Source organism: Platalea leucorodia (assembly GCF_965183815.1).
Source record: "Platalea leucorodia genome assembly, contig: HAP1_HAP1_SCAFFOLD_411, whole genome shotgun sequence".
Taxonomy (NCBI): Eukaryota; Metazoa; Chordata; class Aves; order Pelecaniformes; family Threskiornithidae; genus Platalea; species Platalea leucorodia.
In genome coordinates, this window is record NW_028121174.1 from 1 (window position 1) to 51,969 (window position 51,969).

At 63.0% G+C, this 51,969-nt stretch overlaps 1 protein-coding gene across 1 annotated transcript; it reads right to left on the minus strand.

Moving 5' to 3' along the window:
- Positions 1-3,288: 3,288 nt before the first annotated feature.
- LOC309604165 (DNA-directed RNA polymerase II subunit RPB1-like) lies at positions 3,289-51,683 on the minus strand. Its single transcript, XM_082339077.1, is given in 29 exon segments — positions 3,289-3,565; positions 3,567-4,465; positions 6,697-6,846; positions 7,596-7,709; positions 8,394-8,580; positions 9,954-10,157; positions 13,058-13,240; positions 15,002-15,106; positions 15,195-15,295; positions 16,325-16,571; positions 17,771-17,995; positions 20,208-20,413; positions 21,823-21,928; positions 23,882-24,053; positions 25,332-25,515; positions 27,411-27,633; positions 29,113-29,316; positions 30,257-30,351; positions 31,508-31,676; positions 32,764-32,973; positions 36,060-36,270; positions 37,279-37,403; positions 39,953-40,085; positions 41,833-42,053; positions 44,893-45,054; positions 46,517-46,798; positions 49,249-49,422; positions 50,626-50,763; positions 51,549-51,683. Coding segments are annotated over 28 exon segments (5,604 nt in total). The 5' UTR covers positions 50,680-50,763; positions 51,549-51,683; the 3' UTR covers positions 3,289-3,307.
- Positions 51,684-51,969: the final 286 nt, after the last annotated feature.

Sequence of the window (51,969 nt, forward strand, 5' to 3'; positions counted from 1 at the left end):
GGGGCACAGGGACCCCGGGGACCCCGGGGAGGGGGGGGGGGCACAGGGCCCCTGGGGCCGCGCCGCGCCGCCGCCCCCGCCCCGGTAGCGTGGCCGAGCGGTCCAAGGCGCTGGATTTAGGCTCCAGTCCCCGCGGGGACGTGGGTTCGAATCCCACCGCTGCCAGCGGGACACCTCCCCCCCCCCCCCTCCCCTTTTTGCACCCCCCCGGCACCCAAGGGTGCCCCGCGGGGGGGGGGATGGGGGGTGGCCCAAGTAGGGGTGGTGGGTGCGGGGGGGAGCCCCAAATAGCGGGGGGGGGGGGGACACTGGGGACATCAGGGGACACATGGGGGGGCATTGGGGACACGTGGGGGGACACTGGGGATGTTGGGGACACGTGGGGGGACATTGGGGTCGTGGGGGGACATTGGGGACACGTGGGGTGACGCTGGGATGTTGGGGACATGTGGGGGGACACTGGGGCCATCAGGGGACATTGGGGACACGTGGGGTGACACTGGGACATTGGGGACATGGGGACACTGGAGGGACATGGGGGGACATTGGGGACACATGGGGGGACATTGGGGGGACACTGGGACATTGGGGACACGGGGGGGGTCATTGGGGTCATGGGGGGACATGGGGGGACACTGGGGTCGTGGGGGGACACTGGGGCCATCAGGGGACATTGGGGACATGGGGACACTGGAGGGACATGGGTGGGACATTGGGGACATTGGGGGGACACTGGGGTCATGAGGGGACATTGGGGTCCGGGGGGACGTTGGGGACACATGGGGGGACACTGGGGACATGGGGGGCCATCAGGGGACATTGGGGACACGTGGGGGGACGCTGGGACATTGGGGACATGGGGACACTGGAGGGACATGGGCGGGACATTGGGGGGACACTGGGGACATTGGGGACATGGGGACACCGGGGGGACATGGGGACACATAGGGGACACTGGGATGTGGGGGGTCATAGGGGGACATTGGGGACACATAGGGTGACACTGGGACATTGGGGACACATGGGGGGACACTGGGGCCATCAGGGGACATTGGGGACACGTGGGGTGACGCTGGGACGTTGGGGACATGGGGACACTGGAGGGACATGGGGGGGACATTGGGGACACATGGGGGACATTGGGGGGACACTGGGACATTGGGGACAAGTGGGGGGTCATGGGGGGACATGGGGGGACACTGGGGTCGTGGGGGGACACTGGGGCCATCAGGGGACATTGGGGGACATGGGGACACTGGAGGGACATGGGTGGGACATTGGGGGGACACTGGGGTCATGGGGGGACATTGGGGTCCGGGGGGACGTTGGGGACACATGGGGGGGACACTGGGGACATGGGGGGCCATCAGGGGACATTGGGGACACGTGGGGGGACGCTGGGACATTGGGGACATGTGGACACTGGAGGGACATGGGCGGGACATTGGGGACACGGGGGGACATTGGGGGGGACACTGGGACATTGGGGACATGGGGACACCGGGGGGACATGGGGACACATGGGGACACATAGGGGACACTGGGATGTGGGGGGTCATAGGGGGACATTGGGGACACATAGGGTGACACTGGGACATTGGGGACACATGGGGGGGACACTGGGGCCATCAGGGGACATTGGGGACACGTGGGGTGACGCTGGGACGTTGGGGACATGGGGACACTGGAGGGACGTGGGTGGGACATTGGGGACACATGGGGGACATTGGGGGACACTGGGGACATTGGGGACACGGGGGGACATTGGGGGACACTGGGGACATTGGGGGGCACTGGGGACATCAGGGGACATGAGGGGACATTGGAGACATGGGGACATTGGGGACACATGGGGACACGTACGGGGACACTGGGACATTGGGGGACATCAGGGGACATAGGGGACACATGGGGGACTTTGGGGACACTGGGGACATTGGGGGGGCATGGGGGGACTTTGGGGACACTGGGGACATTGGGGACGCATGGGGGACACTGGGACATTGGGGGACACTGGGACATGGGGGACATTAGGGGACATGGGGATGGGGACATGGGGGGGGACATTAGGGGACATGGGGATGGGGACATGGGGGGGGACATCAGGGGACACGGGGACACTGGGGACACGTGGGGACATGGGGGGACACGGGAGGGACGTGGGGACTGGGGGGACCTGGGGATGACACTGGGGACATTGGGGGGGGACACTGGGACATTGGGGGGGCATGGGGGGACTTTGGGGACACTGGGGACATTGGAGACATGGGGACATCAGGGGACACTGGGGACATTGTGGGGACACGGGGGGACACTGGGGACACTGGGGGGGGGACACTGGTGACACTGGGGGGGGACACCGGTGACACCGGTGACACCGGACCCGGAGCCAGAGCTGAAAACCAGTAAAACTTTTATTTCCCCGCGAACGCGCGACGCCAGCCGCTGCCCCTCCCCCCCCGTACAGGAAAACCCCGAAACCGGGGGGGGGGAGGGGCGAAGGACCCCCACCCCCCCGCCCCCCCCCCCATTTACCCCCCCCCCCATTAACCTACGCCCCCCATAAATTACACCCTCCCCCCGCGTCACCCGCACCCTCGGGGACGGGTGACGCGGGCCCCAACACCCCGGAACAGGGGAGGCCTCCCCTGCCTGCCCCTCCCCCCCCCAACTTGGGGGTCACCCCCCAACATGGGGGTCCCCTCCCCAAATCAGGTGTCACCCCCCCCCCCCAACTTAGGGGTCACCCCAACTGAAGTCAAGCCCCAACTTGGGGGGTCACCCCCCAACTTGAGTCAACCCCCAACCTAGGGGGCACCCCCCAACTTGGGGGTCACCTCCCCAACTTGAGTCAACCCCCAACTTAGGGGTCACCCCCCAACTTAGGGGTCACCCCCCAACTTGGGGGTCACCTCCCCAACCTAGGGGGCACCCCCCCAACTTGGGGGTCACCTCCAACTTGAGTCAACCCCCAACTTAGGGGTCACCCAACTTGGGGGTCACCTCCAACTTGAGTCAACCCCCAACTTAGGGGTCACCCCCCAACTTGGGGGTCACCTCCCCAACCTAGGGGGCACCCCCCAACTTAGGGGTCACCCCCCAACTCGGGGGTCACCCCCCAACTTGGGGGTCACCCCTTCCAAATTCAGTGTCACCCCCCCCCCAAATCTCAGGGTCACCCCCCCCCCCAACTTGGGGGGTCAGCCCCCTCCCCCTCCCCCCCCCCCCAAGCGGAGGAGGTGACCCCTAACTTGGGGGTCAGCCCCCCAACCTGCGGGAGTTGGGGGGGGGGGGGGCCCCCCCCGGCTCAGTTGTCCTCGTCGCTGTCGTCGGGGCTGATGGCCGGGCTGGTGAGGCTGTAGGTGGGGGAGGTGGGGCTGTAGCCGGGGGAGGTGGGGCTGTAGGTGGAACCCTTGGGGCTGGTGGGGCTGTAGGTGGGGGAGGTGGGGCTGTACTTGGGGCTGGTGGGGCTGTAGGTGGGGGAGGTGGGGCTGTATTTGGGGCTGGTGGGGGTGTAGACGGGGGAGGTGGGGCTGTAGGTGGGGGAGGTGGGGCTGTACTTGGGGGGTGGTGGGGCTGTAGGTGGGGGAGGTGGGGCTGTACTTGGGGCTGGTGGGGCTGTACTTGGGGGAGGTGGGGCTGTACTTGGGGGAGGTGGGGGTGTACTCGGGGGAGCTGGGGCTGTAGCTGGGGCTGGTGGGGGTGTACTTGGGGGAGGTGGGGCTGTAGCTGGGGCTGCTGGGGCTGTAACTGGGGCTGCTGGGGGTGTAGGTGGGCGACTGGGGGGTGTAGCGGGGGCTGGAGGGGGAGTAACTGGGGGAGGTGGGGCTGTAACTGGGGGAGGTGGGGCTGTAACTGGGAGAGGTGGGGCTGTAGTTGGGGGAGGTCGGGGTGTAGTTGGGGCTGGTGGGGCTGTAGCTGGGAGAAGTGGGGCTGTAACTGGGAGAAGTTGGGGTGTAGTTGGGGCTGGTGGGGCTGTAGTTGGGGCTGGTAGGGCTGTAACTGGGAGAAGTGGGGCTGTAACTGGGAGAGGTTGGGCTGTAGCTGGGAGAAGTCGGGCTGTAGCTGGGAGAGGTTGGGCTGTAACTGGGAGAAGTCGGGCTGTAGCTGGGAGAGGTTGGGCTGTAGCTGGGCGAGGTGGGGCTGTAACTGGGAGAAGTCGGGCTGTAACTGGGAGAAGTCGGGCTGTAGCTGGGAGATGTCGGGCTGTAGCTGGGTGACGTCGGGCTGTAACTGGGAGAAGTCGGGCTGTAGCTGGGCGAGGTCGGGCTGTAGCTGGGCGAGGTCGGGCTGTAACTGGGCGACGTCGGGCTGTAGTTGGGTGACGTGGGGCTGTAGCTGGGCGACGTCGGGCTGTAACTGGGGGACGTCGGGCTGTAGCTGGGGCTCTGCGGGGTGTAGCCCCCGGGCGAGCGCGGCTCGTAGGCGGGTGATGTCGGGCTGTAGCTGGGCGACATGGCACCGCCTGCGGAGACAACGCGAGAGGGTGACGGGGGGGGGGTCCCCAGATGGGTGTTGTCGGGCTCTGTGGGGTGTTGGGGGGCGTTGGGAGAGTGTTGTTGGGGTGTTGGGGGGCATTGTGGGGTTCTGTGGACTGTAGGAGGGCTCTGCGGGGTGTTGTGGGGTGTTGTTGGGGTGCTGTCGGGTGTTGGGGGGGGTGTTGTGGAGCCTCATGGGGTATTGGAGGCTGTTGGCATGTTGCGGGGTGTTGTGGGGGTGTTTGGGGGTGCTGCAGGGTGTTGGGGGGGTCTTGGGGGGGGCATTGGGGTGTTGTGGGATTTTGTAGGGGGTTGTGTGGTTTTGTGGGGTATTTTGGGGTGTTGCGGGGGGGGTGGGGTGTTCTGAGGGCATCGTAGGGTGTTGTGGGGCCCTGTGGGGGTGTTGTGGGGCCCTGTGGGGGTGTTGTGGGGCCCTGTGGGGGTGTTGCTGCAGTGTTGGGGGGTGTTGTCAGATACTGTGGGGGCATTGGAGGCATGTTGTGAGGTGTTGGGGTGTTGTAGTGTGTTGTTGGGGTGTTGGGGGGGGGGGGTTGGAGGGTCCTGTAGGGTGTTGGGAGTGTTGTGGGGGCACTGCGGTGTTGTGGGGGTTTGTAGGGGGTCGTGGGGGTGTTGTGGGGTATTTTGGGGTGTTGCAGGGTATTTTGGGGTGTTGCAGGGGTGTTGCTGTGTTGCGAGAGTGTTGTGGAGGTGTTGCGGGGGTGTTGGAGGCACGTTGTAGGGTGTTGGGCTGTTGTAGCGCATTGTTGGGGTGTTGTGGGGCATTGGGGGGGTTGTGGGATGTTGTAGGGCGTGCTGTGGGGTGTTGCTAGGGCATTGTAGGGGTGTTGGGGGGACTTGTAGGGAGTTGTAGGGTGTGGAGGGGTGTTTTCGTGTGTTGGGGGGGGTGGGGGGTTTTGTGGGGGTGTTGTGGGGTATTTTAGGGTGTTGCGAGGGCATTGTAGGGGCTCTGGGGGGTGTTGTGGAGGTGTTGGGGCATTGCCAGATGTTGTAGGGGCAATGGACGGGTGTTGTGGGGATTTGTAGGGGTGTTGTGGGGTATTTTGGGGTGTTGCAGTGTTGTGAGAGCATTGCAGGGTATTGGGGGGCTCCGTAGGGTGTTGTGGAGGTGTTGTGGGGGTGTTGTCAGATGTTGTGGAGGCTTTGGAGGCACGTTGTAGGGTGTTGGGTTGTTTGTAGGGTGGTGTTGGGGGGTTGTGGGGGGTGTTGTGGGGTGTTGCTAGGATGTTGTTGGGGCGTTGTAGGGTGTTGAGGGGGGTGGGGGGGTTTGTGGCGGTGTTGTGGGGTATTTTGGGGTGTTGCGAGGGCATTGTAGGGTGTTGGGGGGCTCTGGGGGGTGTTGTGGAGGTGTTGGGGGGGCGCTGTTGGGGCATTGCCAGATGTTGTGGGGGCACTGGAGGGGTGTTGCGAAGCGTTGGGGTGTTGTAGTGTGCTTTTGGGGTGTTGTGGGGTCCCGTAGGGCATTGGAGGGTGTTGAGGGGGTGTTGGGAGCGCTGTGGCGGCGTTGTAGGGCGTTGTGGCGGTGTTGTAGGGCGTTGGGAGGGGTGTTGCGGGGCGTTGGGGTGTTGTTGGGGGGTTGTAGTGTGTTGTTGGGGGGTTGTGGGGGCACTGTAGGGTGGTTTTGGGCATTGTAGGGTGTTTTGGGGGTGTTTTGGGGGTGGTTTTGGAGGTCTTTGGGGTGTCTTTAGGGTGTCTTTGGGGGGGTTTGGGTGTTTTTGAGGGTGTTATGGGTGTTTTGGGGGTGTTTTGGGTTTTTTTTGGGGGGTTTTGGGGTGTTTTGGGGAGTTTTGGGGTGTCTTTGGGGGGGTTCGGGGGGTTTGGGGGTGGTTTTGGGGGTGGTTTTGGGGGTGTTATGGGTGTTTTGGGGTGGTTTTGGAGGTTTTGGGGGTGTTTTGGGGGTGTTTTGGAGTGTTTTTGTGGGTTTTGGGGGGGTGGGGGTGTTTTGGGGGTGTTTTTGGGGGGTTTTGGAGGTTTTTGGGGTGTTTTTGGAGGTTTTTGGGGTGTCTTTGGGGGGGTTGGGGTGGTTTTGGGGTGTTTTGGGGTTGTTTTTGGGGCGTTATGGGTGTTTTTGGGGGCGTTATGGGTGTTTTGGGGGTGTTTTTGGAGGTTTTGGGGGTGTTTTGGGGTGTTTATGGGGGTTTTGGGGGTGTTTTGGGGGGTTTTGAGGTGTTTTGGGGTGTTTTTGGGGGGCTGTACTCACCGGGGGAGGGGATGTAGGGGCTGGAGGGCCCGGGGGAGCCGGGGGAGCCGGGGGTGGGGGACCAGGCCGGGGAGTAACCGGGGCTGAAGCCGCTGGCGTCGGAGGCGGCGCTGGGGGAGAAGCCGGCGCCCCCCGGGGTCATGCCGCTGCCTGGGGGAGGGGCAAAAAACGGGGGGGGGGGGGGGGGGGGGGGTGTCAGGACCCCCAACAGCCCCCCCAAAACTGCCCTAGGGACCCCAAATTTACCCCAAGCCCCCCCCCCCCTTTGCCCCCCAGGACCCCAAATCTACTTCAAGGATCCCCCGCATTTGCCCCTGCGACCCCCCCAACTGCCCCAGGGACCCCAAATCTGCCCCTGGGACCCCCAAATCTGCCCCAGTGCCCCCCAGTTTGCTCCCCAGTCCACCCCAGGGACCCCAACTCTGCCCAGAGCCACCCCAGCAGCCTCCCAGTCCATCCCAGTCCCTCTTAACAGTCCCCCAAAGACCCAGACCTCCCCATTAGCCTCCCCAGTCTGTCCCATCGCACCCCAAATCTGCCCCAGTGCCCCCCAGTTTGCCCCCCAGTCTGCCCCAGAGACCCCTATTCTGCCCCAAAGCCCCCCCAGCAGCCTCCAGTCCATCCCAGTCCCTCTTAACAGCCTCCCAAACACCCCAGGCCCCCCCACTCTGTTCCAGAGACCCCAAATCTGTCCCAGTGCCCCCCAGTTTGCCCCTGAGTCTGCCCAGGGACCCCAACTCTACCCCAGGGACCCCCCAGCAACCTCCCAGTTCACCCCAGTCCCTCTTAACACCCCCCCAAAACCCACTTAACCCACCCCAACCCCCCCAGTAGCCCCCCCAGTCTGTCCCAGTAACCCCCCCAGTCTGTCCCAGTACCCCCCCCGCCTCCCCACGCACCCACGCTGGGAGACCAAGCCCCGTAGGCGGGGGTAGCACCCTGATTCCACGGCGTCATGGCGGGGGACATCCCCCCCATGGGGCTGGGGGCCGATCCGAAGAACATTCCGGTAGCTGGGGAAAAAAAGGGGGGGCTTTAGGGGGACCCCAAGAGTCCAGGAGGGGACCCCAAAAACCCAGGAGGGGACCCCAACACCCAGGAGGGGACCCCAAGAATCCAGGAGGGGACCCCAAGAATCCAGGAGGGGACCCCAAAAACCCAGGAGGGGACCCCAAGAATCCAGGAGGGGACCCCAAACACCCGGGAGGGGACCCCAGAATCCAGGAGGGGACCCCAAACACCTGGGAGGGGACCCCAAAAGTCCAGGAGGGGACTCAAGCGCCCCGGAGGGGACCCCAAGCGCCCGGGAGGGGACCCCAAAAGTCCAGGAGGGGACCCCAAACACCCAGGAGGGGACCCCAAACACCCGGGAGGGGTCCCCAAGTGTCCGGGAGGGGTCCCCAAACACCCAGGAGGGGACCCCGAAAGTCCAGGAGGGGACCCCAAACACCCGGGAGGGGACCCCAAACACCCGGAGGGGACTCAAGCACCCAGGAGGGGACCCCCAAACACCCGGGAGGGGACCCCAAGAGTCCAGGAGGGGACCCCAAACACCCAGGAGGGGACCCCAAACACCCAGGGTTGGCAGCCACGATGACACCGAGGGCCATCAACCCAACATCGCAGCCCTCTCTTCTCCCATAGCACCCAAAGATCCGGATCTTCGGGGGCCCAGCACCCCCAAATTTGGGACTCACGGCCGCCGACGCCCAAGCCCGGGAGGGCGCTGGGAATCTCCATGCCGTGTTTGCATTTTTCGGCGTCGAGGAGGAGATCGAAGCAACCGGTGCCGGCGGGCGCCAGTTGGCCCAACATGATGTTTTCCGACACCCCCTTCATGGGATCGCTCTCGCCGTGAGCCGCCGCCTCCATCAGCACGTCCACCTGCGACGGGGGGGGCGGGGTACCCCCAAAATCAGCTTCGGGGGTAAAGAGTCCCCCCCCCCCCAAACCTCCCCCCCCCCCCATCCCCTTCCACACCCCAAAATCCCCCTTCCCAGGTCGCCAACCCTCTCCGATACCCCCCCAAATCCCACTTCCAGCGCGCGACCCCCTCTGACACCCCCCAAAACCCCACTTCCAGCCCCCCAAACCCCTCCAACACCCCCAAACTCCTCCAACACCCCCTCCAACACCCCTAAACCCCGCCAATACCCCCTCAAACCCCACTTCCAGTCCCCCAAACCCCTCCAACACCCCCAAACTCCTCCAACACCCCCTCCAACACCCCTAAACCCCGCCAATACCCCCTCAAACCCCACTTCCAGCCCCCCAAACCCCTCCAACACCCCCAAACCCCTCCATCACCCCCTAAACCCCACTTCCAGCCCCCCCAAACCCCTCCAACACCCCCAAACCCCAACACCCCCTAAAACCCCACTTCCAGCCCCCCAAACCCCTCCAACACCCCCAAGCCCCCTCCAACACCCCAACACCCCCTAAAACCCCATTTCCAGTCCCCCAAACCCCTCCAACACCCCCAAGCCCCCTCCAACACCCCCTAAAACCCCATTTCCAGTCCCCCAAACCCCTCCAACACCCCCAAACCCCTAATACCCCCCAAAATCCCCGTCCCAGCCCCCCAAACCCCTCCAACACCCCAAAATCCCCCTCCCAGCCCCCCAAACCCCTCCAACACCCCAAAATCCCCCTCCCAGCCCCCCAAATCTCTCCAACACCCCCTCCAACACCCCTAAACCCCTCCAAATACCCCCCTAAACCCCACTCTCAGCCCCCAAACCCCTCCAACACCCCAAAAATCCCCCTCCCAGCCCCCCAAACCCCTCCAACACCCCAAAATCCCCCTCCCAGCCCCCCAAACCCCTCCAACACCCCAAAATCCCCCTCCCAGCCCCCCAAATCTCTCCAACACCCCCTCCAACACCCCTAAACCCCTCCAAATACCCCCCTAAACCCCACTCTCAGCCCCCCAAACCCCTCCAACACCCCAAAAATCCCCCTCCCAGCCCCCCAAACCCCTCCAACACCCCAAAAATCCCCCTCCCAGCCCCCCAAACCCCTCCAACACCCCAAAAATCCCCCTCCCAGCCCCCCAAATCCCTCCAATACCCCCTCCAACACCCCCTCCAACACCCCCAAACCCCTCCAACACCCCCCAATCCCCCTCCCAGCCCCCCAAGTACCCTCAAAATCTCCCTCCCAGCCCCCCAACACCCCTATTTCCAACCACCCCAACCCCCTCCCCCCCCCCCAACCCCCTCCCCCAGCCCCTCCCCCCCCCCCCTTTGACCACCCACCGTCTCCTCGAAGGAGCACTTCATGAGGGGCCCGGTGTCCTGGCGGTTGACGCCGTGGCGGGTGATGGCCATCAGGTGTCCGCGGGAGGTCATGGTGTCGCAGAGCAGGGCCAGGTGGCGGTAGTTGACGTAGGAACCATCGAAGGAGATGACGTGGTAGAGCTCCCGTTCCAGCGCTTTCCGCACCGCCTCGATCCCCAGCACCTGGGGGACAGGCGGAAAATGACGGCTGTTGGGCACCCAGGGGTCCGGGCACCCCACCACCCACGGACCCAGGAGCCCAGGGACCCCACCACCCATGGACCCAGGTGTCCCAGGACCCCACCACCCAAGGACCCAGATGTCCGGGCACCCAAGGACCCAGGTGTCCAGGAACCCCACCACCCAAGGACCCAGACATCCAGGGACCCCACCACCCAAGGACCCAGACATCCAGGGACCCCACCACCCAGGACCCAGGTGTCCAGGGTCCCCACCACCCAAGTGTCCAGGAACCCTAGGAACCCAGATGACCATCAAGCCCCACCACCCATGGACCCAGGGTCCCCACCACCCATGGACCCAGGTGTCCAGGGTCCCCACCACCCAAGTGTCCAGGAACCCTAGGGACCCAGATGACCATCAAACCCCACCACCCAAGGTCCCAGACATCCAGGGACCCCACCACCCAAGGACCCAGGTGTCCCAGGACCCCACCACCCATGGACCCAGGTGTGCCAGGACCCCACCACCCACGGACCCAGGTGTCCAGGGACCCCACCACCCACGGACCCAGGTGTCCAGGGACCCCACCACCCATGGACCCAGACATCCAGGGACCCCACCACCCAAGGTCCCAGACATCCAGGGACCCCACCACCCAAGGACCCAGGTGTCCAGGGACCCCACCACCCAAGGACCCAGGTGTCCAGGGACCCCACCACCCAAGGTCCCAGACATCCAGGGACCCCACCACCCAAGGACCCAGGTGTCCAGGGACCCCACCACCCAAGGACCCAGGTGTCCAGGGACCCCACCACCCAAGGACCCAGGTGTCCCAGGACCCCACCAGCCATGGACCCAGACATCCAGGGACCCCACCACCCATGGACCCAGACATCCAGGAACCCCACCACCCAAGGACCCAGACATCCAGGGACCCCACCACCCAAGGACCCAGACATCCAGGGACCCCACCACCCAGGACCCAGGTGTCCAGGGTCCCCACCACCCAAGTGTCCAGGAACCCTAGGAACCCAGATGACCATCAAACCCCACCACCCATGGACCCAGGGTCCCCACCACCCATGGACCCAGGTGTCCAGGGTCCCCACCACCCAAGTGTCCAGGAACCCTAGGGACCCAGATGACCATCAAACCCCACCACCCATGGACCCAGGGTCCCCACCACCCATGGACCCAGGTGTCCAGGGTCCCCACCACCCAAGTGTCCAGGAACCCTAGGGACCCAGATGACCATCAAACCCCACCACCCAAGGTCCCAGACATCCAGGGACCCCACCACCCATGGACCCAGGTGTCCCAGGACCCCACCACCCAAGGACCCAGGTGTCCCAGGACCCCACCACCCAAGGACCCAGGTGTCCAGGCACCCACGGACCCAGACATCCAGGGACCCCACCACCCACAGACCCAGGTGTCCAGGGTCCCCACCACCCAAGTGTCCAGGAACCCTAGGGACCCAGATGACCATCAAGCCCCACCACCCATGGACCCAGGGTCCCCACCACCCATGGACCCAGGTGTCCAGGGTCCCCACCACCCAAGTGTCCAGGAACCCTAGGGACCCAGATGACCATCAAACCCCACCACCCAAGGTCCCAGACATCCAGGGACCCCACCACCCAAGGACCCAGGTGTCCCAGGACCCCACCACCCATGGACCCAGGTGTGCCAGGACCCCACCACCCACGGACCCAGGTGTCCAGGGACCCCACCACCCACGGACCCAGGTGTCCAGGGACCCCACCACCCATGGACCCAGACATCCAGGGACCCCACCACCCAAGGTCCCAGACATCCAGGGACCCCACCACCCAAGGACCCAGGTGTCCAGGGACCCCACCACCCAAGGACCCAGGTGTCCAGGGACCCCACCACCCAAGGACCCAGGTGTCCCAGGACCCCACCAGCCATGGACCCAGACATCCAGGGACCCCACCACCCATGGACCCAGACATCCAGGAACCCCACCACCCAAGGACCCAGACATCCAGGGACCCCACCACCCAAGGACCCAGACATCCAGGGACCCCACCACCCAGGACCCAGGTGTCCAGGGTCCCCACCACCCAAGTGTCCAGGAACCCTAGGAACCCAGATGACCATCAAACCCCACCACCCATGGACCCAGGGTCCCCACCACCCATGGACCCAGGTGTCCAGGGTCCCCACCACCCAAGTGTCCAGGAACCCTAGGGACCCAGATGACCATCAAACCCCACCACCCAAGGTCCCAGACATCCAGGGACCCCACCACCCATGGACCCAGGTGTCCCAGGACCCCACCACCCAAGGACCCAGGTGTCCCAGGACCCCACCACCCAAGGACCCAGGTGTCCAGGCACCCACGGACCCAGACATCCAGGGACCCCACCACCCACAGACCCAGGTGTCCAGGGTCCCCACCACCCAAGTGTCCAGGAACCCTAGGGACCCAGATGACCATCAAGCCCCACCACCCATGGACCCAGGGTCCCCACCACCCATGGACCCAGGTGTCCAGGGACCCCACCACCCAAGGTCCCAGACATCCAGGGACCCCACCACCCATGGACCCAGGTGTCCCAGGACCCCACCACCCACGGACCCAGGTGTCCAGGCACCCACGGACCCAGGTGTCCAGGGACCCCACCACCCATGGACCCAGGTGTCCAGGGACCCCACCACCCAGAACGCAGGTGTCCAGGGACCCCACCACCCAGGACCCAGACATCCAGGGACCCCACCACCCAGGACGCAGGTGTCCAGGGACCCCACCACCCATGGACCCAGACGTCCAGGGACCCCACCACCCATGGACCCAGGTGTCCAGGCACCCACGGACCCAGGTGTCCAGGGACCCCACCACCCAGGACGCAGGTGGCCGGGCACCCCCAACTCACGGTGAAGATCTCCACGATGTCGTTGGAGGTGGTGCGGACGGGGTCCACGTCCTTCTCGCTCAGCACCCGCATCAGGCTGACGCCGTCGGTCTCCAGGATCCACTCCTGGAGAGCCTTGAACTCCCCGTCCTCCGTGATGATGATCTTCTTCTTGTTGTCCGTCTGCGGTAGGTGCATGTACACCTGGCGGGGGCGGGGGAGAAGAGGGTGTTGGCAGCACCCATGGGTGCTCCTCGGGTGGTTGGGGGGACACCCCGGGCAGCCATGGACCTTCCAATGCATCTACAAGTATCACCGTGGGCATCCTGGGCCTCCTAAAGGTCTCCATGGAGAACTTCCAAGTGCTCCTCAAGACCCACCAGGAGCCCCAGCACCGCCACGAGCACCCATGGGTGCTGCCTGGGCAGCTGGGGGGACACCAAGCAGCCATGGACCTTCTGAGGTGCCTACAGGTGTCCTTGACCTCCTAAAGGTCTCCATGGAGAACTTCCCAGTGCTCCTCAAGACCCACCAGGAGCCCTGGCACCTCCATGAGCACCCATGGGTGCTCCTGGGCAGCTGGGGGGACACCAGGCAGCCATGGACCTTCTGAGGTGCCTACAGGTGTCCTTGACCTCCTGAAGGTCTCCATGGAGAACTTCCCAGTGCTCCTCAAGACCCACCAGGAGCCCCGGCACCCCCACGAGCACCCATGGGTGCTCCTGGGCTGCTGGGGGGACACCAGGCAGCCATGGACCTTCTGAGGTGCCTACAGGTGTCGTCGTAGGTGTCCTTGACCTCCTAAAGGTCTCCATGGAGACCTCCATGTGCTCCTCAGGACGCACCAGGAGCCCTGGCACCCCCACGAGCACCCATGGGTGCTCCTGGGCAGCTGGGGGGACACCAAGCAGCCATGGACCTTCTGAGGTGCCTACAGGTGTCCTTGACCTCCTGAAGGTCTCCATGGAGAACTTCCCAGTGCTCCTCAAGACCCACCAGGAGCCCTGGCACCTCCATGAGCACCCATGGGTGCTCCTGGGCAGCTGGGGGGACACCACGCAGCCATGGACCTTCTGAGGTGCCTACAGGTGTCCTTGACCTCCTGAAGGTCTCCATGGAGACCTCCATGTGCTCCTCAGGACGCACCAGGAGCCCTGGCACCCCCACGAGCACCCATGGGTGCTCCTGGGCAGCTGGGGGGACACCAGGCAGCCATGGACCTTCTGAGGTGCCTACAGGTGTCCTTGACCTCCTAAAGGTCTCCATGGAGACCTCCATGTGCTCCTCAAGACCCACCAGGAGCCCCGGCACCCCCACGAGCACCCATGGGTGCTCCTGGGCAGCTGGGGGGACACCAGGCAGCCATGGACCTTCTGAGGTGCCTACAGGTGTCCTTGACCTCCTAAAGGTCTCCATGGAGAACTTCCAAGTGCTCCTCAAGACCCACCAGGAGCCCCAGCACCTCCATGAGCACCCATGGGTGTTCCTGGGCAGCTGGGGGGACACCACACAGCCATGGACCTTCTGAGGTGCCTACAGGTGTCCTTGACCTCCTAAAGGTCTCCATGGAGACCTCCATGTGCTCCTCAAGACCCACCAGGAGCCCCGGCACCCCCATGGGCACCCATGGGTGCTGCCTGGGCAGCTGGGGGGACACCAGGCAGCCGTGGACCTTCTGAGGTGCCTACAGGTGTCGTTGTAGGTGTCCTTGACCTCCTAAAGGTCTCCATGGAGAACTTCTATGTGCTCCTCAAGACCCACCAGGAGCCCCAGCACCCCCACGAGCACCCATGGGTGCTCCTGGGCAGCTGGGGGGACACCAGGCAGCCATGGACCTTCTGAGGTGCCTACAGGTGTCCTTGACCTCCTAAAGGTCTCCATGGAGAACTTCCAAGTGCTCCTCAAGACCCACCAGGAGCCCCGGCACCCCCACGAGCACCCATGGGTGCCCCCCTGTCCCCCCACCTTGCTGATCTGCTCGATGCCCTGCAGCGTCATGTCCGTCAGCATGTTGGACTCGATGCAGCGCAAGAAAACGTCGTCATCCATCTTGTCCACCACTTCCTCCTCCTGGGGACACCGAGGAGAACGGGGGAGGGGGGTGACACCCAGCCCGCGTCGCGTCCCCGCCACCACCCATGGGTGCCCCCGTCCCCACCTCCTGCATCTTGTTCTCGTCGCTGTTCATGATGCGGATCCGCAGCACCAACTTCTCCGCGTTGTCGTCGTTGAAGATGCAGTTGAGGTCGTCCCCAAAACCTGGGGTGCGGGGACGGACGCGGGGGTGGCACCCTGGTCACCACCCCACCCTGCCGGCCACCCAAAGGTCCTCCATGCTCACCCAGGAGCCTCCAAAGCCCCCCCAGATGCCCTCAAGGCTCATCCACGACCCCCAAAGGTCCTCCAAGACCCCAAGTCTTCCCTAACGCCCTCAATCCTCACCCAGGAGCCCCCCAAGATCCCCCAAAAGCCCTCCAGGACCCTCCAAAGCCCCCCTAGATGCCCTCAAGGTTCACCCAGGACCCCCAAAGGTCCTCCAGGACCCCCAAGTCTTCCCTAACGCCCTCGATCCTCACCCAGGGCCCCCCCCAAGACGCCCCAAAAACCCTCCAGGACCCTCCAAAGCCCCCCTAGATGCCCTCAAGGTTCACCCAGGAGCCCCAAAGGTCCTCCAGGACCCCCAAGTCTTCCCTAACGCCCTCAATCCTCACCCAGGACCCCCCCAAGATCCCCCAAAAGCCCTCCAGGACCCTCCAAAGCCCCCTAGATGCCCTCAAGGTTCACCTAGGACCCCCAAAGGTCCTCCAGGACCCCCAAGTCTTCCCTAACGCCCTCAATCTTCACCCAGGACCCTCAAGATCCCCCAAAAGCCCTCCAGGACCCTCCAAAGCCCCCCTAGATGCCCTCAAGGTTCACCCAGGACCCCCAAAGGTCCTCCAGGACCCCCAAGTCTTCCCTAACGCCCTCGATCCTCACCCAGGACCCTCCCAAGATCCCCCAAAAGCCCTCCAGGACCCTCCAAAGCCCCCCCAGATGCCCTCAAGGTTCACCTAGGACCCCCAAAGGTCCTCCAGGACCCCCAAGTCTTCCCTAACGCCCTCAATCCTCACCCAGGAGCCCCCCAAGGACCCTCAAGATCCCCCAAAAGCCCTCCAGGACCCTCCAAAGCCTCCCTAGATGCTCTCAAGGTTCACCCAGGAGCCCCAAAGGTCCTCCAGGACCCTCCAAAGCCCCCCCAGATGCCCTCAAGGTTCACCCAGGAGCCCCCAAAGACCCCCCAGGACCCACCAGCATTGATCTTCTCGGCGATCTGCTCCATGGTGAGCTTGCGGTCGGTCATGTGCTTGCGGTCGAGCTCGACGCGGAGGAGCCAGGGCGAGATGCGGCTGACGTCGAAGTCGGGCATTTCGTAGTAGACGTTGACCCATTCCTGGTCCTCGGCCACCACCGTGCTCTGAGGGTTGGGGTCGTAGTAGATGGCGGTGTTGGCTGTCACCTTCCGAAGCGTGGTGTGCTCCAGGCGGCACAAGATGTCCTGGGGGGGGGTGACACGGTGTCGGCATGGGGACACGAGAGGTGACACGGGGATGGCATGGAGGACACGAGAGGTGGCATGGGGACACGAGAGGTGACACAGGGATCCAGGGATGGAGGACACGAGAGGTGACATGGAGGACACGAGAGGTGACACAGGGATCCAGGGATGGAGGACACGAGAGGTGGCATGGGGACACCAGAGGTGACACGGGGATCCAGGGATGGAGGACACGAGAGGTGGCATGGAGGACACGAGAGGTGACACGGGGATCCAGGGATGGAGGACACAAGAGGTGACATGGGGGACACCAGAGGTGACACGGGGATCCAGGGATGGAGGACACGAGAGGTGGCATGGGGACACCAGAGGTGACACGGGGATCCAGGGATGGAGGACACGAGAGGTGACATGGGGGACACGAGAGGTGACACGGGGATCCAGGGATGGAGGACACGAGAGGTGACATCGAGGACATGGGGACTTGGGAGATGGCAGGAGGACCACCACAGGGCCATGAGATCATGAAGCCATGGGGCCACCATGGGGCCGTGTGGACACAGAGGGGACATGAAGCCGTGGGGCCACCATGGGAAGATGAAGCCACAGGGCCACCATGGGGCCGTGTGGACGTGGCAGGGACACGAAGCCATGGGGCCACCATGGGAAGATGAAGCCACAGGGCCACCACGGGGCCGTGTGGACGTGGCAGGGACACAAAGCCATGGGGCCACCATGGGAAGATGAAGCCATGGGGCCACCACGGGGCCGTGTGGACGTGGCAGGGACACAAAGCCATGGGGCCACCATGGGAAGATGAAGCCATGGGGCTACCACGGGGCCGTGTGGACACAGAGGGGACACGAAGCCACAGGGCCACCATGGGAAGATGAAGCCATGGGGCCACCATGGGGCTGTGTGGGCACAGAGGGGACACGAAGCCATGGGGCCACCATGGGAAGATGAAGCCACAGGGCCACCACAGAGCCGTGTGTCCACCTTGGGGCCACTGTGGGGCCACCACGGGACCACCCAAGGACAGAACCTCCCCCCAACGCAGGCCAAGGGAACCAACGGGACCCCGGTTCCTGCTGCTCCCCGCCATCCATCACCTCCCAGGTCCCCATCCTCCATGGTGTCCCCTGTCCCCACCGTGTCCCCTGTCCCCACCGTGTCCCTCGTCCCCACCGTGTCCCCACCTTGGCCCGTTCGGCATCGCGGGCGCTCTGGCCCAGCAGGAAGACGGTGAGCGAGGGCGTCTTGGGTTTCTTGGAGATGTTGATGAGCTCCTTCAGGCGGGGGACGCCCAAGGTGACGTTCTTGGCCGAGACCCCGGCGTAGTGGAAGGTGTTGAGGGTCATCTGGGTGGCTGGTTCTCCCAGCGACTGGGCGGCCAGCGCACCCACCATCTCCCCGGGGTGGGCCTGCGGGGGGGACACGGGGTGTCAGGGGGGCCCCAAAACCATCCCAGAGCTGGACCCAAACCCCCCCTAGATGTGGCTCCAAGAATATCGTGACTCTGGAGCCAAGAACGGCCCAAATCTGGTCTTAAAGCCCCAAATCTGCCCCCGCCATCTCCCCCGAGGGGGACATGGGGTCTTCAGGGGAGCCCCAAAACCATCCCAGGTCTGGACCCAAAGCCCCCCTAGATGTGGCTCCAAGAATGTTCCAGCTCTGGACTCAAAATCGCCCCAAATCTGCCCCCCAAAATTGCTCAAATCTGGTCTTAAAGCCCCAAATCTGCCCCCGCCATCTCCCCCGAGGGGGACATGGGGTCTTCAGGGGGGCCCCAAAACCATCCCAGAGCTGGACCCAAAGCCCCCCTAGATGTGGCTCCAAGAACATCGTGACTCTGGAGCCAAGAACGGCCCAAATCTGGTCTTAAAACCGCAGATCTGACCCCACCATCTCCCCGGGGGGCACCCAGGAGGACACGGGGTCTTCAGGGGGGCCCCAAAATGTCCCAGGTCTGGACCCAAAGCCCCCCTAGATGTGGCTCCAAGAATATCGTGACTCTGGACTCAAAATCGCCCCAAATCTGCCCCCCAAAATTGCTCAAATCTGGTCTTAAAGCCCCAAATCTGCCCCCGCCATCTCCCCCGGGGGGGACACGGGGTCTTCAGGGGGGCCCCAAAATGTCCCAGGTCTGGACCCAAAGCCCCCCTAGATGTGGCTCCAAGAATATCGTGACTCTGGACTCAAAACTGCCCCAAATCTGCCCCCTAAAACCCTCGGATGGCCCCCCAGAGCCTTGAATTGGCCCCCCAGACCCCTGGATCTGCCCCCAGAGCCCTGGATCTGCCCCCCAGAGCCCCGAATTTGCCCCCCAGACCCCTGGATCTGCCCCCAGAGCCCCGGATCTGCCCCCCAGACCCCTGGATCTGCCCCCAGAGCCCCGGATCTGCCCCCCAGACCCCTGGATCTGCCCCCCCAACCCCTGGATTTGTCCCCCAGAGCCCCTGAATTTGCCCCCAGAGCCCTGAATCTGCCCCCCAGAGCCCCGAATTTGCCCCCTAGACCCCCAAATTTGCCCCCCAGACCCCTGGATCTGCCCCCAGAGCCCCGGATCTGCCCCCAGACCCCTGGATCTGCTCCCCAGAGCCCCGGATCTGCCCCCCAGACCCCTGGATCTGCCCCCAGAGTCCTAAATTTGCCCCCCAGAGCCCTGGATTTGCCCCCAGAGTCCTGGATCTGCCCCCAGACCCCTGGATCTGTCCCCAGAGCCCCGGATCTGCCCCCCAGACCTCTGGATCTGCCCCCCAGACCCCTGGATTTGCCCCCCAGAGCCCCGATTTTGCCCCCCAGAGCCCCGGATCTGCCCCCCAGACCCCTGGATCTGCCCCCCAGACCCCTGGATCTGCCCCCAGAGCCCCGGATTTGCCCCCCAGACCTCTGGATCTGCCCCCCAGACCCCTGGATCTGCCCCCAGACCCCCGGATTTGCCCCCCAGACCTCTGGATCTGCCCCCCAGACCCCTGGATTTGCCCCCAGACCCCTGGATTTGCCCCCAGACCCCCGATTTTGCCCCCCAGAGCCCTGGATCTGCCCCCAGAGCCCTGGATTTGTCCCCCAGAGCCCCTGGATTTGCCCCCAGAGCCCTGAATCTGCCCCCCAGAGCCCCGAATTTGCCCCCCAGAGCCCCGGATCTGCCCCCCAGACCCCTGGATCTGCCCCCCAGACCCTTGGATCTGCTCTCCAGACCCCTGAATTTGCCCCCCAGACCCCCGAATTTGCCCCCCCCCTCCCCCCCCTTACGATGGCCTGGTTGAACTTGGACTCGATCTCCCCCAGCAGCCAGTCGAAGGCACCCCGGGACCCCCCAAATCTGACCCCTAAACCCCCAGATCTGCCCCCCAGACCCCTGGATCTGCCCCCAGAGTCCTAAATTTGCCCCCCAGACCCCTGGATCTGCTCCCCAGAGCCCCGGATCTGCCCCCCAGACCCCTGGATCTGCCCCCAGACCCCTGGATCTGCCCCCCAGAGCCCTGGATCTGCCCCCCAGACCCCTGGATCTGCCCCCCAGACCCCTGGATTTGCCCCCAGACCCCTGGATCTGCCCCCAGACCCCCGAATTTGCCCCCCAGACCCCCGAATTTGCCCTCCAGACCCCCGAATTTGCCCCCCCCCCCCCCTTACGATGGCCTGGTTGAACTTGGACTCGATCTCCCCCAGCAGCCAGTCGAAGGCCTCCCCGCTGAGGCGAAATTCCTCCACCATGCGCCGGCTGCAGAGGGTGGAGCGGAGGTGGATGTTGAAGAGCAGGGTGGCGTTCTCCTGCGCCTGCCGGCTCAGCGGGTCGTCCCCGTTCACGATCACCAGCTTGCGGCTCAGCTCCTTCACCCCTGGAGAAGGAGGAGAGGGGGTTATGGGGGGGGGAGCAGAAGGTTTCTGGGGGTCCCCAAGTTCCACAGCACCTTCCTAAGGGTCCTCGAGCCCCCCGAAAAACCTTCTTAGAGACTCCCCAGCACCTTTCGGGGGCTCATCAGGTCCCACGACACCTTAACTGGGGGATGCTGGGGTTCTCCAAGCCCCCCAGCACCTTCCTGGACATCATTGGGGTCCTCCAAACCCCCCAGCACCTTCTTGGGGGTCCCCAAGCCCCCCAGCACCTTCCTGGGGGTCCCCAAGCCCCCCAGCACCTTCCTGGACATCATTGGGGTCCTCCAAACCCCCCAGCACCTTCTTGGGGGTCCCCAAGTCCCCCCAGCACCTTCCTGGGGGCCCTCAAAACCCCCAGCACCTTCCTGGGGTTCCCCAAGCCCCCCAGCACCTTCTTGGGGGTCCCCAAGTCTCCCAGCACCTTCCTGGGGGTCCCCAAGCCCCCCAGAACCTTCTTGATGGTCATGGGGGTCCCCAAGTCCTCCAGCACCTTCTTGGGGGTCCCCAAGTCCCCCCAGCACCTTCCTAGGGGTTCCCCAAGCCCCCCAGCACCTTCCTGGGGGTCCCCAAGCCCCCCAGAACCTTCTTGGTGGTCATGGGGGTCCCCAAGTCCCCCAGCACCTTCCTGGGGGCCCTCAAAACCCCCAGCACCTTCCTAGGGGGTCCCCAAGTCCCTCAGCACCTTCCTGGGGTTCCCCAAGTCTCCCAGCACCTTCTTGGGGGTCCCCAAGCCTCCCAGCACCTTCCTGGGGGTCCCCAAGCCCCCCAGAACCTTCTTGGTGGTCATGGGGGTCCCCAAGTCCTCCAGCACCTTCTTGGGGGTCCCCAAGTCCCCCCAGCACCTTCCTAGGGGTTCCCCAAGCCCCCCAGCACCTTCCTGGGGGTCCCCAAGCCCCCCAGAACCTTCTTGGTGGTCATGGGGGTCCCCAAGTCCCCCAGCACCTTCCTGGGGGCCCTCAAAACCCCCAGCACCTTCCTAGGGGGTCCCCAAGTCCCTCAGCACCTTCCTGGGGTTCCCCAAGTCTCCCAGCACCTTCTTGGGGGTCCCCAAGCCTCCCAGCACCTTCCTGGGGGTCCCCAAGCCCCCCAGAACCTTCTTGGTGGTCATGGGGGTCCCCAAGTCCCCCAGCACCTTCCTGGGGGTCCCCAAGCCCCCCAGAACCTTCTTGATGGTCATGGGGGTCCCCAAGTCCTCCAGCACCTTCCTGGAGACCATGGAGGGTCCCTGAAAGCCCCCCTAAAACCTTCTTAAGGGGTTCCCAGATCCCCTGGCACCCTCCTGGGGGTCCCCCCAGCCCCCCTAAAACGTCCTTCTGGGCTCAGGACCCCCCCCCCACCTCAATTTGGGGAGGGGGGGGTCCCCAAAACTTACCCTCCACCACCTTGACGGGGTGCAGGTCGGAGGGGAGACGGGAATTGATGTGGAAAATCTTCTGGGCGTTCCAGATCATCCGCAGGAGATTACAGGGGAGCACGACCTGGGGGGGGGGGGGGGGGGAATGGGGGGGTCAGCACCCCAAAATAAGGCAACAGCACCCGAAAAGATGGGGGTCAGCACCCCAAAATGGGGCATCAGGGGTCAGCACCCCCAAATCAGGGCCACAGGGGGATCTGCGCCCTAAAAAAAAACTGGGCTAGGACCCCAAAATAGGGGTCTGTATCTTTAAAGGAGGGGTACGGGGGGGCATGGCTTGAAATGGGGTGTCAGCACCCCAAAATGGGGGTCAGCACCCCAAAATCAGGGCTGTGATAGGTGAACACACTCAAAAAAAGGGGGATTTGGGGTTGGTTTCCCCAAATTTGGGTCATGGAGGGTGCCAGCACCCCAAAAAGGGGGGGCAGGAGAGGGGGCAGCACCCCAAAATGGGCACCTGTAAAGAAAAGGGGGTTCATGGGTTCCTGCTGCACCCCAAAAAGGGGGGTAGGAGGGGGGCAGCACCTCAAAATGGGCACCTGTGAAGAAAAGGGGGTTCACGGGTTCCTGCTACACCCCAAAAAGGGGGGCAGCACCCCAAAACGGGCACCTGTGAAGAAAAGGGGGTTCACGGGTTCCTGCTGCACCCCAAAAAGGGGGCCAGGAGGGGGGCAGCACCCCTAAAAGGGCTCCTACAAGGCAAGGGGGGATTTGGGGGTTCCTGCTACACCCCAAAAAGGGGGGCAGCACCCCAAAAAGGGCTCCTACAAGGCAAGGGGGGATTTGGGGGTTCCTGCCACACCCCAAAAAGGGGGGCAGCACCCCAAAACGGGCACCTGTGAAGAAAAGGGGGTTCACGGGTTCCTGCTGCACCCCAAAAAGGGGGGGCAGCACCCCAAAATGGGCACCTGTGAAGAAAAGGGGGTTCATGGGTTCCTGCTGCACCCCAAAAAGGGGGACAGCACCCCAAAAGGGGCACCTGTGAAGAAAAGGGGGTTCACGGGTTCCTGCTGCACCCCAAAAAGGGGGCCAGGAGGGGGGAAGCACCCCAAAAAGGGCTCCTACAAGGCAAGGGGGGATTTGGGGGTTCCTGCTACACCCCAAAAAGGGGGGCAGCACCCCAAAAGGGGCACCTGTGAAGAAAAGGGGGTTCACGGGTTCCTGCTGCACCCCAAAAAGGGGGGCAGGAGGGGGGCAGCACCCCAAGAAGGGCTCCTACAAGGCAAGGGGGGATTTGGGGGTTCCTGCTACACCCCAGAAAGGGGGGCAGCACCCCAAAACGGGCACCTGTAAAGAAAAGGGGGTTCACGGGTTCCTGCTGCACCCCAAAAAGGGGGCCAGGAGGGGGGCAGCACCCCTAAAAGGGCTCCTACAAGGCAAGGGGGGATTTGGGGGTTCCTGCTACACCCCAAAAAGGGGGGGCAGCACCCCAAAAGGGGCACCTGTGAAGAAAAGGGGGTTCACGGGTTCCTGCTGCACCCCAAAAAGGGGGGGCAGCACCCCAAAATGGGCACCTGTGAAGAAAAGGGGGTTCATGGGTTCCTGCTGCACCCCAAAAAGGGGGCCAGGAGGGGGGCAGCACCCCTAAAAGGGCTCCTACAAGGCAAGGGGGGATTTGGGGGTTCCTGCTACACCCCAGAAAGGGGGGCAGCACCCCAAAACGGGCACCTGTGAAGAAAAGGGGGTTCACGGGTTCCTGCTGCACCCCAAAAAGGGGGGCAGCACCCCAAAACGGGCACCTGTGAAGAAAAGGGGGTTCATGGGTTCCTGCTGCACCCCAAAAAGGGGGGCAGCACCCCAAAAGGGGCACCTGTGAAGAAAAGGGGGTTCACAGGTTCCTGCTGCACCCCAAAAAAGGGGTCCAGAGCAGGGGCAGCACCCCAAAAAGAGGAGCGACGACCTGTTGTACCTCCAACCTCCCCAAAAAAAGGGGTGGCGGCACCCGCAGGGACGTCCCCACGGGGGTTCGGAGCCCACCGGGGCGCGGGCGGTTTGGGGGTGCCCCCCAGGGGTTCACCTTGCTGTCGCCGGTGGGGAAGATGACCCGCAGGACCTCGCGGTCCTCCCGCATCTTCTCGAACTCGCGTTCGAGCTCGTTTTGGATGTGGGCGTTGGAGAGGATGTCCTTGACCAGCTCCTCCTGCAGCGTCCGCCGCAGCGCCCGCTCGTTGGTGTAGTCGAACTTGAACCTGGGGGGGGACACACAGACGTGGTAGGGGATGCGGGGACGGGGGGACGCTGGTGTGAGGGGCTGGGGTGCGGAGGAGACGGTTGTGGGGGGAGGAGCAGCTTGGGGACACCAGGATGGGTCCCAATTTGGGGAGAAGCAGCTTGGGGACACCAAGATGGGTCCCAATTTGGGGAGAAGCAGCTTGGGGACACCAGGATGGGTCCCAATTAGGTGAGGAGCAGCTTGGGGACACCAGGATGGGTCCCAATTCGGTGAGGAGCAGCTTGGGGACACCAGGATGGGTCCCAATTTGGGGAGAAGCAGCTTGGGGACACCAAGATGGGTCCCAATTTGGGGAGAAGCAGCTTGGGGACACCAAGATGGGACCCAATTAGGTGAGGAGCAGCTTGGGGACACCAAGATGGGACCCAATTAGGTGAGGAGCAGCTTGGGGACACCAGGATGGGTCCCACCTTGGGCAGGAGCAGCTTGGGGACACCAAGATGGGTCCCAATTTGCGGAGAAGCAGCTTGGGGACACCAAGATGGGTCCCACCTTGGGGAGGAGCAGGTTGGGGACACTAAGATGGGTCCCACCTTCGGCAGGAGCAGCTTGGGGACACCAAGATGGGTCCCAATTTGGGGAGAAGCAGCTTGGGGACACTAAGATGGGTCCCAATTCAGTGAGGAGCAGCTTGGGGACACCAGGATGGGTCCCAATTCGGTGCGGAGCAGTTTGGGGACACCAAGATGGGTCCCAATTTGGGGAGAAGCAGCTTGGGGACACCAAGACGGGTCCCACCTTGGGGAGGAGCAGGTTGGGGACACCAAGATGGGACCCAGCTGGGGGAGGAGCAGCTTGGGGACACCAGGATGGGTCCCAATTCGGTGAGCAGCAGCTTGAGGATACCAGGATGGGTCCCACCTTGGGGAGGAGCAGCTTGGGGACACCAGGATGGGAGCCAATTAGGTGAGGAGCAGCTTGGGGACACCAGGATGGGACCCAATTAGGTGAGGAGCAGCTTGGGGACACCAGGATGGGTCCCACCTTGGGGAGAAGCAGCTTGGGGACACCAAGATGGGTCCCAATTTGCGGAGAAGCAGCTTGGGGACACCAAGATGGGTCCCACCTTGGGGAGAAGCTGTTTAGGGACACCAAGATGGGTCCCAGTTGGGGGAGGAGCAGCTTGGGGACCCCAAAATGGGCCCAGCTCGAGGACACCAGGCTGCTGGCACCCTCCAGGACTGCACCCCCCACCCAAAAAACCGTGTCCTACGGCAGGTGGGAGACCCCTCACTTCTTCTCGAAGGCCTTGTTGGAGGGTTTGAGGGTGGCCAGGTTCTGGAATTCGACGCTTTCGCCCGCCAGCCCGTCCTCCCCGTAGCGCAGCTGCACCACTTGGTTGATGGAGTTACGGACCGTCGCGTCGTACTTCACCATCACCGACTCCATCGACTTGATCAACCGTCGCTGGATGTACCCTGCGAGGGGGACACGTTGTCACCCTTAGGGGCAGGGTTTGGGGGTCCTGGAGGGCTTTGGGGGGAGCCCAGGAGGCATCTGGGGAGGGTTTGGGGGTCCTGGAGGGCTTTGAGTGGAGCCCAGGAGGCATCTGGGGAGGGTTTGGGGGTCCTGGAGGGCTTTGAGTGGAGCCCAGGAGGCATCTGGGGAGGGTTTGGGGGTCCTGGAAGGGGTTGGGGGGGACCCCAGGAGGCATCTGGGGAGGGTTTGGGGGTCCTGGAAGGGGTTGGGGGGACCCCAGGAGGCATCTGGGGAGGGTTTGGGGGTCCTGGAGGGCTTTGGGGGGCCCCAGGAGGCATCTGGGGAGGGTTTGGGGGTCCTGGAAGGGGTTGGGGGGACCCAGAAGGCATCTGGGGAGGGTTTGGGGGTCCTGGAAGGGGTTGGGGGGAGCCCAGGAGGCATCTGGGGAGGGTTTGGGGGTCCTGGAGGGCTTTGAGGGGAGCCCAGGAGGCATCTGGGGAGGGTTTGGGGGTCCTGGAAGGGGTTGGGGGAAGCCCAGGAGGCATCTGGGGAGGGTTCGGGGGTCCTGGAGGGCTTTGGGGGGCACCAGGAGGCAACTGGGGAGGGTTCGGGGGTCCTGGAGGGCTTTGGGGGGAGCCCAGGAGGAATCTGGGGAGGGTTTGGGGGTCCTGGAAGGGGTTGGGGGGACCCCAGGAGGCATCTGGGGAGGGTTTGGGGGTCCTGGAGGGCTTTGGGGGGCCCCAGGAGGCATCTGGGGAGGGTTTGGGGGTCCTGGAAGGGGTTGGGGGGACCCCAGGAGGCATCTGGGGAGGGTTTGGGGGTCCCAAAGAAGAGCCTGGGGGTCACCGGGGGGGCTCTGGGGAGGGTTTGGGGGTCCTGGAGGGCTTTGGGGGGCCCAGGAGGCATCTGGGGAGGGTTTGGGGGTCCTGGAGGGCTTTGGGGGGCCCAGGAGGCATCTGGGGAGGGTTCGGGGGTCCCAAAGAAGAGCCTGGGGGTCACCGGGGGGCTCTGGGGAGGGTTTGGGGGTCCTGGAAGGGGTTGGGGGGACCCAGGAGGCATCTGGGGAGGGTTCGGGGGTCCCAAAGAAGAGCCTGGGGGTCACCGGGGGGGCTCTGGGGAGGGTTTGGGGGTCCTGGAGGGCTTTGGGGGACCCCAGGAGGCATCTGGGGAGGGTTCGGGGGTCCTGGAGGGCTTTGGGGGGCCCCAGGAGGCATCTGGGGAGGGTTCGGGGGTCCCAAAGAAGAGCCTGGGGGTCACCGGGGGGCTCTGGGGAGGGTTTGGGGGTCCTGGAAGGGGTTGGGGGGACCCAGGAGGCATCTGGGGAGGGTTCGGGGGTCCCAAAGAAGAGCCTGGGGGTCACCGGGGGGCTCTGGGGAGGGTTTGGGGGTCCTGAAAGGGGTTGGGGGGACCCCAGGAGGCATCTGGGGAGGGTTTGGGGGTCCTGGAGAGCTTTGGGGGGCCCAGGAGGCATCTGGGGAGGGTTCGGGGGTCCCAAAGAAGAGCCTGGGGGTCACCAGGGGGTTCTGGGGAGGGTTTAGGGGTCCTGAAAGGGGTTGGGGGGACCCCAGGAGGCATCTGGGGAGGGTTCGGGGGTCCCAAAGAAGAGCCTGGGGGTCACCGGGGGGGCTCTGGGGAGGGTTTGGGGGTCCTGGAGGGCTTTGGGGGACCCCAGGAGGCATCTGGGGAGGGTTCGGGGGTCCTGGAGGGCTTTGGGGGCCCCAGGAGGCATCTGGGGAGGGTTCGGGGGTCCCAAAGAAGAGCCTGGGGGTCACTGGGGGGGCTCTGGGGAGGCTTTGCAGCACTTGGTGGCCTCAACGAAGACGGATCCACCACGCTGGGGGGGGAGGGGAAGGTGGAGAAGAAGGAGGGTGGGATTTTGGGGGTGGGGGCTGACCGGTCTCGGCCGTCTTGACGGCGGTGTCGATGAGACCCTCGCGCCCACCCATGGCGTGGAAGAAGAACTCGGTGGGGGTGAGACCGGCCAGGTAGGAATTCTCCACGAAGCCCCGGCTTTCGGGACCGTAATCGTCTTTGATGAAGTGGGGCAAGGTGCGGTGCTTGAAGCCGAAGGGGATCCGCTTGCCCTCCACGTTCTGCTGTCCCACCACCGCGATCACCTGGTGAGGGGGACACCGAGGTTGAGGGGGGGACAACGGTAGGGGCACCCCCAGACCTCGTAAGGATCCCTGATCCCCATAGGGAAGGTCCTGAGGGCCTGGAGGGATCCCCAAGGTACCTGGGAGATGTTCACCATGGAGACCACCATCACCATGGACCACCACGATGACCCACGGGGTCCCCCCAGACCCCATAGGGACCTCCCAGGGATCAACCTGGTCCCTCAGACCTCTTAGGTGGGATCCCAGATCCCTGCAGGGAAGGTCCCGAGGGCCTGGAGGGATCCCCAAGGTACCTGGGAGATGTTCACCATGGAGACCACCATCCCCAGGGACCACCACGATGACCCGCGGGGTCCCCCCAGACCCCATAGGGACCCCCCAAGACCCCATAGAGCCCCCCAAGACCTGGGAGATGGTCATCTTGGAGCTCCTGGTGCCCAACACCACCACAGACCCTCAAGAACACCCCAGAGAGGTCTACAGAACCCCACAGGAACCCTCCCAAACCCCATTGAGATCCTCCTGGCACCCCCCAGACCCCCATAGGGACCCCCCAAGACCCCGTAGAGCCCCCCAAGACCTGGGAGATGGTCATCTTGGAGCTCCTGGTGCCCAACACCACCACAGACCCTCAAGACCACCCCAGAGAGGTCTACAGAACCCCACAGGAACCCTCCCAAACCCCACTGAGATCCTCCAGGCACCCCCCAGACCCCCATAGGGACCCCCCAAGACCCCGTAGAGCCCCCCAAGACCTGGGAGATGGTCATCTTGGAGCTCCTGGTGCCCAACGCCACCACAGACCCCCAAGACCACCCCAGAGAGGTCTACAGAACCCCACAGGAACCCTCCCAAACCCCATCGAGATCCTCCTGGCACCCCCCAGACCCCCATAGGGACCCCCCAAGACCCCGTAGAGCCCCCCAAGACCTGGGAGATGGTCATCTTGGAGCTCCTGGTGCCCAACGCCACCACAGACCCCCAAGACCACCCCAGAGAGGTCTACAGAACCCCACAGGAACCCTCCCAAACCCCATCGAGATCCTCCTGGCACCCCCCAGACCCCCATAGGGACCCCCCAAGACCCCATAGAGCCCCCCAAGACCTGGGAGATGGTCATCTTGGAGCTCCTGGTGCCCAACACCACCACAGACCCTCAAGAACACCCCAGAGAGGTCTACAGAACCCCACAGGAACCCTCCCAAACCCCATCGAGATCCTCCTGGCACCCCCCAGACCCCCATAGGGACCCCCCAAGACCCCGTAGAGCCCCCCAAGACCTGGGAGATGGTCATCTTGGAGCTCCTGGTGCCCAACACCACCACAGACCCTCAAGACCACCCCAGAGAGGTCTACAGAACCCCACAGGAACCCTCCCAAACCCCATCGAGATCCTCCTGGCACCCTCCAGACCCCCATAGGGACCCCCCAAGACCCCATAGAGCCCCCCCAAGACCCCATAGAGCCCCCCAAGACCTGGGAGATGTTGATCTTGGAGCCTTTGGCACCCGACACCACCATGGACTTGAAGTTGTTGTATTCGGAAAGGGACTTTTGGGCGGAGGAACCCGTTTTGTCGCGGGCGTCGTTGAGGATGCGGTTCACTTGGTTCTCGAAGGTCTGCCGCAGGGTGTTCCCCGGGGTGGGCTCCAGCTCGTTGTTGTGGGCCTTCTCGATGACCTGTCACCCCACCGGGACCCCCGCCATGGTGACACAGGGGCACCCCAAAACCCCTGGGAGCACCCAAAATGTCCTAGGGAGACTGTGGGTGCTCCAAAACCCCTCAAAACCCCCCAAAAATGTCCTTAGGGAGACTGTGGGTGCTCCAAAACCCCTCAAAAGCACCCCAAAATGTCCTTAGGGAGACTGTGGGTGCTCCAACATCCCCCAAAAGCACCCCAAAATGTCTTAGGGAGACTGTGGGTGCTCCAACACCCCCCAAAAGCACCCCAAAATGTCCTTAGGGAGACTGTGGGTGCTCCAAAACCCCCCAAAAGAACCCCAAAATGTCCTAGGGAGACTGTGGGTGCTCCAACATCCCACAAAAGCACCCCAAAATGTCCTTAGGGAGACTGTGGGTGCTCCAAAACCCCCCAAAAGCACCCCAAAATGTCCTTAAGGAGACTGTGGGTGCTCCAACATCCCCCAAAAGCACCCCAAAATGTCCTTAGGGAGACTGTGGGTGCTCCAACACCCCCCAAAAGCACCCCAAAATGTCCTTAAGGAGACTGTGGGTGCTCCAAAACCCCTCAAAAGCACCCCAAAATGTCCTTAAGGAGACTGTGGGTGCTCCAACATCCCCCAAAAGCACCCCAAAATGTCCTTAGGGAGACTGTGGGTGCTCCAACACCCCCCAAAAGCACCCCAACATGTCCTTAGGGAGACTGTGGGTGCTCCAAAACCCCTGGGAGCACCCCAAAATGTTCTAGAATCCCTGGTGATGATCCAAAAACCCCCAGGAGCACCCCAAAACCTTCCTGGTATCACTGGGAGAACCTTAAATCACCCACTCCAATCCCACAGCATCCCTCAGGGGTCCCCCAAAACCCCAGGGGGGGCCCCCAATACCCCAGGGTGCCCCCCAAAACCCCAGGGGGGCCCCCCAAAAGCCACAACCCACCTCAATGACATCCTGCTTGGCCTTCTTGATGGTGTTCTGGATGTCCTGGTAGGTCTTTGCGTCGGCGATGGAGTCCCCGATGCCGATGGTGTGGCCTGGAAGGGGGAAATATGGGGGTCAGGGGGGTGCTCCCCACCTCAGGGTGGCCCCCACCCAATATCCACCCCCCCCCCAGGGTGCCCCGCACCCCAAAACCAACCCTCTGCCATCTTCTCCTCACCCCAGGGGAGATACCTGGGTCCATGGACCAGAAAAGGGGGTCCAAGGGCCCCCCAAAACACCTGGGTCCCCAATGTCCCCAAAAAAGGGGGTCCAAGGGCCCCCCAAAACACCTGGGTCCCCAATGTCCCCAAAAAAGGGGGTCCAAGACCCCCCCCCAGACACCGCGGTGCCCATTGTCCCCAAAAAAGGGGGTTCAAGGGGTCCCTCAAGACACCTGGGTCCCCAATGTCCCCAAAAAAGGGGGTCCAAGGGGTCCCCCAAGACACCTGGGTCCCCATTGTCCTCAAAAAGGGGGTCCAAGGGCCCCAGGTCTCCGTTGTCCCCAAAAAAGGGGGTCCAAGAGCCCCCCAAGACACTTGGGTCCCCAATGTCCCCAAAAAAGGGGGTCCAAGGGGTCCCCCAAGACACCTGGGTCCCCATTGTCCTCAAAAAGGGGGGTCCAAGGGCCCCAGGTCTCCGTTGTCCCCAAAAAAGGGGGTCCAAGAGCCCCCCAAGACACTTGGGTCCCCAATGTCCCCAAAAAAGGGGGTCCAAGAGCCCCCCCAAGACACTTGGGTCCCCAATGTCCCCAAAAAAGGGGGTCCAAGACCCCCCCAAGACACTTGGGTCCCCAATGTCCCCAAAAAAGGGGGTCCAAGACCCCCCCAAGACACCTGGGTCCCTGTTGTCCCCAAAAAGGGGGTCCAAGGGCCCCGGGTCCCCACTGTCCCCAAAAAAGGGGGTCCAAGGGCCCCCCCAAGACACTTGGGTCCCCAATGTCCCCAAAAAAGGGGGTCCAAGGGGTCCCCCAAGACACCTGGGTCCCCGTTGTCCCCAGAAAGGGGGTCCAAGGGGTCCCCCAAGACACCCAGGTCCCCGTGGTCCCCAAGAAGGAGCTCCAAGAGCCCCACCGACACCCAAGTCCCCTCCCGTCCCACCAAGATGGGATCTGAGAAGATCCCCAGCTGCTCCCATCTCCATTTCGTGCCACCACGAGGGGTCCCCGCCCCCCGGCACCCCCACCCCGACCACCCCGGGGTCCACGCTGACCCTCGATGAGGAGCCAGTTGTTGATGACGGTTTGGATGTTGCTGTAGAAGAGGCGGGTGGTGTCGTGGCCCATCTCCAGGTAGGAGATGTGGACCAAGGAACCCGCCGAGGTGCCCAAGGACTTTTTGCAGAGGATGCCCATGATCAGCTCCCCGTTTTCCACGATCACCTATGAAAAGGGGGTGTCAGCCCCCACCCCGATCCCCCTCTGTGGTTCACCCAACTGTCTTGGAGGACCCTTGTGTCCTCCAACCACCCCAAGGGTCCTCTGCAACCCCTTCAGCCACCCCAAGGCTCCCCCCTGATCTGGGACCTCCTCGGGGCACCCCCATGTCCCACCAAGCCCCCCCAGAGCACCCCCAAGTCCCACCAAGCCCCCCCAGAGCACCCCCAAGTCCCACCCAGCCCCCCCAAACCACCCCCATGTCCCACCAATCCCCCCCAGAGCACCCCCAAGTCCCACCAAGCCCCCCCAGAGCACCCCCAAGTCCCACAAAGCCCCCCCAGATCACCCCAAGTCCCACCAAGCCACCCCAAACCACCCCCATGTCCCACCAATCCCCCCCAGAGCACCCCCAAGTCCCACCAAGCCCCCCCAGAGCACCCCCAAGTCCCACCAAGCCCCCCAGAGCACCCCCAAGTCCCACCAATCCCCCCCAGAGCACCCCCAAGTCCCACCAAGCCCCCCCAGAGCACCCCCAAGTCCCACAAAGCCCCCCCAGATCACCCCAAGTCCCACCAAGCCACCCCAAACCATCCCCATGTCCCACCAAGCCCCCCCAGAGCACCCCCAAGTCCCACCAAGCCCCCCCAGAGCACCCCCAAGTCCCACCCAGCCCCCCCAAACCACCCCCATGTCCCACCAATCCCCCCCAGAGCACCCCCAAGTCCCACAAAGCCCCCCCAAACCATCCCCAAGTCCCACCAAGACCCCCAGAGCACCCCAAGTCCCACCAAGCCCCCCCAGAGCACCCCAAGTCCCACCAAGCCCCCCCAAACCATCCCCATGTCCCACCAAGCCCCCCCAGACCACCTTTATGCCCCACCAAGCCACCCCAGACCACCTTTATGCCCCACCAAGCCACCCCAGACCACCCCAAGTCCCACCAAGCCACCCCAGAGCACCCTCAAGCCCCCCCCAGCCCCCCATCATCCCACCCAAGGTCCTCCCCCAACCACCCCAAAAGTCCTCTGTACCCTCTTCCCCCACCCATTCCACCCCTACGACCACCTCAAGATGGCCCCAGGACCCCCACCTTGGTGTCCCCGGGGGAGATGTGCTTGTAGGGCCCGCTGTCCTCGTCATCGGGGTGGGTGCTGTGGGTGCGGATGCAGTTGATGTGACCGGGGATGATGAGGGAGAAGATTTGTTTGCCCGTCCAAAGAGGACGGGGCTTCAAGATGGCGGGTTGGGGCACCTTCCCGTCCCACGTCGAGAGGAACATCAGCAGGTTCATCACCTCCCCCTGAGGGATGAGGACACCCCGTCAGCACCCCCAAAATGGTCACGGCACAAAGGTGTCCCCCCAAAAAACCACCTCCAAGTTCTCCTGAAGGCCAGGGACACCTCAGATCTTCCCCTCGCAACCCAAAGATGCCTCAAAACACCCCGAAAACCTCTCTGACGATCAAGGAGAACCCATAAGGACCCCAAAACCTCCAAACTGCAGCCCAAAAATGCCTCAAAACACCCCAAAAACCTCTCTGACGATCAAGGAGAACCCATAAGAACCCCAAATCCTCCAAATTGCAGCCCAAAAATGCCTCAAAACACCCCAAAAACCTTCCTACCGATCAAGGAGAACCCATAAAGACCCCAAATCCTCCAAACTGCAGCCCAAAAATGCCTCAAAACACCCCAAAAACCTCTCTGACGATCAAGGAGAACCCATAAAGACCCCAAATCCTCCAAACTGCAGCCCAAAAATGCCTCAAAACACCCCAAAAACCTCTCTGACGATCAAGGAGAACCCATAAAGACCCCAAATCCTCCACACTGCAGCCCAAAAATGCCTCAAAACACCCCAAAAACCTCTCTGACGATCAAGGAGAACCCATAAGGACCCCAAATCCTCCAAACTGCAGCCCAAAAATGCCTCAAAACACCCCAAAAACCTCTCTGACGATCAAGGAGAACCCATAAGGACCCCAAATCCTCCAAATTGCAGCCCAAAAATGCCTCAAAACACCCCAAAAACCTTCCTACCAATCAAGGAGAACCCATAAAGACCCCAAATCCTCCAAACTGCAGCCCAAAAATGCCTCAAAACACCCCAAAAACCTCTCTGACGATCAAGGAGAACCCATAAGAACCCCAAATCCTCCAAATTGCAGCCCAAAAATGCCTCAAAACACCCCAAAAACCTTCCTACCGATCAAGGAGAACCCATAAAGACCCCAAATCCTCCAAACTGCAGCCCAAAAATGCCTCAAAACACCCCAAAAACCTTCCTACCGATCAAGGAGAACCCATAAAGACCCCAAATCCTCCAAACTGCAGCCCAAAAATGCCTCAAAACACCCCGAAAACCTCTCTGACGATCAAGGAGAACCCATAAGGACCCCAAATCCTCCAAATTGCAGCCCAAAAATGCCTCAAAACACCCCAAAAACCTTCCTGCTCGTCAAGGAGAACCCATAAGGACCCCAAATGTTCCCACCACAGCCCAAAAATGCCTCAAAACACCCCAAAAACCTTTCTGACGATGAAGGAGAACCCATAAGGAACCCAAATCCTCCAAACTGCAGCCCAAAAATGCCTCAAAACACCCCGAAAACCTCTCTGACGATCAAGGAGAACCCATAAGGACCCCAAATGTACCCACCACAGCCCAAAAATGCCTCAAAACACCCCAAAAACCTTCCTGCTCGTCAAGGAGAACCCATAAGGACCCCAAATCCTCCACACTGCAGCCCAAAAATGCCTCAAAACACCCCAAAAACCTCTCTGACGATCAAGGAGAACCCATAAAGACCCCAAATCCTCCACACTGCAGCCCAAAAATGCCTCAAAACACCCCAAAAAACCTCTCTGACGATCAAGGAGATCCCATAAGGACCCCAAATCCTCCAAACTGCAGCCCAAAAATGCCTCAAAACCCCCAAAAACCTTCCTGCTCGTCAAGGAGAACCCATAAGGACCCCAAATGTTCCCACCACAGCCCAAAAATGCCTCAAAACACCCCAAAAACCTTTCTGACGATCAAGGAGATCCCATAAGGACCCCAAATCCTCCAAACTGCAGCCCAAAAATGCCTCAAAAGACCCCAAAAACCTTTCTACTGGTCAAGAAAACCCCATAAGGACCCCAAAACCCTCCTCATCACTACCCAAGGATACCCCAACATCTCCTCCAAGTTCTCCTGAAGGCCAGGGACACCTCAGATCTTCCCCTCATAACCCAAAAATGCCTCAAAACACCCTAAAAACCTTTCTGCTGGTCAAGAAGACCCCATAAGGACCCCAAATCTTCCCACCACAACCCAAAGACGCCCCAAAATACCCCCAAACCCTCCTGCAGGGCCAAGAAGGCTCCCTCAAACCCCCAAAAAGCCCATTATGGCCCCCAAAAAAGCCCGTTATGACCCCAAAAAAGCCCATTATGACCCCAAAAAAGCCCATTACGGCCCCAAAACCCTTTCTACTGGTCAAGACGACCCCATAAGGACCCCAAATCTTCCCACCACAACCCAAAGACGCCCCAAAATACCCCCAAACCCTCCTGTAGGTCCAAGAAGGCTCCCTCAAACCCCCAAAAAAGCCCATTATGGCCCCCAAAAAGCCCCTTACGGCCCCAAAAAAGCCCCTTACGGCCCCAAAAAAGCCCCTTACGGCCCCAAAAAAGCCCATTACGGCCCCAAAAAAGCCCATTACGGCCCCAAAAAAGCCCATTACGGCCCCAAAAAAGCCCATTACGGCCCCAAAAACCTTTCTACTGGTCAAGAAGACCCCATAAGGACCCCAAATCTTCCCACCACAACCCAAAGACACCCCAAAATACCCCCAAACCCTCCTGCAGGGCCAAGAAGGCTCCCTCAAACCCCCAAAAAGCCCGTTACGGCCCCCAAAAAGCCCATTACGGCCCCAAAAAAGCCCGTTACGGCCCCAAAAACCTTTCTGCTGGTCAAGAAGACCCCATAAGGACCCCAAATGCTCCCCATTGCAGCCCAAAGACGCCCCAAAATACCCCAAAACCCTCCTGCAGGGCCAAAAAGGCTCCCTCAAACCCCCAAAAAGCCCATTATGACCCCCAAAAAAGCCCATTATGACCCCAAAAAAGCCCATTATGACCCCAAAAAAGCCCATTACGGCCCCAAAAAAGCCCATTACGGCCCCAAAAACCTTTCTACTGGTCAAGAAGACCCCATAAGGACCCCAAATCTTCCCACCACAACCCAAAGACGCCCCAAAATACCCCCAAACCCTCCTGCAGGGCCAAGAAGGCTCCCTCAAACCCCCAAAAAAGCCCATTATGGCCCCCAAAAAGCCCGTTACGGCCCCCAAAAAGCCTGTTACGCCCCCCCAAAACCTGCCTGGGCCCCCCCTCACTCACGCGCTCGAGGAAGACGTCGCGCTTGGTGAACTTGCGGACGGCGGTGAGGGTGTCCTGGACGATGCCCATGACGGGCCGGTTGGATTGGGGGGTGACGATCATTCGGGGGACCATGGCCAACTCCTGGATCTCGGCTCGCGTCTCCAGGGATTGCGGGAGGTGGAGGTTCATCTCGTCCCCGTCGAAATCGGCGTTGTAGGGGGTGGTGACGCTGTAGGGACAGGCGGAGGGACGGTGTAGGGGGAGCTGAGAGCCTCCCCACGGGGGCACGGAGTGGGGGGGGGGGGGTTTGGGGGGGCAGCGGTGGTGCGGGGAGGGGGGAGAATTGGGGAGCGCAGTGGGGCTGGGGGTGACAAGACAGGTTATGGGGTACCCGTGCAGGTTTGGGGGTACCCACGCAGGTTTGGGGGTATCGGGGGTCTGCAGTGGGGCAGGTTTGGGGTCCCCCGTACAGATTTGGGGTCCCTCATCCCCTGCAGGGGGGCAATTTGGGGTGACAAGGGCAGGTTAGGGGGCACCCCCACACCTTTAGGGGCACCCGGGGTCTGCAGTGGGGCAGGTTTGGGGGCACAGGGGCGGTTTTGGGGTCCCCACACCCTGCAGGGGGGCAGTTTGGGGGTGCAGGGGGCAGTTTGGGGGTCCCCACCCCACACAGGGGGGCAATTTTGGGGTGACAAGGGCAGGTTTGGGGTGACAGGAACAGCTACAGGGTGACAGGGGCAGGTTTGGAGCCCCCACCCCATGCAGGGGGGCAGTTTGGGGGTGCCAGGGGCAGTTTGGGGGAGCGAGGGGCAGTTTGGGGGAGCGAGGGGCAGTTTGGGGTCCCCCACCCCACACAGGGGGGCAATTTTGGGGTGACAGGACCAGCTACAGGGTGACAGGGGCAGGTTTGGAGCCCCCACCCCCTGCACGGGGGCAGTTTGGGGGTGCCAGGAGCAGTTTGGGGGTGCAGGGGGGCAGTTTGGGGGTGCAGGGGGTCAGTTTGGGGGTGCAGGGGGGCAGTTTGGGGGTCCCCACCCCACACAGGGGGGCAATTTTGGGGTGACAAGGGCAGGTTTGGGGTGACAGGATCAGCTACAGGGTGACAGGGGCAGGTTTGGAGCCCCCACCCCCTGCAGGGGAGCAGTTTGGGGGTACCGGGAGCAGTTTGGGGGTGCAGGGGGTCAGTTTGGGGGTGCAGGGGGCAGTTTGGGGGTGCAGGGGGGCAGTTTGGGGGTACCTGAGGTTGAGGCGGAAGGTGGACCAGGGCAGGATGCGGACGCGGTGGCCCATCATGGACATCTTGTGCAGGGTGGGCTGGCGGTTGAAGATGACGATGTCACCGTCGCACATGTGTCTCTCCACCTGAGGACACAACCGGCGGCGTCAGTCGGAGCCTGGCCCCGTACCCCCAAACTGAAGCGGGGACCCCCCCCCCCAAAACCCAGAGGAACCCCCAAAATCATGGGGGCACCCCCCCAAAAAAAACCCCCCGTCCATTCCAGGGCGCCTACAACTCAGCGCTTGGCCCCAAATGCTCTGGGAAGCGACCCCCAAAAAAAGCTGAAGGGGACCCCAAAACCAAGGGTGAACCCCCAAAATGTTGGGGTTCCCCAACCCCCCCCAGCTCCTCAGGCACCCCAAAACCAGGCACTGAACCCCAAAACCAGGGACTGAACCCCAAAAACCTCTTCAGGAACCCCCAAACCTCTTTTTATTCCCCAAAGCCCCCCAGACTCTTCGTGAACCCCCAAACCAGGCACCGAACCCCAAACCCTGAGCTCCGGGTGCACCCCAAAACCAGGGGCTGAACCCCCAAACCCTGAGCTCTTTGTGCACCCCAAAACCAGGGGCTGAACCCCCAAACCCCCCCCAGCCCCTCAGACACCCCAAAACCAGGCACTGAACCCCAAAACCTCTTTTTATTCCCCAAAGCCCCCAGCTCTTCCTGAACCCCCAAACCAGGCACCGAACCCCAAACCCAGAGCTCTGGGTGCACCCCAAAACCAGGGGCTGAACCCCCAAACCCTGAGCTCTTTGCGCACCCCAAAACCCCAACCTGATCCCCCAACCCCCCCCACCCCCTCAGACACCCCAAAACCAGGCACTGAACCCCAAAACCTCTTTTTATTCCCCAAAGCCCCCAGCTCTTCCTGAACCCCCAAACCAGGCACCGAACCCCCAAACCCTGAGCGCTGGGTGCACCCCAAAACCAGGGGCTGAACCCCCAAACCTGAGCTCTTTGCGCACCCCAAAACCAGGGGCTGAACCCCCAAACCTGAGCTCTTTGTGCACCCCAAAACCAGGGGCTGAACCCCCAAAAACCCCCCACCCCCTCAGACACCCCAAAACCAGGCACTGAACCCCAAAAACCTCTTTTTATTCCCCAAATCCCCCCAGCTCTTTGTGAACCCCCAAACCAGGCACCGAACCCCCAAACCCAGAGCTCTGGGTGCACCCCAAAACCAGGGGCTGAACCCCCAAACCTGAGCTCTTTGCGCACCCCAAAACCAGGGGCTGAACCCCCAAACCCCCCCCACCCCCTCAGACACCCCAAAACCAGGCACTGAACCCCAAAAACCTCTTTTTATTCCCCAAATCCCCCCAGCTCTTTGTGAACCCCCAAACCAGGCACCGAACCCCCAAACCCAGAGCTCTGGGTGCACCCCAAAACCAGGGGCTGAACCCCCAAACCCCCCCACCCCTTCAGACACCCCAAAACCAGGCACTGAACCCCAAAAACCCTTCAGGAACCTCAAAACCTCTTTTTATTCCCCAAATCCCCCCAGCTCTTTGTGAACCCCCAAACCAGGCACCGAACCCCAAACCCTGAGCTCCGGGTGCACCCCAAAACCAGGCACCGAACCCCCAAACCCCGAGCTCTTTGTGCACCCCAAAACCAGGGGCTGAACCCCCAAAAACCCCCCACCCCCTCAGACACCCCAAAACCAGGCACTGAACCCCAAAAACCTCTTTTTATTCCCCAAATCCCCCCAGCTCTTTGTGAACCCCCAAACCAGGCACCGAACCCCAAACCCTGAGCGCTGGGTGCACCCCAAAACCAGGGGCTGAACCCCCAAACCTGAGCTCTTTGCGCACCCCAAAACCAGGGGCTGAACCCCCAAAAACCCCCCACCCCCTCAGACACCCCAAAACCAGGCACTGAACCCCAAAACCTCTTTTTATTCCCCAAAGCCCCCAGACTCTTCGTGAACCCCCAAACCAGGCACCGAACCCCAAACCCTGAGCGCTGGGTGCACCCCAAAACCAGGGGCTGAACCCCCAAACCCTGAGCTCTTTGTGCACCCCAAAACCAGGGGCTGAACCCCCAAAAACCCCCCACCCCCTCAGACACCCCAAAACCAGGCACTGAACCCCAAAACCTCTTCAGGAACCCCAAAACCTCTTTTTATTCCCCAAATCCCTCCAGCTCTTCCTGAACCCCCAAACCAGGCACCGAACCCCAAACCCTGAGCTCCAGGTGCCCCCCAAAACCAGGGGCTGAACCCCCAAACCCTGAGCTCTTTGTGAACCCCAAAACCAGGGGCTGAACCCCCAAACCCCCCCCACCCCCTCAGACACCCCAAAACCAGGCACTGAACCCCAAAACCTCTTTTTATTCCCCAAAGCCCCCCCGTTCTTCCTGAACCCCCAAACCAGGCACCGAACCCCAAACCCTGAGCTCCGGGTGCACCCCCAAACCAGGCACCGAACCCCCAAACCCCGAGCTCTTTGCGCACCCCAAAACCCCAACCTGACCCCCCAAACCCCCGCTCTCTCCACCCCACCCCCCCCCCCCAGCTCCTCGCAGCCCCCGCAGGCAGCGTCTCGGGGTGCGCCCCCCTCCGATTGAAAGGTTCCCCTCCCCCCCAATTCGGGGTCCCCCCCTCAGATTTGGGGGTCCCCCCCCCCACCTTGTAGCCGATCTGGAGGTGGAGGTCGCTGGGTTTGGGGTGGAAGCGGAGGTCGATGCGGTCGCCGTTGTCGCGGATGATGTATTTGGCGCCGGGGTATTGGCTGTTCCCGCGCCGCACCAGCTCCTGCAGCCTGGGGGGGGGGGGGGGGGGGGGACACAGGGGACATTTTGGGGTTCAGGGGGGTCCCCCCTTGTCACCTTGGGCCACCCCGGTGTCCCCAAAGGGGTTGGGTGCCCCCCTGACCTCCTTGTCGGGGGGCAAAATGTGTCACCGTCCCCCAAACGCCGCTCTTCTGGGGGGGCTGTAGGCCCCGATGTCCCCAACGCCCCCCCCCCCGTGTCCCCATGTCCCCCCCCCGATGTCCCCATCTGCCCCCCAACATCCCCGTGTCCCCCCCCCCGTGTCCCCCCCATCCCTCCTTGTCCCTGTGTCCCCCTCCTTGTCCCTGTGTCCCCCTCACGTGTCCCCCAATGTCCCCCATTCCCCCCCCAATGTCCCCCATGCCCCTTTAACGTCCCCCAATGTCCCTAACACCCCTCCACGTGTCCCCATGTCCCCCTTTAATGTCCCCCTGTGCCCCTTTAATGTCCCCCAATGTCCCCAACTCCCCTCCGTGTGTCCCCCTGTGCCCCTTTAATGTCCCCATGTCCCCCTTTAATGTCCCCCAACGTCCCCACATGCCCCTTTAATGTCCCCATGTGCCCCAATCACCCTCAATGTCCCCATGTGTCCCTTTAACGTCCCCCAATGTCCTCATTCCCCCTTTAATGTCCCCCTTTACTGTCACCCAATGTCCCCAACACCCCTCCTTGTACCCCTTTAATGTCCCCATGTCCCCCTTTAATGTCCCCGTGTGCCCCTTTAATGTCCTCACTCCCCCTCCATGTCCCCCTGTGCCCCTTTAATGTCCCCCAATGTCCCCAACTCCCCTCCATGTGTCCCCATGTGCCCTTTAATGTCCCCGTGTGCCCCTTTATTGTCCCCCAACGTGCCCATTCCCCCCTCCATGTCCCCATGTCCCCCTTAATGTCCCCCATTCCCCCTTTAACGTCCCCCAACGTCCCCAACTCCCCTCCATGTGTCCCCATGTCCCCCTTAATGTCCCCATTCCCCCTTTAACGCCCCCCAATGTCCCCCTGTGCCCCTTTAATGTCCCCCGATGTCCCCAACTCCCCTCCATGTGTCCCCATGTGCCCCTTTAATGTCCCCATGTCCCCCTTTAATGTCCCCCAATGTCCCCCTGTGCCCCTTTAATGTCCCCCTGTGCCCCTTTAACGCCCCCCAATGTCCCCCTGTGCCCCTTTAATGTCCCCCAATGTCCCCAACTCCCCTCCATGTGTCCCCATGTGCCCCTTTAATGTCCCCATGTCCCCCTTTAACGCCCCCCAATGTCCCCCTGTGCCCCTTTAATGTCCCCCAATGTCCCCAACTCCCCTCCATGTGTCCCCATGTGCCCCTTTAATGTCCCCATGTCCCCCTTTAACGTCCCCCAACGTCCCCGGGTGCCCCTTTAATGTCCCCCTGTGCCCCTTTAATGTCCCCCGATGTCCCCAACTCCCCTCCATGTGTCCCCCTGTGCCCCTTTAATGTCCCCATGTCCCCCTTTAATGTCCCCCAACGTCCCCCTGTGCCCCTTTAATGTCCCCCTGTGCCCCTTTAACGCCCCCCAATGTCCCCCTGTGCCCCTTTAATGTCCCCCTGTGCCCCTTTAACGTCCCCCAATGTCCCCCTGTGCCCCTTTAATGTCCCCAACTCCCCTCCATGTGTCCCCATGTCCCACTTTAATGTCCCCCCGTGCCCCTTTAACCCCCCCCCAACGTCCCCGGGTGCCCCTTTAACGTCCCCCCGCCCCCCCCGTGTCCCCTCCGGTCCCCCACCTGTCGATGTTGAAGGGGGTGACGATCTCGGCGAAGGTCATGTTGGCGGCGATGGAGCGGGGGACGCCCACCTGGTCGATGGCCAGGTTGGGGTCGGGGGTGATGACGGTGCGGGCCGAGAAATCCACTCGTTTCCCCATCAGGTTCCCCCGCACCCGGCCTTCCTTCCCCTTCAGCCGCTGCTTCAGGGACTTCAGGGGACGCCCCGACTTCTGCATCGCCTGGGGGGGGAGAAAAAAGGGGGTTCAGGGGGGGCCCGACCCCCCAAATCCCCCCCCAAGATCGGGCAGGGGATGGGGGACGCGCACCGACCCCCTGGGAGCTGCCCCCAGTCACTGCTATGGCCTGGGGGGGCACGGGGAGGGGTTTGGGGGGGGCATCAAATATTTGGGGGACCCCCCGACTGCTGCAGGGCCTGGGGGGGGGCGAAAAAAGGGGGTTCAGGGGGGGCCGACCCCCCAAATCCCCCCCAAGATCAGGCAGGGGATGGGGGACACGCACCGACCCCCTGGGAGCTGCCCCCAGTCACTGCTATGGCCTGGGGGGGCACGGGGAGGGGTTTGGGGGGGACATTAAATATTTGGGGGACCCCCCGACTGCTGCAGGGCCTGGGGGGGGTGAAAAAAAGGGGTTTGGGGGGGCTCGACCCCCCAAAAGCCCCCCAAGATTGGGCAGGGGATGGGGGACGCGCACCGACTCCCTGGGAGCTGCCCCCGGGTGCTGCTGTGGCCTGGGGGGGCACGGGGAGGGGTTTGGGGGGGACATCAGATATTTGGGGGACCCCCCGACTGCTGCAGGGCCGGGGGGGGGGAGAAAAAAGGGGGTTCAGGGGGGGGCCCGACCCCCCAAACCCCCCTCAAGATCGGGCAGGGGATGGGGGACGCGCACCGACCCCCTGGGAGCTGCCCCCAGTCACTGCTATGGCCTGGGGGGGCACGGGGAGGGGTTTGGGGGGGGCATCAAATATTTGGGGGACCCCCCGACTGCTGCAGGGCCTGGGGGGGGGGCGAAAAAAGGGGGTTCAGGGGGGGCCGACCCCCCAAATCCCCCCCAAGATCAGGCAGGGGATGGGGGACGCGCACCGACTCCCTGGGAGCTGCCCCTGGTTTGGGGGGGGGATCAAATATTTGGGGGCCCCCCCAATGCCTGCAGGGCCTGGGGGGGGGCGGGGGGTGCAGGGGGCTCCCAGCATGCCTTGCTCCTGCCTGCACTCCTGCCACACCCTGCCTGCACTCTGCCCCTGCCTGCGCTCTCCTGCCCCTGCCCCCAGCACCCCCTGGCCCCAGCACCCCCTGCCTGCACTCCCAGCATGCACTGCCCCTGCCTGCGCTCCCAGCATGCACTGCCCCTGCCTGCACTCCCTGCCTGCTCTACCAGCGCCCCCGCCCATGCTCCCATTGCATCCTGCCCCTGCCTGCACTCCCAGCAACCCCCATCCCTGCCTGCGCTCCCAGAAACCTCCTGCCTGCACTCCCTGCCTGATCTACCAGCACCCCCTGCCCCTGCCTGCACCCCCACCATGCCCTGCCTGCACTCCCCTGCCTGTACCCCCCTGCCCACACTGCCTGCACTCCCTGCCCGCACTCCCTTCGCATCCTACCCCTGCCCCCAGCACCCCCTACCCTTGCTCCCATCCCATCCCACCCCTGCCTGCACTCCCCTACACCCTGCCTGCACCCCCTGCCTGCACCCCCCTGCCCACGCTGCCTGCACTCCCTGCCTACACCCCCCTGCCCACGCTGCCCGCACTCCCTTCACATCCTACCCATGCCCCCAGCACCCCCTACCCTCGCTCCCATCCCATCTCACCCCTACCCACGCTCCCCCCACTCCCTGCCCGCACTCCCTGCCCGCACCCCCTGCCTGCACCCCCTGCCTGCACCCCCCTGCCCACGCTGCCTGCACTCCCTGCCCGCACTCCCTTCACATCCTACCCCTGCCCCCAGCACCCCCTACCCTCGCTCCCATCCCATCCCGCCCCTGCCCGCACTCCCTGCCTGCACCCCTCTACCCACGCTGCCTGCACCCCCTGCCTGCACCCCCCTGCCCATGCTGCCTGCACTCCCTGCCCGCACTCCCTTCACATCCTACCCCTGCCCCCAGCACCCCCTACCCTCGCTCCCATCCCATCTCACCCCTACCCACGCTCCCCCCACTCCCTGCCCGCACTCCCTGCCCACACCCCCTGCCCACGCTGCCTGCACTCCCTGCCCGCACTCCCTTCGCATCCTACCCCTGCCCCCAGCACCCCCTACCCTCGCTCCCATCCCATCCCTGCCCACGCTCCCCCCACTCCCTGCCCGCACTCCCTGCCCGCACCCCCTGCCTGTACCCCCCTGCCCACGCTGCCTGCACTCCCTGCCTACACCCCCCTGCCCACGCTGCCCGCACTCCCTTCACATCCTACCCCTGCCCCCAGCACCCCCTACCCTCGCTCCCATCCCATCCCGCCCCTGCCCACGCTCCCCCCACTCCCTGCCCGCACTCCCTGCCCGCACCCCCCTGCCCACGCTGCCTGCGCCCCCTGCCTGCACCCCCCTGCCCATGCTGCCTGCACTCCCTGCCCGCACTCCCTTCACATCCTACCCCTGCCCCCAGCACCCCCTACCCTCGCTCCCATCCCATCCCGCCCCTGCCCACGCTCCCCCCACTCCCTGCCCGCACTCCCTGCCCACACCCCCTGCCTGCACCCCTCTACCCACGCTGCCTGCACCCCCTGCCTGCACCCCCCTGCCCATGCTGCCTGCACTCCCTTCACATCCTACCCCTGCCCCCGGCACCCCCTTACCCTCGCTCCCATCCCATCCCACCCCTGCCTGCACTCCCCTACACCCTGCCTGCACCCCCTGCCTGCACCCCCCTGCCCACGCTGCCTGCACTCCCTGCCTACACCCCCCTGCCCACGCTGCCCGCACTCCCTTCACATCCTACCCCTGCCCCCAGCACCCCCTACCCTCGCTCCCATCCCATCCCGCCCCTGCCCACGCTCCCCCCACTCCCTGCCCGCACCCCCTGCCCGCACCCCCTGCCTGCGCCCTGCCCGCACCCTGCCCGCCTCACCCGCGGCAGGCCGGGCAGCTCGTTGTCCACCATGGTGGCCACGTGGAACTGGAGGAGCTTGACGTCCTCGGCGATGACGTGGGCGGCCGCCCCGTTCTGCTCGTTGCGCCGCAGCTGGTTGTTGATCTTGACGATGTCGGCCAGTTTGTGGGTGAGGTCGTCCTGGGGGGGGGGACCCCGAAAATTCAGTGGGTGCAGGCAGCACCCCCAAAATGCAGCGGGGACCCCCCCAAAATGCAGCGGGGACCCCCCCCAAAATGAAGGGTGGGGGAGCTGCGGGTCTGGGGACGCCAAGGGACAGCCCAAAGTCCTGGGGGAGGGGGGGGATCCCCCCCAAAGTGGATTGGGGACCCCCCCAAAATCAATCAGGGACCCCAAAAACCAGGGACCCCCCCCAAAGAGCAGCAGGGCACCCCCAAAATCAATCAGGGAGCCCCCCAAAGGGCACCAGGGACCCCCCAAAATCAATCAGGGACCCCAACAACTGGGGACCCCCTAAAAGGCACCAGGGACCCCCCAAAAGTGCATTGGGCACCCCCAAAATCAATCAGGGACCCCCCAAAGGGCAGCAGGGCACCCCCAAAATCAACCAGGGACCCCAACAACTGGGGACCCCCCCAAAATTGCATCACGGACCCTCCAAAATCAATCAGGGACCCCCCAAAAGTGCACTGGGCACCCCCAAAATCAATCGAGGACCCCAACAACTGGGGGGACCCCCCAAAAGGCACCAGGGACCCCCAAAAGTGCACTGTGCACCCCCAAAATCAATCAGGGACCCCAAAAACCGGGGACCCCCCCCAAGGGCACCGGGGACCCCCCAAAATCAATCAGGGACCCCCCAAAAGTGCACTGGGCACCCCCAAAATCAATCAGGGACCCCAACAACTGGGGACCCCCCCAAAAGGCAACAGGGACTCCCCAAAACCCCCCAGGCACCCCAACCCCCCCCCCAAGACCTTGCTGACAGTGGGGTGCACGGGGGGGTTACAGGGACACCCGATGGCACCCCAAAACCTCCCCAGGGACCCCAAAACCCCCCAGGGACCCCCCAAAAATCAGCCCGCAGCCTCAGGGCCCCACCTGGTTGCGGGCAGAGCCCTACGTGACGATAACGGGGTGCCCAAAAAGGGGGTTCACGGGCAGCCCCCTGCTCTAAGGACCCCAAAACCCCCCCAGGGACCCCAAAACCTCCCTGGGACCCCAATATCTTCCTGAGACCCCCCCAGGGACCCCAACCCCCCCCCCCCAGGGACCCCCCAAAAATCAGCCTCCAGTCCCTGGGCCCCACCTGGTTGCGGGCAGGGCCCTGCGTGATGACAGCGGGGAGCCCAAAAAGGGGGTTCACAGGCTGCTGCCTGCTCCAGGGACCCCAAAACCCCCCCAGGGACCCCAAAACTTCCCCAGGGACCCCAAAACCCCCCCTGAGACCCCCCAAAAAATCAGCCCGCAGCCTCGGGGCCCCACCTGGTTGTGGGCAGAGCCCTGCGTGATGACAGCAGGGTGCCCAAAAAGGGTTTTCACAGGCTGCTGCCTGCTCCAGGGACCCCAAACCCCCCCCCAGGGACCCCAAAACCTCCCTGCGACCCCCCAAAACAATCAGCCCGCAGCCTCGGGACCCCACCTGGTTGCGGGCAGAGCCCTGCATGACGACGGCGGGGCGGACGGAGAGGGGGGGCACGGGGAGGACGGTGCAGACCATCCACTCGGGGCGAGCGAATTTGGGGTCCATGCCCAGGACGAAGCATTCCTCGTCCGAGATGCGCTTGAAGATCTCGTGCACCCGCTCGGGGCTGAGGAGGATTTTTTTCTCTTGCGAATCTTCGTTGACGTGCTTCCATTCGGCGTAGAGCTCCAAACCCGAGCGTCGGATGCGGGGTTGGTATCGCCCGCAGCCTCCGTGGCCCTGGCGGGGGGGTAAATGGGGAGACGGGGGGGTTAATGGGGTCGTTAATGGGGAGACTGGGGCATTAAGGGGGTGATGGGGGCAATACTGGGGGTGTTAATGGGGAGATTGGGGCATTAATGGGGTCACAGGGGCAATAATGGGGTGTTAATGGGGAGATTGGGGCATTAATGGGGTGATGGCGGCAATACTGGGGGTGTTAATGGGGAGATTGGGGCATTAATGGGGTCACAGGGGCAATAATGGGGTGTTAATGGGGAGATTGGGGCATTAATGGGGTGATGGCGGCAATACTGGGGGTGTTAATGGGGAGATTGAGGCATTAATGGGGTGATGGGGGCAATAATGGGGTGTTAATGGGGAGATTGAGGCATTAATGGGGTGATGGGGGCAATAATGGGGTGTTAATGGGGAGATTGGGGCATTAATGGGGTGATGGGGGCAATACTGGGGGTGTTAATGGGGAGATTGGGGCATTAATGGGGTGACGGGGGCAATAATGGGGGTGTTAATGGGGAGATTGAGGCATTAATGGGGTGATGGGGGCAATAATGGGGTGTTAATGGGGAGATGGGGGCATTAATGGGGTCACAGAAGCAATAATGGGGTGTTCATGGGGAGATGGGGGCATTAAGGGGGTCCCAGGGGCAATAAAGGGGTCGTTAATGGGGAGATTGGGACATTAATGGGGTCATGGGGGCAATAATGGGGTCGTTAATGGGGAGATTGGGGCAATAATGGGGTGTTAATGGGGAGATTGGGGCATTAAGGGGGTCACGGGGGCAATAAAGAGGGTGTTAATGGAGTGAAGGAGGCATTAATGGGGTCACGGGGGCATTAATGGGGGTGTTAATAGGGATAAGGGAGCATTAATGGGGCACAGAGGCAATAATGGGGTGTTCATTGAGAGATCGGGGCATTAATGGGGTGATAGGGGGCAATAATGGGGGGGGTTAATGGGGAGACTGGGGCATTAAGGGGGTCATGGGGCAATAATGGGGGGGGTTAATGGGGAGACTGGGGCATTAAGCGGGTCACAGAGGCAATAACGGGGGCTTACTAGGGAGATGGGGGCATTAATGGGGTCCCAGGGGCAATAATGGGGGAGTTAATGGGGAGATGGGGCATTAATGGGGGGGTTAATGGGAGATGGGGCATTAATGGGGGTCCCAGGGGCAATAATGGGGGAGTTAATGGGGAGATGGGGCATTAATGGGTGTGTTAATGGGGAGATTGGGGCATTAATGGGGTGATGGGGGCAATAATGGGGGTGTTAATGGGGAGATTGGGGCATTAATGGGGTGATGGGGGCAATACTGGGGGTGTTAATGGGGAAATTGGGGCGTTAATGGGGTGATGGGGGCAATAATGGGGTGTTAATGGGGAGATTGAGGCATTAATGGGGTGACGGGGGCAATAATGGGGGTGTTAATGGGGAGATTGGGGCATTAAGGGGGTCACAGGGGCAATAATGGGGGTGTTCATGGGGAGATTGGGGCATTAATGGGGTGATGAGGACAATAATGGGGCGTTAATGGGGTCCCGGGGGCAATAATGGGGGTGTTAATGGGGAGATGGGGGCGTTAACGGGGGTGTTAATGGGGGCACGGGGGCATTAATGAGGAGATGGGGCATTAACGGGGTCCCAGGGGCATTAATGGGGTGAGGGGGGCATTAATGGGGTCCCAGGGGCGTTAATGGGGGTGAGGGGGGCGTTAATGGGGGTGAGGGGGGCATTAATGGGGTCCCAGGGGCATTAATGGGGGTGAGGGGGGCATTAATGGGGTCCCAGGGGCATTAATGGGGGTGAGGGGGGCATTAATGGGGTCCCAGGGGCATTAATGGGAGTGAGGGGGGCATTAATGGGGTCCCAGGGGCATTAATGGGGGTGAGGGGGGCATTAATGGGGTCCCAGGGGCATTAATGGGGGTGAGGGGGGCATTAATGGGGGTCCCAGGGGCATTAATGGGAGTGAGGGGGGCATTAATGGGGTCCCAGGGGCATTAATGGGGGTGAGGGGGGCATTAATGGGGTCCCAGGGGCATTAATGGGGGTGAGGGGGGCATTAATGGGGTCCCAGGGGCATTAATGGGAGTGAGGGGGGCATTAATGGGGTCCCAGGGGCATTAATGGGGGTGAGGGGGGCATTAATGGGGTCCCAGGGGCATTAATGGGGGTGAGGGGGGCATTAATGGGGGTGAGGGGGGGCATTAATGGGGGGTGAGGGGGGGCATTAATGGGGTCCCAGGGGGGCATTAATGGGGGTGAGGGGGGCATTAATGGGGCATTAACGGGGCTGTTAACGAGGACAACGTCTCCCCCAGCCACCTCTGAGGGGACACCTCCACCCTGGGGGGGGATTTGGGGGTGCAGGAGGGGATCTGGGGGTGCAGGGGGGATCTGGGGGTGCAGGGGGGGGGATCTGGGGGTGCAGGGGGGGGGGTCCCCACCTTCTCTTTGGTCAGGTCCTCGTCACCCTCGGGCTGCTCCACCCCGAATTTGTGGTCCATCTCCTCGCCCCCCTCGCAGATGTTCTTCCCCTTGCAGAGGTCGTAGACGTGCGTCAGCCGCTTCTTGGGCTGCCCCTTCGATTTCCCCAGAATATCCTTGATTTTGGGGTTGTTCTGCGCCAAAAAAAGACAGTTTGGGGGGTCACGAGAGGGTTGTGGGGGGTCACGAGAGGTTGTTTGGGGGTCACGAGAGGTTGTTTGGGGGTCACAAGGGGCTTGGCGCCATCCCAACGTGGCTCCCCCCCCCCCGCCATCTCCAGGGCTTCAGGGAGCACCCAGCAGGTGACAACCCCATCTCCCCCACTTTGTCACCTCTTCATGGTGTCCCCCACTTTGTCACCTCCCCTTGGTGTCCCCAACTCTGTCACCTCCTCTTGGTGTCCCCCCAACTCTGTCACCTCCCCTTGGTGTCCCCCCAACTCTGTCACCTCCCCTTGGTGTCCCCTCAACTCTGTCACCTCCTCTTTGTGTCCCCCCCAACTCTGTCACCTCCCCTTGGTGTCCCCTCAACTCTGTCACCTCCTCTTTGTGTCCCCCCAACTCTGTCACCTCCCCTTGGCGTCCCCCAACTCTGTTACCTCCCCTTGGTGTCCCCCCACTTTGTCACCTCCCCTTGGTGTCCCCCCAACTCTGTCACCTCCCCTTGGTGTCCCCCCACTTTGTCACCTCCCCTTGGCGTCCCCCAACTCTGTTACCTCCCCTTGGTGTCCCCCCACTTTGTCACCTCCCCTTGGTGTCCCCAACTCTGTCACCTCCCCTTAGCGTCCCCCCACTTTGTCACCTCCTCTTTGTGTCCCCCAATTTTGTCACCTCCTCTTGGCTACCCCAACTCTGTCACCTCCCCTTGGCGTCCCCCCAACTCTGTTACCTCCCCTTGGTGTCCCCCCACTTTGTCACCTCCCCTTGGCGTCCCCCCACTTTGTCACCTCCCTTGGTGTCCCCAAATTTTGTCACCTCCCCTTGGTGTCCCCAAATTTTGTCACCTCCCCTTGGCATCCCCCAACTCTGTCACCTCCTCTTGGTGTCCCCCCACTTTGTCACCTCCTCTTGGCATCCCCCCACTTTGTCACCTCCTCTCGGCATCCCCCCCCACCCCACCAGGCCCCAAACTGGTCCCAGTGCCCAACTGGGAAGCCGGGGCCGCTCCAACCCAAGGCGGAGGGAAGGCGACGGCGTCACCCCCGCCTTCGAGGTGCCACCACGGGGGCGGGGGGAACCCCACCATCATCCCCCAGTTTGGCAGGGGCTGTGGTGACCCCCCCCCCCCCCCCCCGCCACCCCCAAACTGGTTTTACTGGTTTTGGGGGGGGGTCTCACCGAGTCCACCAGCAGCTTGGAGCAGAAGAAGCAGACGCAACGTAAGATCTTCATGGTTTTACCCAAGAAGCCCACGTGGAAGACGGGTTTGGCCAGCTCGATGTGACCGAAGTGGCCCGGGACACTCCGTCATGTTACCTGGGGGTGGGGGGCACCCCGTTATTTTGGGGGGGGGGTCTTTAAAATTTGGGGGACCCCCCCCCCAGGGTTTGGGGGGGGAGCAGATGGGTTCAAGGGGGTTCCACCAGAAGCGTGGTCGGGAGTTAGGGTGGGGGGGAAATGAGGTGCTGGGAGATCACCCCTAAAAAAGGGGATCCCCCCCCCCAAAGAAAAAGGGGTCCCCCCAAAAAGATAAGACCCCCCCCAAAGATAAGGAGCCCCCCCAAAAGGAGGAGCCCCCCCCCCAAAGGAGGAGCCCCCCCCAAAAGGAGGACGAGGCCCCCCCAAAAGGAGGACGAGGCCCCCCCCAAAAGGCCCAGGGAAGGTGGTCCTGCAACTCGTGGGGGGGGGGAAAATGGGGGGCTGTTGGGGTTCACCCCCCTCTTCCAGCCGCACTATATGACCCCCAAGAACCCCCCCCCCGAAAAAAATGGGGGTCCCCTAAAAGAAAAGGGGATCCCCCAAAAGATGGGGACCCCAAAATATCCCAGAGGGGACGGGGGATGCTCCTGTGTGGGACTGAGAAATTTGGGGGGGGGGGGGGGCAGAAAATGGGGTGCTCCAGGGTATCACCCCCTTTTTCTTCCCATAACACTGAGGAGCCCCCCCAAAAAAGAGCCCCCCCAAAAAGAGCAAACCCCCCCAAAAAGAGTCCTTCTACAGAGGCCCCCCCCCCCCCCCCCCCCAAATCCCACCCCCTTCCCCAGGAAGGCGCCCCGATTTCCCCAGGGGGGTTTGGGGGGGGGGGGGGGCCCCCCACTCACCGGCGCAGGTCTGGCAGCGCCCTGTCCTCTCGATGACGCCCTGACGGGGGTCCATGAGCCCCCCCAATTTGGGGCGTCCCCCCTCCGTCGTTTCGGGGTACTTGATGCCCCCCTCGGTCACCGACATCCGTTTCTGGGGGGGGGTGGGGGGAAAGGGGTGTGAGGGGAAACTGAGGCACATGGGGACCCCCCCCCCGGCCCCCCCAGGGCACCCCAAAACCCCAAACACGTGGGAGCACCCCAAGACACCCCCCCAAGTGACCCCAAGGCACCCCGATAGTGTCCCAGGGACCCCCAAAGGGTCCCGTCCCCCCCCCGCCCCCGACACCACTGGTCACCCCAAGTCACCCCCTGGGGACCCCAGTGTCCCTTCAGGGCACCCGTGGGGACCCCCAGGGACCCCAAAATCCCTCAGAGCACC